At 41.5% G+C, this 72,089-nt stretch overlaps 1 protein-coding gene across 4 annotated transcripts; it reads left to right on the top strand.

Moving 5' to 3' along the window:
- Positions 1-17,075: 17,075 nt before the first annotated feature.
- Positions 17,076-62,493, top strand: CUNH12orf75 (chromosome unknown C12orf75 homolog). Of its 4 annotated transcripts, XR_005719918.1 has the most exons (7): positions 17,076-17,421; positions 34,355-34,379; positions 54,400-54,435; positions 55,245-55,324; positions 56,310-56,346; positions 57,896-58,031; positions 61,625-62,493. XR_005719918.1 is itself a non-coding variant. In XM_040234814.1 (6 exons), exons 1-5 carry the CDS (start codon positions 17,376-17,378, stop codon positions 56,312-56,314), a joined length of 192 nt encoding a protein of 63 aa, XP_040090748.1. In that variant the 5' UTR covers positions 17,076-17,375; the 3' UTR covers positions 56,315-56,346; positions 61,625-62,493. The 4 variants fall into 4 exon arrangements, 2 of the variants coding, with proteins under 2 accessions (XP_040090748.1, XP_040090747.1); XM_040234814.1 differs by lacking the exon at positions 57,896-58,031; XM_040234813.1 differs by lacking the exons at positions 56,310-56,346; positions 57,896-58,031 and having other exon boundaries at positions 17,091-17,421.
- Positions 62,494-72,089: the final 9,596 nt, after the last annotated feature.

Below are 72,089 nucleotides of genomic sequence, written 5' to 3'. Positions count from 1 at the left end.
GTGAAACATGAAGAGTCTTTGGAAACAAGGTTGGAAAAAAAGAAAAGGAAGGTTTTTAGAGAAACTGATGATCAGCAGGCGTGACACAAACGAGGGTGAGGGATCAAACTGGGTTCTGAGACTTGATTTCCAATCCGTGGGTGGGGCTTTCCCTCATGGCGCCAAGGAATTCTCCAGAAACCATCGGGTGTCCTACAGTGCAATTCAATTCTGGCACTATCCACCCGGAAAAAGCATCATATCAAGTAAAGGTTCAGTCCTACAAGACTGTCCATATCCCCTCCATCTTCAGGGTTGTTACCTCTACTTCTGACCAATTGGCTATAAACCAGAAGTTCTCATGACTCCTATCTCAGGTTTGGTTAACTTGCTAGAGTGTCTCAGAGCACTTAGAAAAACATGTTAATTACTAAATCACTGATTTAAGGTAAAAGGATATAGTTCAGGAACAACCAGATGAAGAGATGCATAGAGCAAGGTGTGCATCCAGTCTCCATGCCCTCTCCAGGCACACCCCTCTCTCAGCCCCTCGAACTTGGAAGTTCTCCAAAGAGTTTTTATGAAGTTTCATTACCTGGGCATGGTTGATTAAATCATTGTTCACTGGTCATTGATTCAACCTTGAGCCACTCTCCCCTCCCTGGAGGTTGGAGGGTAGGATTGAAAATCCCAACACTCTAATCACACAGGTGGCTCCAATGGCAACCAGCCCCCATTTTTGGGTACTTCCCAAAAGTCACCCCTTTCACATAATGAAAGACACTCTTATCACTTCCAATTCTTAGGAAGTTCCAAATTTTGGAAGCCATGGAGGGAAACCAAATACTCATGAGAATTATATTTGTCAGCTGAATGACCATATGTATATACATATTTTTCTTATAAATCATCATATCACAGGGTACTACATTGACTTACTAAGAAATACAGTCTATTGATTTCCACAAATAACAGAAACCTCTATTTGGTAGCTTAAGCACATCAGTTTATTTAGTGCATGTCTAGGGGGCAGCCATGCAAAGATGGTATGGTAGCTCCAAATTGTCTCCAATTGTTCCCATATGAGGAGCATCAAAATTGCTTGTTCAGTAGCTAAAAGTCAGGTTTCTGGACCCACTACCCAATTTACTGAATCAAAATTCTAGGTATGGCCATTGGGAATCTGAACGTTGAACTGGTACCACCTGTTTTTCTAATGGAGGGTACTGACCTAAAACAGTGTGCCAGTTATTTTTCCAGCAGAAATTTTTGTTTTTGGGTGGGGGTGGGGGGAGCGGCGGTGGGCATCAGCAAAGAATTGCAATATAGACCTGCAACCATGGTGAACCATATGCAAGTCCTCACATAACAAGAAGAGGAGAACTCTTTTAAAGAGGGGGAAAGGAAGTTGGGAAGGCTAGAGTAAACAAATAATTGATTGGAGGAACTGATAGTTTGAAGTATAGTGCTTTTCATTGGCTGAGTTATGACATTCTCTCAGTGAATGAGCTATTTCCAAGAAAGAAGAGTCTTTTTACTTCCGGCTATAAGAGCTCCCCCTTCTGGCCTCCCACCTCTATTTTAATTGAGGTTTCTCAAAGTTTTACAAGGTCCTGAGTGACAATCATTTGTATTTTTCTAAATTCCTACAGGCAAGAATTTCTGTCCTGAGATTTCTGCTGCAAGCTGGTAAAATGGCTTTGATCTCTAAATGGCTGTGGCAGAGTGTTAAGCCAAGAGTCCAGCATGGAAGAGGGAAAAGGAAAGCAAAAATGTGTTAAAGCTAGTGTCTCAAAGCTGTAAGCTAAAGAGGAGAAAATTCTTGTTCTTTGGCTAACAGCAGTGGAATTTTACCATTGAGGTATACTAAAAAATATTCCATTTAGGATTGTCTCAGCCTATTTCATTAGGACCTATCAAAATGATAAACGATTATAGTTCTTAATAATAGCACTCAATGATATGTTGGCTATTTCCCTGGCGGCTCATATGGTAAGGAATCCTCCTGCAATGAGGGAGACCTGAGTTAGATCCCTGGCTTGGGAAGATCCCCTGGAGGAGGGCATGGCAACCCAGTCTAGTATTCTTGCCTGGAGAATCCCCATGGACAGAGGAGCCTGGTAGGCTACAGTCCATGGGGTGACAAAGAGTTGGACATGACTGAGCAACTAAGTACAGGACATGTTGGCTGTTGAAAATCAGACTTTTCAGTAGGGAACTAAAACAGTAAAAATTTCAGGTTGATTTATGGATCTTTTCACTAAAGGAAGAGAGACAAAGCAGTTTTTATGTATGTGGCATATAAGATGGTGGATGGGAATTTACTTTCCTGTTCTCCATCCCTGTAGTAGTTTTAAGACTTTTTTTCCTCCTTGAGCTATAATGTTTCCACTTCCAAATTTCAATGTAAGTTGTTTGTTTATTCCCCCATTATGTATTTTCCTTTATTAATTTCTGTGCACCCAATGCTAGCAAGAGTCAACATTGCTTTGAGTCCTTGTACTTGTGGCATAATTAGGAGAACTTGCATTTTGAGAGAAAGTGCAATTCCTTTAATTGAGAAATTATAAATAATGGACTTTTATCTCATTTTCCTGGTGCAGTGGTCCCTAAAACTGGTTGTTGATTAGAAAGCCCTGGGAAACTTTTAGCATATTTTTCACTGCTAATTAATTAATTTCAAGTACAAATGTAGCATGTACTTTTTAAAAAACAGTTCAAAAAGTGCAGAAGGGTAAAAAGTGAAAAGTAAATCCCCTCTTCTCCACTTTGAACTTCTTAGAATACTCCTATTGGTAATATATTATTGTGTATTGCCTTTCAAAAACTTTGGTACTTAATGCAACCGTGAAAAGTGAAAAAAAAAAGTGAAAATGTTAGTCACTCAGTCATGTACGACTCTTTGAGACCCCATGGACTGTAGCTGCCAGGCTCCTTAATTGATGAAATTCTCTAGGCAAGAATACTGGAGTGGGTAACCATTCCCTTCTCCAGGGTCTCTTCCCAACCCAGGGATTGAGCCCCAGTCTCCTGCATTGCAGGCAGATTCTTTCCTGTCTGAGACACCAGGGAAGCCCTAATACAACCATGGTGGTGGAGGTGGTGGTTTAGTCACTAAGTCATGTCTGACCCTTGTGACCCCATGGACTGTAGCCTGCCAGCCTCCTCTATCATGAGATTCTTTAGACAAGAATACTGGAGTGGGTTGTCATTTCCTTCTCCAATACAACCATATGCATATTTATATCTCCCCCTACCTGACAAATTTGACCATTCTATATCTACCATTCTGTAATTTACTTTTCCTGTCCACTGTTTCCTGGACACCTTTTTTATATAACATGAGTAGTTCCATTTCAGTCTCTTAAATGGATATGTTTTTCATTAAAATGATTCTGATTCATTCGATCAGGGGAAGGATTTGTGCTTCTCTGAGAAGCTGCCGCATTATTTCTGATACAAACTAATCCATGAACTAGCATTTAGAAACCACTGTCTTAGCTCATGTGGCAAAACATGTTTTAAGATATGTCATCTTCCACATTTGGCTGAAATGTCTTTACATCAAGATTAGAAATGATGTTTTCCTTTCTACTTCCTGATAAGAATGAGAAATGTAATATACAATTGCCCCCTAAGAGATGTTTTATAAGACAAAAAATTCTCCTATATATACAAGGAAGAAAAGTTTCCTTGGCAACTGATGGCAAGTATGGAAGATAATGGGTGGAATTTATTGTAAGAACAAGGCAACATTTCTACTGAGAGAATGTCAGACTAAAGTAGTCTAAACAAGGTACTTACAGGTCTGCATGCAGAGCCAGGAATAAACAAACAACTGAGAGTTACAGATAAATGGATGGAGTGGCCAAGAAGTTAAAATTAAATACTGCCCCTCCCCTTTTAAAGCTAAAAGTATTTTCCTTCTATCAAAATCATCTTTCCTTTGAACTTGAGTCCTGGTGAGTTGCCTTGACTAAAGTTTCCTGCCAAGGGATAAACATTTCATTTCTGAAAAAAGCTATTCAAAGCTCTGGGTGGAGGTTTTGAGTAGTCTTCTAGGAAACAACTAGAAGTCAAAAGGCCTGCCAAGAAACTTCTCTGGAGCTCCCTGCCTGAGTGGCTTGTCATCGAGCAGAAGGGAAATGTGCTGTTCTGCAGGGTGAATCTTGGCGGGTCAAATTCAGACTTGATAAGAACACTAATTAGAGTAATGGAAGTTAGAGTTCATTTATCCCTTAGGAAAGATTATGAATGGTGTAGGGGTGGGGACTTGAGAATATAGTGTCCATTAAATTCCTTAGTTTAGAAGAAAGAAACTGCCCCTCCAAGCGGAACATCGCCCAGCTTGTGACAAGTGCTAGATGCAATGAGTTCCCAAGACCTGAAGATCAAGGTTTACTTTAATCACGTCACAGTTTCCAAAATGAAAAAAAATTTTAAACAGAACTCAAAAGATCTTTTTAAGCTCAATTTTTTCCCCCAAAACATCTATAGAGACAATTGGAATAGAAGCTGAGCACTTTCAAAACACATTCTTAGAGATTTCAGTTTGGTTTTAATCATCCATGGGACTCTCCCATTTTGGAAATTACCACTTTAAGAATTCAAACTGCATGAGACTGCGTATCATAACTATAATAACTATGGAAAAGTTGCATATGTGTATTTCTAGGTTGGTTTCTGAAGAAGTATTCATTGACTTAGGTATTTAATTCCCTGGTGGTTCAGACAGTAAAGCATCTGCCTGCAGTGCAGGAGACCCGGGTTCAATCCCTGGGTTAGGAAGATCCCCTGGAGAAGGAAATGGCAACCCACTCCAGTACTCTTGCCTGGAAAATTCCATGGACTGAGAGGCTCCTCAGAGCCTAGTAGGTAGGCTACAGTCCATGGTGTCGCAAAGAGTCGGACACGACTGAGTGACTTCACCTTCTTTCTACATTGCTTTGGTTATAGTTAGAAACCAAGTTTGCTTGCTAAGTCACTTCGGTCATGTCTGACTCTTTGCAACCCTATGGACTGTAACCTGCCAGGCTCTTCTGTCCATGGGGATTCTCCAGGCAAGAATACTGGAGTGGGTTGCCATGTCCTCCTCCAGAGGATCTTCTCAGCTCAGGGATCGAACCCACATCTCTTATGTCTCCTTAATTGGCAGGCAGTTTACCACTAGCGCTAGATTCCTGGGAAGCCAAGTTAGGTTAACTTAAAAAAATAGAATATATTAGAAGGAAATCACACTGCTTTAGAGAATCAAAGGAGGAATTGGTCATAGATAAATAATGCAAAGTAGTTAAATTAAGTAAATGTTTTTTAAGCCAAGAGTATTTCCTTCTATCAGCATCATAATTACCTTAAATTTGGGTTCTGTTGGCTTCCCTGGTGGCTCAGAGGTTAAAGCGTCTGCCTCCAATGCAGGAGACCTGGGTTTGATCCCTGGGTCGGGAAGATCCCCTGGAGAAGGAAATGGCAACCCACTCCAATGGCAACTCCAACCCATTCTTGCCTGGAGAATCCCATGGAGGGAGGAGCCTGGTAGGCTACAGACCATGGGGCCGCAAAGAGTCGGACACGACTGAGAGACTTCACTTTACTTCACTTCAAATTGCCTTAGCTATTTTAGTTAACAGCAGGCTTCGGGAAAAGGGATCCAGGGAAGAAATGGAGATTCCACAAACAGGCTCTTTGGGGGCATTGCCATCAGGATAACTCAGCCCCAGCTGCTTTCAATGCAGGTGAGCTTTCCATGCTCAAAATTCAGATTCTAGTGGAAGGATTGGATTGGTCTAGGTTGGATCACAGCCCATTTCTCAACCAAGTCTTCTCCTTCATGAGCTGCTGTGGCCCACAGTCCCATCAGAACCATGTTGAATGGGAGATGAAGAGTTACCCAATGGGTTCTGTGGTAAGAAGGGAAAAGATGTACTTGGTAGGTCAAAACTAGAGCAACCTGGAGGGATAAATTGGGAGATTGGGATTGACATATGTGCTGTGTGCTTAGTTGCTCAGCTGTGTCTGACTCTTTGTGATCCCATGGACTGTAGCCTTCCAGGCTCCTCTACCCATGGGATTCTCCAGGCAAGAATACTGGAGTGGGTTGTCATACCCTCCTCCAGGGGATCTTCCCATCCCAGGGATGGAACCCAAGTCTCTCGCATTGAAGACAGATTCTTTACTGTCTGAGCAACCAGGGAAGCCTGGGATTGACATATATCCTCTACTATATGTAGACTGGATAACCAATAAGGACCTACCGTATAGCAAAGGGAATTCTTCCCAATACTCTGTAATAAACTATAGGGGAAAGAATCTAAAAAAGAATGGATACTTGTGTATGCATAGCTGATTCCTTTGCTGTACAGTGAAACAAACACAACATGGTAAATCAACTATACTTCAAAAAAAAAAAAAAAAAAAACTAAAGCAGCCACTGCTGTCACCAAGTATATTAATTAAGATGATTTCAGTGGCAAGAAGGAATATCTAACTATTGTGAAAAGTAGAAGTTTTATGGTCTCACCACCTTGGAAGAAGGCCAGAGGTTCCAGAAGATACTCGACAAGTACTCATGATGAGTAGACAGGAAGTTCTGGAAAGACAGGAGGTGTGCCACAAATGAGGGAAGTTAGAAAGGGTAGTAGGGGGATGGGATGAAACAGCATAATTTATTTCTACAATGGAGGGAGATATTCTCACTCTGAAAGTCAGAGAAAAGGTAAAAATTGATGCTCTCTGTGTAAAAGAGGAACGTGATAAATGTGATGCCTTTTTTGATATAATGGGGGTGGAGTCCAAGGCACAGGTGGAAGGTGACCTACTTGCAGAAAAAGTACACATGGGAGCTTTCTTCAAGTGTGGTAAGGGATGGATAATGCCCATCTTAATTTCTGATGTGTGTGACCACATACTGTGACTATTCTAGCAGCACAACTCTGATAATAAGGCAAATGTAATAGAAAAAATGTCACTGATATTAAATGCCCTTATCCTGCTTTTGCTGCCATAGGCTTTCTCCTATTAGATATAGTTCATTCTCAGTGATGTTGGTGAAGCATTTTTCAGCATCCTTCACTTAGGGGACCTGAGGGTCAAGTCCCCACTTCTATTGGCAGAGCCTAAATTGGTCTCATGTATGTCCTTGGCCAGTTATGGAGGATAAGAATTTCATTCTGTGCCAATAGGTGGGAATTATTTCCGATTTATTGCTCAGGGGAATTTAGGTCATGGTCTGTAATGGTTGATAAGAGCTCATTGGATAACACAAGGAACTCACATTCCAGGACTGAATTTGATAGGATGTGGGACTCTGAAGAATAGTTTCTTCCAGTGATTTTTCTCTTATTGGGTGTACATTTCAAAAACAAGTGCTCCAAAGACTAAGAAGTGAAAAAGTAAGGAAAAACAGCTTGATTTTTTTTTTTTTGCATGAAATTGCTGTGGACAATCTCTGATCAGGTTGAGTGGCTCCTTCTTTAACAAGTTCTCCTTGACTGACTCCATGACTTAGTGAATATTTGTCCAGCATCCATCAGAGAAATAATAGCTTAAGATTACTGAGAGTTTGCCATGTGTTTAGCTATGCTCTGAAAATGGAAAGTTGAATAGAATCTTAACCTTGTGGAATTTGTATTTTAGTATTGGTTGGTGGGGGGTGATGATGGATAAACAAGACCTAATGATATAGTATGGTAAAGAATGTGCCTGTGGTATAGTGAAAGTGAAAGTCACTCAGTCATGTCTCTTTGTGACCCCATGGACTGTAGCCTGCCGGACTCCTCTGTCCATGGAATTATCCAGACAAGAACACTGAAGTGGGTAGCTGTTCTATTCTCCAGGGGATCTTCCCAATCCAGGGATCTTCCCAACCCAGGGATTGGACCCAGGTCTCCTGCATTGCAGGCAAATTCTTTACACTCTGAGCCACAAGGGAAGCCCATGGTATAGAGGGAGGAGGAATTATTTCCTCCTGGGAAAATAGGAGAAGACTTTCTGAGAAGATAACATTTGATGGGCCTTGAGGATTGAATATGAAGATGTCAGAGAATGGAGGAGAGGGAGGAAGGTATGCTGGGCCGGGGCACCTGTGTGGGCAAAGGTGTGGTGGTGACAGCCTGTTTGCAATGCTCAGAACACAGTGCTCAGGAAAAAGAGATGGAGCTACAAAGGTGGAAGAATCAGATGATACAAAGGCTCTAACTGTCACCTAGAGAGCTTGGCCTTTGTCTTATTGGCAGTGAGGAGTCAACATGGGATGTAAAGGAGGGGAATGATATGATCCAGTGTGCTGGGACAGAAGGAAGCCTTGGCAGCAGTGTCGAGGATGGCTGCTTTCTCTCCTGGAGTGACCTCTTTTCTTCTCCATCTGGCTGGACCGTTCATATTTACAGGCTCAGCTCAAGCGTCACCTCCTTCAGACCCTTCTCTGATCTCCTCCATCTGGAACACCGTGGAATCCTATAAAATATGTTTCATAGCACCCCAAACACCCAGTGGCACATGTCTTTCCTGGTTAACCTGAGGGTTGTGAGGATTGGCCTCCTCTCCTTGCATCTCTGTGTGGTCAGCACCTGGCACCATCTGTGGCATTTCCTAATTGCTCACTAAAAATTTTATTGTTGAATGAATGAGCATAAGCATCCACTGTCTTTTTATTTGCTGAAGCTGGTTATACATAAAAAGTACTATCAACTGAATGCTTACCCTTTGTGAGATAATTGTGATCTCACTTAATTCTCACATATAACTATTTGCAATAGTGAGAATAATGTTTCTTTTTCTTCTATTGCTATTATTATTATTACTACTACTATTATTATTATTACTACTATTATTACTACTACTACTATTATTACTACTACTACTGAAATTTCTTACATGACTCTCACTATGTGCTAGACACTGAAGTGATATACATATATTAACTCAATTCTCATGGCAACCTGCTGGTGTAGGTGCTAGTCCCCATATCCCCGCCCCCCGCTTTTTTTTTTTTTTTTTTTTTACAAATAGGGAAGCTGAGACAGAGTGTGATGAGGTAACTTGCTAGTCAGTGGTGAATTAGGATTTGGGCCCAAGCAGTCTGGCTCTAAGAATCTGTGTGCCTTCCATTGTTTAGATTATGTCCAGGACTTCCCTGGCAGTCCAGTAGTTAAGACTCCACACTTGCACTGCAGGGAGTGTGGATTCGATCCCTGGTTGGGGAACTAGGATCCCATGTGCCATGTCCAGATGATAGGTCTAAAGCAGTTAGCAGGGTTTAGGTTATTCAGTTATAAATGTCAGGACAAAGAACTAACTCCATGTCTATCTGGCTCCAAAGTCCTAAGGTTTTAGATTCCTGCTCTGTTTTATATTAAACATAATATGAGTGTTCACCAGGGTTATCACTAGGACATTCAGAAAACTGAATTTCTGCAGAGTTAAACAAAGCATGATAGGGAGAAGTCTGGTTCCTAGAGGGTTTAGAAGTAGGGGAGGCTAGAGAAACTCAGGGTGGGTGGATTGAGTGTCTATAAGAAATTGGAAGTCAGAATTACCTCAGTCTAGGAAGTTTCTAGACTGAGACACTGTATCTGAAATCAGATTTTAAGACCTTCAAGCTAGGAAACATCTAGTAGCTTAATAGATCTTGTGTGTGTGTGGGGGGGGTGTCATTTTTTGAAGCACTTAAAATCAGAAAATGATGTACTCGTAATCTCTCTGAATCCTGAAAGATTTTCATTACTCAAGAAGCCTGAAACTGGAAATCATTTTCTTTAGAAATCCCTTTGTGTCCAAACACAGTTCAATTTTCGTGTGCTTTAGCTAATGATTAAATATCTCCCCTTCACCTTTCAGTTCCTTCCCCCTTTTCCAAGCAATTTAATCTTAGCCATTCATATATATTGTTTAGTTAGTCATGGCAACCAGGTCCTTTGATAGGCCAGTTAGCAACTAAATTTAGACACAATATTGACAGTCTGGCTCTATTAGCCAAAATTTCTAACATAAGGTTTGAATGATCTACATGGATGGCCAGTACCCTTGGAAATGGTGACGCTAAAACCAAATGAAAAAGTTTCTTTGGCAGGCTAGACTGATATTGCTTTGTCTTTCAAATGCATTTGTAAGGAAAACATAAGAGGTGACAATGCAGCTCATTTGGTTTCATTTAAGGTAGTCATCGAAAAAATAATACAAAGGGGAGGAAATTCCTTTGGAAGAAAAGGACTTTTCAGGAGAAATGTGGATGTGAGAATTTCAATATCAAGCTTCATTTTATTTTCCTGTGTAGAGAAACAAGTATGTAACTATTAAAATCCCATTTTCAAATATCAAACTTATAAATGACAGTCCATGGTAATGAAAACTTCATATGAATGCATCTAAACTGTCACTCTAAGTTTTCTGTAAGGTTTGACGGTGTTGTATAATATAAATATGTGATCTTAACTGTAATTCAAGTGAAAGGATATTTATAAGTTTAACGTTGTCGATGAATATAACATTGGAAGAGTCTTACTGCATGATTTTTAAGCCATCAGAGATTATTAAACCATGTTTCAAATCTTCAAAAATAGTATGTAAAAAAAAATCATTAAAAAAATTCAGGCAAATTACTTCCTGCTCTTGAATTCTAGCTTGATGTCGCTTCAGTTCATCAGGGCAAGCTCATCCACTCTCTACAGGTTAATAGCTGCTTTTACATCCTGAATGTTTAGCTGCCCAAGGAAGATGCTCACAGTTCCCTTTAGGAAATGAGAAAATGCTTCAGAGAAAAGGACATGACATTTTTTATTTTACATGTGCATTAAATTTTCATCATGCTCCCAACCAGGCCTCAAGAAGCAGGATTGCCACTTAGCTCCTGCAAATTTTCCCCAGTATCTTCTCATTGTTATAAAAAACTATTGACTCCATACAGAACATATTACTCTAGATCTCACTTGGACCTATTTAGTCTGTAAATTCATGGGCATGCCAAACAATATACAAGCTTTAATAATGTAAAAATACTATGGAATAACCCTAAATGTAAACTGTAATAACATCTCCATTTATACGAAGTGCTCAGAATAGGCAAATCCACAGAGATGGAAAGTAGAGGAGTGGTTGCCAGGGGCTGGGAATAAAGGTGGGGGATGGGGAGTAACCGCTTAATGGGTGCAAGGTTTCCTTTTGAGATGATAGATAGTGGTGATGGCTGCACAGCACTGTGAAGATTAAATGCCACTAAACTGTATAGTTTAAAATGCTTTATTTATGTTATGTGAATTGTATGTCCATTTAAAAAATGTAGTAACATCAAATTAGGATGACTGGCAGTGATACTTGGTGAGGGAAAGGGATACTTTACAAGGAGATTGAAGTCACGTGCCTGTTTTTGCTCCGTGCCTCAGCTTCTTCCTTTAAAAATGGCCAAGTAATTAGACCTCACCTGGAGAAAAGGAAGCAGACACATCGTGTGAGCTATAAAATGGGGACACTCCCCCAAGATATTTGATGGCAAAACATTGGACCATATTTCCTGGGATCTTTTCTTACTCTGAAATCCCAGGAAATCTGCTCAACACATTTTTCTCACATATTTTCTAGTGGTGTCCTATCTGCTCTTTGATTCTAAGTCCTGAGTCTTGGAGTCCTGAGGTGGTCATAGCTAATTAAAACACAAAGCAAAGAAGCTTTAAAAGCCTAGGTCCTTCCTAGACCAGAATACTGGAGTGGGTGGGTAACCTTTCCCTGGTTGTGGATGGATTCTTAACCAGCTGAGCCACAAGGGAAGCCCAAGAATACTGGAGTGGGTAGCCTATCCATTCTCCAGGGGATCTTCCCAACCCAGGAATTGAACCGGGGTCTCCTGCATTGCAGGTGGGTTCTTTACCAACTGAGCTATCAGGGAAGCCCAATCCTATCCTCAGGGGTTACCTTAAATGTCACCATCCGCATCTATGAAGTTCCTCCACTTGTATATTTAATCTCAGCCTGTTTCGTGACTGAATCTCTTCCTTGCACTTACCCCAACTAGTGATTTGAGGGGATCTATTTGAGGATTTTTGTTGTTGTTGCTTTGGTTTTTTTTTTTTCAAACTGTCTCCTTCTCTAGGTCAGCCTCACAGTGGCGTGGATGAATGTTTACCTATATTCCTAAGTCCCTGCTTAGGTCCAAAGACTGATTGAAGTGCTGGAGAAATAATGATTAACTCAAGAAGTTGTAAAAATAGCAAAGCAAACTCAAAAGAGATTAGAAAGAAGAAAATAATAAAGGCTAGATATAAACTGAAAACCAAACAAAAAAAGAGGTGGTAAGAAAATGAACAGTGGACTCTAAAACTGCAATAAAATGGACAAATCTGTAGCAAGACAAATCAAGAAAGAAGAAAAAGTGCAAATAAACAGCAAAAGGGAGACAGCAAAAGGGAGCACATTCACAGATATAAAAGAGATCAAAATCACAAGAAAAGTACTGTGGTCAATTTTATGCCCATACATTTGAAAACATATATTGTACCAAACACAGATTTGGTTGCTATATCTGTGTTATGATACGTTGTAAAATGCTATGCTCTGTTTTGATATGATATGGTATGGTATGATACACCTATTGGTATGTGATGATAACCCTAACATCTTAGTGACTTAAATATAACAGAAGTTTCTTTCTTGCTCATGCTGTAGCTCCACTATGCGTGTGGGTGGGGACCTGTCTGATGCAGTGATTTAGAGATCTAGGCTGATGGAGGATGAAACTCCTCTACATGTACCTCTAGGGTCCTCACAGCTGGAGAATCTAGCACTTGCAATCAAGAGTTTCTTCATGTGCAGCTGGCTTGGAGATATGCTACTCAGACTTCCCTTCAAGAGAGAACTTGCTATGAGGGTTGAAGTTGGTTGATAGTCTCCAGCTCTTGGCATCTTCGAGATCTGCTGCTGTGGTCAAGCTGAGGTCAAGATCGCTCTGGACAGCTTCCAGCCCAGCTGGGATCCTAGGACTTGGCTGTCTCTGCCCAGCATGGGCCTACCCTTGCAGCAAATCTACACTTGAAGTTCTGTTGCCTTGGCTAAGACTTTCTCAGAGCTGCACCAGTCTGAGCTTCTTCCTGCCCAGTCCTCCTTAGAGACCTGTCTTTTTATTCTCCCCATGGATGACAGACCTGAGAATGCAGCCTGAAAGGCTTTTCCTGCCTACTTCTGATCCTTCTTCCCTATATCTTTCAGGTGTTTCCTGAAATAAATCTCTTGCACTCCTAACTCCCAGGAGACCGGAATTCAAAAGTCATATTTTGTATGACTTATACTCACATTTCATTGGCCAAAGCTAATCACATGTCTAATCCCATCTTCAAGGGCGTCTAATCCAGAAGACAACTAGATATTGTAGCACATTTGTAACATCTATGGCAACTACTGGTTAAGCAGCTATTAATTTCCCTCCCTTTTTTGCCAGCAGAGCCCCTGTTTTGTTCAGGCGTCTATCCCGCACTTTCTGTCATAACTCAGGGGCAAACTGTAGCTTACCAGAGCCAGTGATTAGTGTCCTATTTATCTTCCTAGGGATCAGGAAAGGGATGTGTGACTGAGTCTGGCCAGTGAAATGGAGTGAAAGTGCTCTGGGTACCTCCTGGCTTTAAAAAGGAATGCAAAGAGGGGAACGTCCTCTTTGCTGAGCGGGGGCAGGTTATGACAAAGCCCCCTCTTTGTTGCTGAGTATTTCTGTGTGTGGCTGAGCTACTCAGAGCTGAGGCAGCCATCTTGCAATTGGTCAACAGGGCAAAAGAAAAAAAAAAGAAAAAAAAACTCAGGTGTCCAACTGTTTATGGAAGACAAATCATGAAAACTGAGATTGACTGAGCTCTGTGTTCTGCTTGTTTTCTCTTTCTTGTCAGATCCATTTCAGCCACACACCTTTTCTCTCTTCTCACCACATCGGTTCTTGTTTAAAGAATGAAAACAACAGCTAAATGGTGTGATTTAAACTGGCACAGAGAAAGAAGCTAAAATTGACCAGTCAGGAAATGAGAGTGACAGAGAATGTGCGTTCTCTGACAGAGAATGCACATCATGGGCAACAGAGTGTTAGAAAAAGATTTAAAAGATCTGGGTTCAAGCTGGGTGATTTTGGTTGGGATTTAAGGAAGCAGGATTTTTTTTTTTTCCTGGATTGGATATTGTCAGGAAGCATGGGCAATTCTATGATGGGATATTCTTAATGTATGTCACCGACAAGGCAAGAAGACTAGAATGGTGCTAAAACTATAACTGGTAATAATAATAATAATAAAGTGACAGTCAAAAGAGTATTAGTCAGGTTTGGGTGGTGTCTCTGTGGTTTGCCAGTGAATTTGTCTTTGTTATATTTAGACAAGATTACTGAGTGGTCTTTTTGGTCTTACTTCCTCATAATTATCAAGCAGCCATCACGGATATTGGTTTCTATGCAACTGTCTTTAATCAGAGAAGGTGAAGACCTAGCTGTGAATGTTAGATCATTACCAGATGCCAGGGTCTGTTTTCCTCTTTCTGATGAGTGTTCTAGGGCTCCAGTGTCCTATGGTGAAGAAATAAGTAAGAGTGTTTCTTCTGGCTGTTTGATGATCCCCCACCTTTCTCCCTCAACAATTCTGTATTTGTATGGAAGTAACCACTGAATCAAGATGGTGGAGGCCAAGGTAGAAAAGCAGTGCTTCTAAATGCCAAACAGCTCAAAAATGCACCATTTGCTCAAAAGTTTATTATCATCTCAGCATGAGCCCAGGTATACCTAATTTTTAAAGGGGGCATGGTATATCTTTTGTAACCTGAACAATAGGACTACCCAGTCTTCACTATTGTTCCAAAGATCACGTACAATCATCCACTAGGGCCTTGGTTCGAGTTCAAAGTTTCCTCAAAACACAACTGCATGGTTTTCAGGAAGGTCTTTTACCAGTATCCCAGCACCCTTTGGGTTTCCTGTTTTCCTCTGTTAGCATCCCTGCTATTTTGTAATTATGTTGCTTATAATCTATCTGTCTGGTTAAACTTTCTCCCATATGTTTGTAACACTGGACCTTAATTTTAACAAGGGACTTGGCACAGGTTAGGTTCTCTATAAATATTAAATGTATTTAAAATGGAGATTTAATTCCTGGCTTAAATTTACCTCACACAACATTTATTGAGTCTGTCCAATGAGCCAGGAAGACATTTTGATAAATCAGATGTCCTTACTTTCAGGGAATTAGCACTCACTTATAATAGATTTAAGAAAAAGAAGAGCTGTCATTTATTTAGGGTCAGGTACTATGTGAGGTGCTTTGCATGTGTGTGAATAATTATTGCCATTTTACTGGTAAAACAACTGATAAGTTGTGGGTTAAGTAATTTTGCTGAAGTCACACAGCTACTAAGTGGCAGAGCAAGGATTTTAACTCAGATAGTCTGGTTTCTTTTGCCTTCAATCCTTGCCAGCATCAGTCTTTTCCAATGAGTTGGCTCTTTGAATCAGGTGGCCAAAGTATTGGAGCAAAAGGAGAAGAGGGCGACAGAGGATGAGATGGTTAGAACATGAATTTGAGCTAACTCTAGGAGATAGTGGAGGACAGAGGAGCCTGGTGTGCTTGTGCTGTAGTCCATAGGGCTGCAAAGAGTTGAATGTGACTTGGTGAGTGAACAAAAGCCTGACTCCAGTAATACTTTCCCAACTATTAGGCTGAAAGATGCCACATAAATTCACAGTTCTGTCATTAAATCAGAGTTCAAGTTGATCTGGAGTGGCCTTAGCTTGCAATAGCTTGAAATAGGATCTCAGTTTTTTGACCAGAGATTGAAGCCAGGTCCAGGCAGTGGGAATCCAGAATCTTAGTCAGGGGACCAAGAGGGCCAGTGGCTAGGTCCTGGTTCTTCTGCTTTGGAGAAAAGAATTTCAACAAAGGGTTGGAAGTAGTGAAACAAATGTTTTTCTTAGGAGGAAAAAAGTATATTGTGGATAGACATACACAGGTGGGCTCAGAGGGAATCGTGCACCTCTGTGGGCACACTTAGTTGCTCAATTGTGTCCAGCCCTTTGTGACCTCATGAACTGTAGCCCGCCAGGCTCCTCTGTCCGTGGGATTCTCCAGGCAAGAATACTGGAGTGGGTTGCCATTCCTTTCTCCAGGGTATCTTCCTGACCCAGGGATTGAACCCAGGTCTCCTGCAGGCCAGGAGAATTGCAGGCCAATTCTTTACTGTCTGAGCTACCATGGAAGCCTTTCTGGTAGCTTCAGTCACTTTTCTGAGGCAGTTCTTCTGAGTTTCCTCTGGTCAACCATCTTGCTTTGCCTGGCTCTGAATGCATATTTGGTATAATTTAGGGCCCTCCCCCTCTTGTATGCAAGCATCTTTTGGCCAAGATGGATTCCAGTGCAAGGGTTTCTGGGAAGTTGACGGAGTATATTATAGTCCAGCAACTCCTCCCTTCTCTGACTTCTTAGAAACCTTTCTGTGTACGTGCAGTTTGGAGGATCTCCTTGATCTTAAGAATGAGAAACACGTATGTAGTCTCTTTATCTTCTATCCAAGCAGGACTGGGCTCCTGTCATTATCTTCATCTTGGAGCATCTGCCCCCAGGGGACAGATGTCAGCTGCTCAGCCTGAAGCCCGTTTATCTCTTGCATCAAGGTTCTGGATCCAGGTTTTTCAAAATTGCAGCAGATACTTAAAGTCTAGTAGGTTAATATGACCAACATAGGGAAGACTTTATGATCCTGTAACTGGCCAGTGTGGATGGCGGAGCAGAGTTATATTGGCTTTCTGTTAAAGCAGAAATGGATTTCCGTTTATAGAAATATAATATATTTGGGGGAGGGGAGCGCCCATTTGCTCAAAACAGGTGTTCCCCGCCACTTCCTCCACCGACCTCCTCACGTCTCCCGCCCCACCCCCCTCCCAAAACACACATCCTGAAGTAGGGAGGGGAAGTGGGGAAAGAGAAGAAAAGGCAAAGAGGATGTGAAGGGCCGCCAGGTGGGCATCCTCCACTGCCCTGCCTCACCCTCCAGCCCGCGCCGGCCACACCCCTCATCCCCGCCCTCACCCCCAAACCCACTTTAAACTCCCGCCCCCTCTTAACGACGACCAATGTCCGGCCGGGGAGCCCTCAGGAGGCTGAGGATTGGCCGGCGCCGCGGTTGCCGAGGTGACGGGTGGGTCCGGCGGGGTCCCAGAGCCGGGCGCGGCGGGGGCGAGGATTGCCCTGCAGTTTCCGCCCCGGCCGGCCCAGGCCTGCAACGGCCTGGTTTGCGCTCCTGGGTAGCTAGAGGAGGTGGTCCCTGAGAGCCCCTCGGACCCGTAAGTCCCCCGCCGGCCTCCGGCTCGGGGCGCGCCGCCCTCCGCCTTCGTCTCCGCCCCCAGGATCTGCGGCTGCCAGCTCCCGAGCGTGGCTTCCCCGGCCGGCGGCGCGATGGGCTGCGGGAACTCCACCGCCGCCAGCGCGGGCGCGGGCCAAGGTGAGCGCGGCGGGCGGCTGGGGGTGCGGGGACCAGGACTCGGGGGCGGTGGGGAGCTCTGCAGGGATGACCGCCTCTGCGGGAGAGGCCAGGAGAGAGGCGGCGAGAAGGAAGGGCGCGGGGACCCGGGGCAGGGAGGGCGTGCAGCCTCCTCTCCCCGTCCCCGATTTCGGGACAGGAGTCGATCGTCCCGTTTAGGACAGACTGAAAACAGGGCATTTCCCCCCCGTGTGCGGGGGCGGTCACGCCTGGATGAGGAGAACCTGCAGGGCGATCCTGCGGAGCGAGCGCGGGGAGCCCTGGTGGGGGGGCTCCCCTGCAGCGGGTAGTCCCGGCACTCTCCTAGGAGCGAGATTTCCTAGTCGTGGCCAGCGTCTGCTCCCTCCTTTCTCGCACTCGCTTCCGCAGGCCTCGGGCCCCAGCCCCTCGCAACCCGGAGTCTGCACCTGGAAAAGTGCAGCAGAAAGATTCAGGACTTTCTTTAGGGGGAGGGAAGGTGCTAGTGGGTTGAGAACTGCAAACAGGGCACTAAAAAATTCATCTGAGTCTGTCTTGATGTTTAAGACCGGCTGGGCTGTTAAGATTCCTCTGAGAAGCTGCAGTATCCAGGATGCTTTAGAATATGTGTGACAGAGCTTTAATATTAGCAGTGATCTGTTCATATATTTTTCATTAAAAAAAAATTGAAACTTCTTTATGCACTTCTTCATTGTGTTGATTGGCCGGGGAAGTCGTCTAGATTCCCCCTAGTCAGCCAGGCGTTGTGTCAAGTGACTTATTCCAAAACTCAGCCCTTCTTTTTGACTCAGCCAGCGTCTACTGATTTAAGAGTCTGGGTCTGTTTTGAGTAATACAGTATCTGCTGACCTATTTTGGTGTCTTTTGGATAAAGAACTCATATCTCCTCCAATTGAGATCAATCAGACGCCACATCCCATCCCAACCAGCAAATGGGAACAGCGCTCTGATGCTGCAGTGTTTCCAGGGCGGGAGTGAATGGCCGCTCAATGACTTTGTGACCTTGGGCCTGTCACTTCCCTTGATCCAGACCTCCTGGAAGATGTAGTTTAAAATTCAAGCCTTTCCAGTTTATTTATTTTGAAGTTTATTTTGATGTTCACCTATGGGATCAAATATGGCAATCTGCTCTTTTAATTAGCGAAGTTTGTTATTCCTCTCTGGCTGTCAGTGACCACACATACGGAATATTTTAGGAGAAGGCACTAAAATATGTGGATTCTAGTCCCAAAGCTGTGAATGAAGCCAGGTAATGATTCATTGAAAAGTTTATCTCTTACAGGTCATCTTTACCATCTCAAATTAAATTCCCAATCTTGTGACAGACAGGCAGAGAGCTCCTGGGGGGGAAAACCCTTTCAATTCTTGTAACGGAGTCAAAGGTAGTTAGCTTAATTAGTGCCTTAGCATAAGGACAGGAGTCTCACTTGAGAGTGGCCAGAGAGCTCTGTGTGGAAACCTGGAACCATGTCAAGACCACATCCTGCACCAGGAATTACAATTTACTCTTTAACAACTGAGGTTGAACTGCGTGGGTCCACTTATACATGGATTTTTTTTCAATAGTAAATGCTGTAGTACTACAGGCTCTTCAGTCATTTAAATCCAGGGGCGTGGGACTGCAGACATGAAGGGCTGACCATGAATTATACTCAGATTTTCCACTCTGTGGAGGGTTGGCGCCCCTAATCCCCATGTTATTCAAGGGGCAAATATAATCTCTCAACCTAACATGCACTGTGGCCCTATGCCTTCCACTGCATGTGCACCTTACTTGTAAGAAGGTTTAAAATCATTACCGTTAGTTTGGTACGTTTTCCATATTATCACAAAAAGAAAGAAAGAAAAGAAATCATAGGAAGGATTTGTAACCCATTTACTTTAAAGCAGAGCTAGCTTACTTCAGGGTGTGTTGTCTCCCTGTCAGGGGATTGAGCCCTAGGCTCCTGCGTGACAGGCAGGGATACTTCAGTTCAGTTCAGTCGCTCAGTCGTGTCCGACTCTTTGTGACCCCATGAATCGCAGCACACCAGGCCTCTCTGGCCATCACCACCTCCCAGAGTTCACTCAGACTCATGTCCATCGAGTCGGTGATACCATCCAGCCATCTCATCCTCTGTCGTCCCCTTCTCTCCTGCCCCCAATCCATCCCAGCATCAGAGTCTTTTCTAATGAGTCAACTCTTCACTTACCACTATTCTAATGAGGAGTGTTTCCCTGGTAGGTAAAGATTCTGCTTGCAGTGCAGGAGCTCTAGGTTTGACCCCTGGGTGGGGAAGATCCCCTGGAGAAGGAAATGACAACCCACTCCAGTATTCTTGCCTGGAAAGTCCCATGGACAGAGGAGCCTGGCAGGCTACAGTCCATGGGGTTGCAAGAGTTGGATGTGACTTAGTGACTAAACCATCACCACCAGCTTACTTCATTTATATTTTTGTTTGTTAATGAACTGCTTGTCAGGTTTGGAGACAGAGGGAGGTTTTCCATTGCTAAACCAGGATGATGATAAGTGAGTTCTACAATGATGTAAGAAATAGGGAAAACATGATTCTCTTTACAAATATTTGGTTGACCTTTATTCCCCCAATGAGCACATTCCTTTTTATGTAAAGGGAGATACAGTTATGTTGAAAAAAACCACTCTGAGCACATGTCTTCTTGATGAGTAGCCTCACTTTTGTTCACGAAGGACAGCTCCTGTAAGAGCATGCTGTTCTCTCCTCAAGCTCGCTCTTTGCTAAAAATTACTGTATGTTCAGAGAAGAGGAAAATAGCGAGGGCAGACTGTAAAATGCGAAGGAGAGGAAAACATTATGAGTTGGGAGTTATTGCGTCACCTCTTTGATGACTCTGCCTTTGTCTCTGAGAAGTCATCCCTCCAACATTTCTCTGCTGGTGAGTCCGGGTGCCTAGTCTCGGGCTTTGGTCATCGTTACTTTGAAATTTTCTGTCAGTTGATGGTAGCACCTTAGGTTCAGAAAGGAAATGCATCAAGAGGAGAGATGGAAGGGTAAGAGAACTAAACCACAGTGCAAAGGTTTCTTTCAATTGTGAACTTTGGCATCAGCATTAAATATGCTATTGCCCAAGCTGCAAATGCATGTCACTGAACCCAAGTAGAATGAAATGCATTAAATTGGTGTTGTCTACACCCTCCAGTAATTACAGTGCAAAACTTCTGAAATGTCCCAGGAGTCTTACACTTCAATAGTCATTTTTAAGCTTTTCAGCACGAAAAAAAAAAAAGAGAGAGAGAGAAAGATGGTGGGCAGGTGCTGAACTTGAATGTGGAGAGTGAGGCTCAAGCTTGACATTGGCACTGTGCTGGCTGCCACTGTGGGCATTTCACTTTAATTTCTGAGCAATAGAATAGCGCTCTACTGTAATTACTATATAGAAGTGGAGTAATACCACATTGAAGATGAAATGGTGTTCCCTGAATATTTTTCTGTAAGAACACAGCAAATCTGCTTTCAGAGGATACATTAGCACTTTATAATAAGGAACCCCAACCTGAAATTGCCATTGTAAGCCCTGTCTTACTCCCTAAGTAATTCAGGTAAAACCAGATAATTGTTTATTTTCCCTGGGCTATCTGGACAACAGCTTTTCTTGGTTTTTGTCTGGTGAAATTGGTTTATATGACAAATTGATATTTAGTAGTGTGCTTCAGTAAATTTGATTCTGTATGTCCAATACATGGAGAAGCTAAAATGCAGTACAGTGATCAAACAGCCAGAAGGAATCAGCTCATACAGGCCCTAGATAATTTAGGTCAGATTTCCTTTGCAGTAGATTTTTAAGTGTAAGCTAGTACATGGTCCACCTCTGTATGCAAAGTTTCATACTCTATTAGGGAATTTTAGGGGAAGGGTAGGGGCAGCCAGCAAGGGATGACTGTAGAATGAAATCAAGCTTTCCCCTTCTTGAGTTGGTTGTTGAGGTAGGAAGATTCACCATTTGAGAATACCTGCAAAGCAAAGTGTAGTCAAATATACACTGAACATCCAAATGCCCAAGAGATGTGGAATAAATGATAGTTTATTCAGAGAAGTCTTCAGGGAGGAGTCAAAGTTTCCATGCTATCAGGGTAAAAGGGGACATGAGAACCACTTTGATTATACCAGCGCGGTCCCCATTCTGATGTTTTAGGACCATCACTGTCTCAATGTAGGAATTTGATTTTTTCAAACCTAGAACTATACAGGACTTGTATTTTCCATTCAGTGACAATTCAGTACATTTCCCCTGCATAGTGTAGAGTCTAGACTCTAAACTTTAGAGGAACATCTGGGTTTAAGAGACCATCTTTTAAAAATTGAAGTATTGTTGATTTACAACGTTGTGTTGATTTCTGCTATATAGCAAAGAGATTGTTATACATAGTTTTTAAAATATTCTCTTCCATTATGGTTTATCTTAGAACATTGAATATAGTTCCCTGTGCTATGTAGTCAGATCGTGTTCTTTTTCCATCCTATGTATAGTAGTTTGCATCTGCTAACCCCAGACTCGCGGTCCATCTCTCTCTCATCCCCTCTCCCTCTTAGCAACCACAAGTCTGTTCTCTGTGTGAGTCTGTTTCTGTTTCGTAGATACGTTCATTTGTGTAATATTTTAGATTCCACAGTGATATCATATAATATCTATCTTACTTTGATAGATAAAGAGTACATTTTGAAAGGGTTTCATTTGCTACAGGGCAGGGAGCTGTTGCTTTCTCTGTGTTTGTCTTTGCTCTCCGTCTCCACCACTCTCTCGCTCAGCAACCAGATTCTCTATTCCCTTGTTTTTCCTTGCATATATTCCTTAATTAGGTGGAGACCTGCTCACCCCTGCATTTGAGCTGATGAACCATAGCAGGTCAGTCATTTCCTGTGTGTAGTCATACATGTAGATTGTTGCCTGAGTCTGTAATGTAAACCAGGAAATCCTATTTTATGTGAACCAGAAAAATCCCTTCAAAGTTTGGATGGTTCCAAATGTGTACAAGAGCCTAGTTCAGTGTAGACTATTTTGCAGGCTGTGAAAAATACTTGCAGCAGCAGAGTCACTTCAGAAGTGTTCTGCTCCTGGTAGTTGATTGAATTGTTGAGTTGCTTTTTCTACCAGAGATGTGTAAGTAGCAGCTATCTGACCGTAACTTAGTTTATCACTAGACTCTTTCTGTAGTGGTTCTCCTGTTATTTATATACTAGTAGTCTAAGGAGGCGGGGAAGAATTTTATTCTATTTTATCATTGTACCCAGGGAGTTACTATAATTCTTTTGGGTCCAGTTACTTAGGTTAGTTATCACCTTATCCTCTATTAGATACATAATCACATTCTCTTCTGTTGCTGTAGCTATGCAGTCCAGCCTTCATCTACATCTGTAGATGGTTTCAGTCAGTTCACTTCAGTCACTCAGTCATGTCCGACTCTTTGTGACCCCATGAACTGCAGCACGCCAGGCTTCCCTGTCCATCACCAACCCCTGGAGTTTCAGACTTATGTCCATTGAGTCAGTGATACTATCCAACCATCTAATCCTCTGTCGTCCTTTTCTCCTCCTGCCTTCAATCTTTCCCAGCATCAGGGTCTTTTCCAGTGAATCAGTTCTTTACATCAGGTGGCCAAAGTATTGTAGCTTCAGCTTCAGCATCAGTCCTTCCAGTGAATATTCAGGACTGATTTCCTTTAGGAGTGACTGGTTTGATCTCCTTGTAGTCCTAGGGACTCTGAAGAGTCTTCTCCAGCACCACAGTTCAAAAGCATGAATTCTTCGGTGCTCAGCTTTCTTTATAGTCCAACTCTCACATCCACACATGACTACTGGAATGGTTTGGTAGTTCTGAAATTCAGCCACTGTGCTCAGCATTAGTCCAGGCTGTGTAGTGATAATAATATAAAATTTTGCTGATATCATCAAAGAAGTCATTAATATCTTATGTGCTTCTTCTCCCCAGCTCACTTAGCCCCCCCACCCCAACCAATCTATCTTTCTGTTCTTTAAACATGCTCCACTCATTCTTGTTATCTGTCTATTTGAAATACTCTTTCCTGGAGAGCTGATATTTTATTTATTGTCATTTTTGTTCCCCTTCCCCAAAGGTAAGCTTCATGAGAGTCTTGTCACAGCTGGACGCTCAGCCTTAAGACCAATATTCAGTCTTTCAGTGGAATTTTTTGGTCTTAAATTTTTTTTTTTGGTTGAATGGATAAATATATTGGGGAAACAAAAAAGATATAAAATTAAGTCCTAACTTGTATAGGCACTCTGTGAGTGATATTGCACTAGAGGAATGAAATAAAACCTTAAGAAACCAGGGAAGCCTGCTTGGAAGAGGTGGGACTTGATTTGACTTTGCAGAATAGGTAGGATTTGGATAAGCAGAGAATGGAAGGGAGGGCACTTTTAGAGCAGTACAAAAACATAGGGACAGAAACGGGCTCGGTGCATTTTAGGGCAGTGAGAAGTCCGTCCTGACTGGGTCAGTAGTTCACATTGGTTGCAGAGTGTTGGAAGTAAGAACTGTCAGGATGGGAGGTGGGGAGGACAGAGAGGCAAGAAGGCCTCAGAACTGAGAAGAGGCTCTGGAGCCCAAAGACCCCAGGTCAAATCCTGCTTTCATCATTTATCAGCTGCATAACCTGGACAACTTCCTGAAACTGTCTGTATCTTAGTTTCCTCAGCTGTAGAATGGAAGAGTAGTTATAGAACCTACTCAAGATTACATGAGTTAATATATATAAAGGGCTTAGAGCAGTGCCTTATTGTCTAAGTATTCAATGTGCTATTATTAATACAGGGAAAGACTGCCATAGACTGGTATAGAAGGAAGGAGCCAGCAGTAGAGGGATGTAACTTAAGGCTGTCGTCAGGAGTCCGTGAAGTGAGAAGGTTGTTGGTGAATGGTGGAGGCATTGACATCAAGGACCCCTGCAAGCCAGTTAGGCTGAGGACCTGCTACAGGTGAGAGAGGTAGGAAGTGGAAGTGAAGCTGCTCAGGCGTGTCCGACTCTGTGACCCCATGGGCTGAAGCCTACCAGGCTCCTCCATCCATGGGACTTTCCAGGCAAGAGTACTGGAGTGGGGTGCCGTTGCCTTCCCCAGGGGATCTTCCCAACTCAGGGATCAAACCCGGGTCTCCCGCACTGTGGGCAGATTCTTTACCCTCTGAGCCACCAGGGAAGCCTGGGGGAGGTGGCAGGAGGGAGAGATGAAAATGAATCCAAACTGTTAGAGCCTAGGAGAAAGGTGGCGCTAGTGGGAAGGGATCTGCCCACAGTGCGGGAGACCTGGGTTTGATTCCTGGGTTGGGAAGATCCTCTGTAAGAGGGCACGGCAACCCACTCCACTATTCTTGCCTGGAGAATCCCATGGACCTAGGAGCCTAGTAGGCTCCAGTCCATGGGGTTGCAGAGTTGGACACACCTGAAGTGACTTAGCACAGCAGGAGGAGACTGGAAGGAGCTGCTACTCCCTCTGAAGGGAAGGTGGGAGGATGCCGGTGACCCAGTATCCTCTTGGATGGACCGCATTTGACGTGATGTGAATGACAAGATGTGTGGAAACACCTCTGCGCAGACAGTTATCTCTGGCACGAAAGGATTAGGAAGTTCACTTGTTCCAGCCCCCCAGGATCGATGTTGCAACCACGTGACTGGTTCATGAAGGTGACCCAAGAGAGTTATTCAACTCTGCCATGAGCCACTTACAGCTCAATAGAGACATAGCTTAAATTATAGCAGCTAAATGTCAATGTGTTGCCTTATGTCTGTACTTATATAGCGGTGTTTATTAATTTTTATCTACTGAAGGCATAGTATTCGGCAAGGGCAACCTGTAAGCAAAGAGATTTTCTCTTAAGAACATCCACGTTCATTGACATAATTTTATTTGTGACAACATGGGTTGGACCTAGAGGATTAAGCTAAGTTAAATAAGTCAGACAGAAAAAGACAAATATTATGTGTTTTCACTTATATGTGGAATCTAAAAAATGACACAAACAAATCACTATAATGAAACAAAAACAGACTCATAGGTACAGAGAACAAATTAGTGGTTGCCAGGTAGTGAGGGGGACTTATGGGTGAAATAGGTGAAGGTATTAAGAGATGTGTGTGTGTGCCAAGTCGCTTCAGTCATGTCCAGCTCTTTGCGACCCTATAGACTATAGCCTGCCAGGGTTCCTCTGTCCATGGAATTCTCCAGGCAAGAATACTGGGATGGGTTGCCATGTTCTCCTCCAGGGGATCTTCCTGACCCAGGGATCGAAATGGTGTCTCCTATGGCTTTTGCATTGCAGGCGAATTCTTTATCGCTGAGCCACAGGGAAAGCTCCATTATTAAGAAGTTGAGTTCAGTTCAGTCGCTCAGTCGTGTCTGACTCTTTGCGACCCCATGAATCGCAGCATGCCAGGCCTCCCTGTCCATCACCAACTCCCGGAGTTCACTCAGACTCACTACCAATTATACAATAAGTAAGTCTTATGGATGTAAGTCAGCACAAGGAAAATAGTCAATAATGTTTTAATAACTTTGGTGCATAATCTATAAAAACGTTGAATCTTATGTTATACCTGAAATTAACATAACATCGTAAGTCAACTATACTTTAAAAATTTTACCTTTTTAGAATACACTGATCTGAAATTTTTTCTCCACTATTGAAGAAATGACTTACGATTCTGTGTCTCTTATTGGCTTATTGAAAAATAGACATTGCTGTAGATGAACTAAAGAGCTGTTGTTCTACTTCTTTTGCCAAATTGAGCTGATGACATAGTTTTAGAACTATTATGTGTCAGAGGAGACATAGCAAGCTGTCAAAATTAAAGGGAGCTTTTTTTTTTTTTTCTACAATTATGTTTACACAATTCTCAGAGAGATGTTTTTCTTTCATAAAACAAATAAAGAGTAAAACGTTCCTGCATATTTTTATTATTTCCCATAAGAGCCATAATCATTTATATTTCTGATTTGTGCATCTTCAGTGCCTTTTAGAAATTCTTCATGTGCATAATTTTATTTTCTGGTGTATGTGTTTAAGTTATCACTACTCAATCTGAACAAAGAGATGCGATTTACTATGTAATTTAGCGATTCATTTGTTTGTGAGCAGTTTCAGTATATTACATCAGCGCTATGAAGTGCATAGAGAACAGGGATGAAAAAGGCATTAATAGAGTGTTTTTTCAAATGTACATATGTATGTGACCTTTCTTTTAAAAGAGATAAATATTTTTTTTGTTAAAATTTGGCATGTGTAAGGAAATTCATAAAAATAAATATATGACTCTGAACCATATTGAAAATGTACTGGGCAGTACAGGGCAATCTTTTAAACTTATAAGACTTATTAGATTGCCAGTAAACATCTGTCTATAGGAACCAAGATGTTACAAATATCTGCTTAATATCACTGAACTGATGTATATTGCAGCTGGCTTTATCATGCACTAGGAGTAAAATTTTGTCTGTGTTTGCAGAATATGTGACATGTCGTATTAAATTTAATTTTTCCTCAGTATTAATTTTGCTATGTATTTTTTTTCAAAAGGGAATTTCTGCTTTTGGAGAGGTGGAGGAGCACAGGGATGAGAAGTGTATTGGGTTGAATGGTCACCTCTAAAAAAGATACGTTCTCATCCTAATTTGGAATGTGTGAATATTGTCTTGCTCAGAAAACGAGTCTTTGCTGGTATAATTAAGGATTTTGAGATGAGGACACCATCTTAGATCATCTGGATAGTCTCTAAATCCTAGATGATGAAACATCTTTGGAAGAGGCAGACAAGGAGAAGACAGACATGGAGAGGAGGTGATGTGAGGACAGGGGTAGAACAGAGAAGGCACAGACTGGCCACCACCCACAGAGTGCCAAGGAGGACCCACTGTCCCGTGATGCTAAGAGACCTGGACTGTGTTCTTTCCACAGCCTCTGCAGGGTGTCAGGACCTCCTGACACCTTGATGTTGTACTTCCGTCCTCCAGAACTCCGAGAGCACATATCTCTGTTGTCTTAAGGCATTTAGCTTGTGGTGATTTGTTACAGCATTCCTGCAGACTAACACAGAAGACATTTTTCTAATTGTTCCTGGAATGAGATAAAATCAGAAAATCAGAAAATGAAGAGTTTACAAACAATACCTGCAGTGTGAATAATCATTTACTGAAGCAGATACAGCACCGTTCAATCTTGGTGTGATTCATACAGCATTTCAAGGCTGTTCAGAGCCTCAGTTATTTATAGGGGTGCCCAATTTCTATAAAATGTGAAGGTTATCTGAGAGGGTTTTCCTTCCTGGATGCCATCTGCCTCTCCAGTTCTCTGACACCACCCAGTTCAATTCTGATGCTCATATGTGGAGTTATTGTCTATCACCGTAGGTTTGAGTGCTGAGTCGCCTGAGATGGTCTCACTTCAGACACCAGTAGCAAGTATTGGGTCCCCACCTTACTTGCACTGCTGTCTGACTTGACAGCAAATTTGGGGGTTCTCACATCCCCCTCCTCAGATCTGACAGTTTGTTAGTATGACTCAGGAAGGTACTTTCCTTCCTGGATTAAACGTACTAGTTTATATAAAGGACACAAATGAACAGCCAGATGGAGAGGTACAGAGGTCATGTTAAGAGTCTCAGGCATAGGGGTCTCTGTCCCCATAGAATTGGGGTGTGCCCCCTCCTGGCAATGGATGTTCAACTCAGAAACTTTCTGAACCCTGTCCTTTTAGTGGTTTTTATGGAGGTTTCATTGCATAGGCCTGATTGATCAAATAATTGGCCATTGGCGATTAACTTGATCTCCAGCCCCTCTCTTTTTCCAAGAGGACAGGGAGTGCTGTTGAAAGTTCCAAGCTTCTAATCAAGCCTTGGCTTTTCTGGTGACCAGCCCCCATCCTGAAGCTACCTGGGGTCCTGCCAAGAGTCACCTCATTGGAAGAAACAGGCTCCTATCACCCTTATCTCAGGAAGTTCCAAGGGTTTTAGAAGCTTTGTGCCAGGAAGAGGGAATGAAGACCAAATATCTTTCTATGATTCCTCAATATCAGATTAATTTTTTAAAATGTTTTAAAATGCATTTCCTGTACATTTTTAAGTGCCTGAGACTCTTGACTTTGGGACTCATGAATACAATTTTAAAATCTTTTGATGAAAGTAAAAGGTATAGACTTCGGTGGCAGTCCAGTGGTTGAGTCCACGCTTGCACCACAGGGGGCGTGGGGTTGATCCTTGGCTGGGGAATCCTGCATGCCCCACAGTGCAGGCACTTCCACCAAAAAAATATATATGTATACACAATCACGGTGAAATGAGGCAATATTGTGAACAACAATTTTCTAAGTGTTAAAGAAACAGTTGTATTCAGAAGGAAGTGTTCTTTACATACCATAACCACTTACATTTTTTTGTCACTGGAACTGAATATGATACTTTTCTGAGAGCAGACCTTTACCTCCCACTTCCATTTTTTAGGAAGATATTTAAAATTATAATGATCAATAATACAATTTTGGAAAATAGTCATTGAATTCTAATTTAGATTTATATATTTTGTGGTGCTTCTTTCCCACAAGAAACATGGTTACCTGCCTTCCCTTGTGTTAATGTACCATAGCTATGTTTAAACAGTAGAGAGGCATTTTGGCAGGAAATGAAGTAGTACTAACAGGGAAAAATGTTCTACCCCAGGGGCCTTGAAAGAAGTAGCTACACCACTATACATATTTGTTTAATAAATGATGAATCTCATGAATCATAAACACAACTTAGAGCAAATGGGATTTTGCCGCTATTTGAATTGTTCTAGTCAAAGTATCTTTTGCATAAATTATCTAGAGAAGAACTCTCCATCTGGTTAACTGTAATCAATGTCTAGACGAAATATGATTAAAATGTTGCACTGAGGGTAATCAGAGTTTTCCTTCTCTTTCTAGTAATTTTATGATTTTATACTTTTGCAAAACAGATATTTCATATTTTATATACCTAGAAATTCGGATATTTTTGCTGGGAGTTTCAACAATTACAGATTTTGTTTTTCTTTTTTTCTGAGAAGTTGTATGTCAGGGAGTCATGTTCTACCTGCCCTGGTTATAGGCTTATCATTACTCCCTTGCTCCTATGAAGGTGTATGCTTTCTTCCCTTTTAGAAAGATGAATGTACATTATAATCATATCTTCATATCTATAGGCTTGATGTATATACATCAAGTCAGTGTTTCTAATTTCTTGGCCTCCGTCACCACTGCAGTTGTTAAATAGATGGTGCCCTTTAAGAGAGGTACATTTGTGAACATAAGAAATGGCCTGCTGATTTCCTTCTGGAAGGTAACACCTGGCATCTGCCTTGGGCCTGCTGGGAAGTTAGATGGTGAACCCAGCAGGAAAGAGGCCGTAGGGGTGCCTGGAGTCAAGGTGAAGTGGATGCAGGGTTTCTGGTGACTGATGGAAACAGATGCTGAGGAGACAACATGTGACTGTTTTGAAATGAATTTCACACACACGCTTATTGTGGTTTGTCTTTTCCGGTGCCTTTGTCGGCCCAGGATTAGAAGCTGAAGCAGAAGGATCTAGGGACTGTCAAATAAAATCCTGGAGCAGGAATTTTACCTGGGTCTTCTGCCTTCCAGTTCCATGCTGTTGTTTCCCTACCACCCTGCTGCCGGCCTTCAGAGGCAGTGAGGTGGCTTTGTCCACTCTGCCCTCCCCTTCATCTCTACCGGCCCAGCGCACGTGGCCCTCACATCATGACCGCTGTCTTCTTTCTGTGTGATGTCCCAGAATCTGTTCTGATGCCTTCTGCTCTCTCCTCCCCTGAGCACTGCAACCCCCAATCACTCCCCATCTTTTTCCATGAAAATGAAACTAAGAAAACGAGGATATTTATTTTCTTTTTAGACTTTCTCCCAGATTCTCATGCTTGTTTTGATTCTGAAATAAATTTCCATTTTTATGAGTTTTTTGGTGGCACTAATCTTTTGTTTATTTTTTCCTGTCGAACTCTCCACTGTTATTATGTTTAAGATTTTTTTAAATTTTAGGATTTTTTTTTTTTTTTTTGGTTTTATGATCTCAGATTCCAAAGCCATTTTTATTTATATAATCTTAGTGAGAGTTGTGAAACAGAAATATTACTCTCCCCTGAGTAAAGACTCTTAAGTTTGTTACAAAGTTCAGGTTTGGTCAAAACCTTTAAAGAATTTATTTGAGACATAGTCTTTTTTTAAATTCATTTTTAAATAATTTTGTTTATTCATTTTTTGGCTGTGCTGGGTCTTCATTGCTGCTCAGGCTTTTTCTCTAGTTGTGGCGAGCAGGGCCTTCTCTATAGTTGTGGTGCACAGGCTTCTCATTCCAGTGGCTCCTCTTCTTGGGGAGCAAGGGCTCTAGGGCACCCAGTTTTCAGTAGCTGTGCTCCAGGGCTCTGGAGCACAGGCTCAGTAGTTGTGGTGCACAGGCTCAGTTGTTCCACGGCATGTGGGATCTTCCCAGGTCAGGGATTGAACTCATTACCGCTGTACTGGCAAGCAGATTCTTTACCACTGAGCCATCAGGGAAGCCTGACACATAGTCTTGATTATCTTTATTCTTTTCTTTGAATTTGCAGTATTATAGGTCCTAGATTAATATCTCTTGGATAAAGTTCTTACAATTTTGGCAATAACTCTTCTTGCAGACTTGTTTTTATTTTGTAGCACGTTTTCCTTTATCTTCATACCTCTGTGACTTGTACAGGAGTTAACTCCCGCTTCATAGATAGGAAAATTGAGATACTAAGGAAAATGTGACTGCTAATAACAGTGATGCAGTGCAGGAGATCCAGGTTCGATCGCTGGTTTGGGAAGATCCTCTGGAGAAGGCTGTGACAACCCACTCCAGTATTCTTGCCTGGAAAATCCCATGGAGCATGGCAGGCTACAGTCTATGGGGTCACAAGAGTCAGACACAACTTAGTGACTAAACCACCACCACCAATAACAGTGAGCTATTTTTATGTGCCAGACTTGGTTCTGTTTACATCTTTTTATAATTAAAAAAATTTTTTTGTTGGCTATGCCCTATGGCATGTGGGATCTTAGTTCACCAGCCAGGGATCAACCTGCATCCCCTGTAATGGGAGAGTGGAGTCTTAACCACTGGACCACCAAGGAAGTCTCAATTTTTAAAATGTATTAATTTTTTTTTTCTTTTACTGAGGTGCAATTGACATATAACGTTATATTGTTTTCAGGTATACAGTAAGATGATTCCATATTTATATATGTAGTGAAATCACACAATAAGTCTAGTTACCGTCTGTCACCATACATAGTTAACTTTTAGGATTTACTGTCTTGCAACTTTCAAGTATGCTGTATAGTATTATTGACCTTAGTAGCTGTGCCGTACATGACATCCCCATGGCTTATTTATTTTAGAACTGGAAGTTTGTATATCTTGACTTGCTTCACTTGTTTTGCCCATTCCCCAACTTGCCTACCCTCTGGCAACCACCATTCCTTTCTCTGTATCTCTGATTTTTTTTTTCATTTGTTTTGTTTTTGAGATTGCACATATAAGAGAAATCACACGGTATTTGTCTTTCTCTGATTTATCTTGCTTAGTGTAATTCTCTCAAGGTCCGTCCATGTTGTTGCAAATGGCAAGATTTCCTTCTTTTTTCTTCATGTGCATGAGTGCATGCTAAGTCACTTCAGTCATGTCCAGCTCTTTGTGACCCCATAGACTATAACCCATCCATGGGATTCTCCAGGTAAGAATATTTGAGTGGGTTGCCATGCCCTCCTCCAGAGGATCTTCCCGATCCAGGGATTGAACCTGGGTCTCTTAACGTCTCCTGCATTGAACGATGGGTTCTTTACCACTAATGCCACCTGGGAAGCCTGCTGAGTAGAATTCTATTCTATTATTCTATCCTCCTGTATCTATATCTCACATCTTCTTTATCCATTCATCCATCGCTGGAGTTAGGTTGTTTCCAATCTTGGCTATTGTGAAAAAAGCTGTGATGAACATAGGGGTGTATATATCTTTTTGAATTAGTGTTTTTGTTTTCTTTGGATAAATGCCCAGGAGTGGAATTGGCAGATCATATGGTAGTTCTATTTTTAATTTTTCTGAGGGACTTCTATACTGTTTTCTTAGTGGCTGCACTGATTTACATTCCCACCAAGAGCGTGCACTGGTATCCTCCTTTTTCCACATCACTTGCCAACACTTGTTATTTGTTGTCTTTTTGAAAGTAAGCATTCACACAGGTATGAGGTGATATCGTGTGGTTTTGATTTGCATTTCTCTGATGATTAGTAATGTTGAGCATGTTTTCATGTACCGATTGGCTATCTGTATGTCATCTTTGGGAAAATGTCTATTCAGATTATTTGCCCATGTTAAAATCAAGCTGGTTTCTCTCTCTCAGCCTCTCTTTCTCTCTTGCTGTTGAGTTTTATGAGTTCTTTATATATTTGTAATATTAACCTCTCATATCAGATGTGTAATTTAGAAGTATTTTCTTCCGTTCAGTAGGTTGTCTTTTCATTTTGTTGATAGTTTCCTTTGCTGTGCAGGAATTTAAAAAATTTGATGTAGTCCCACTTGTTTAATTTTGCTTTCGTTGCCTTTGCTTTTGGAATCAGATCCAAACATTAATTTCTAAGATCAGTGTCAAGTAACTTACTGCCTATGTTTTCCTCTAGGAGTTTTACGGTATCAGGTCTTACATTTAAGACTTTAATTCATTTTGAGTTAATTGTTGTGTATGATGTAAGATAGTTGTTTAGTTTCATTTTTTTGCATACGACTGTCCAGTTTTCCCAAGACAGTTTATTGAAAAGACTATGCTTTCCATATTGCATATTCTTGCCTCATTTGTTGTAAATTAATTGAGCATGTATGCGTGGGTTTATTTCTGGGTTCTCTATTCTGCTCCATTGATCTGTGTGTCTGTTTTTGCCAATAACATACTGTTTTGATTACTATAGCTTTGTCATGTAGTTTGAAATCAAGAGCATGATGCCTCCAGATTTGTTCTTTCTCAAGATGCTTTGGCAGTTCAGGGTCTGCTGTGGTTCTGTAGACATTTTAGTATTATTTGTTTTATTTTCTTGAAGAATGTCATTAGTATTTTGATGGAGATATATAGATTTTAAAGAACTTCATGGTAACTTTTGGAAAAGATATTTTTATTTTCCTCATTTGACATGAGGGAAGTGAACTTATAAGAGGTTAAATGATACTTAATTCCATGTAGCTTTTAAAGTTGGAACTAAGTTCTGTTTGTTTAAGTAAGGATATTAGGGGGCAGAAGTGCAGATGGAACTGTGTTGTGGGCAGAGAATCTGTGATAAGTGAGAGGACTGGGGTCCAAAAGAGATGGGTTGTTTTTGACATGTGGGTGGGAAGCAGAAATGAGAGGCTTCAATAGCAAATAGGATAAGAGTTAGAAATGAATGTTACTCCTTTTGGATCTGGGCTGGCATCTTTGAGACTTCCCAATTCATTTAGGATGTCGTCTCCATTTTGTCATGTGACTTTGCTTTACTTTTTGATTAGTCCGTAGTGTAACATAACAGTTCCATGTAGGTACCAGCTTAGAAGTCGTGTGGCTTAGAAAAGAAGATATTTCTCAAATTTGTTACTGTATCTGTAAAATTAGCAGACTAGACTGGGCTGTCTTATAAAATTCCTTTCAGAATCAGGGCTTTATAGGAATTGTTAAAAATGGACAGAATAAATTCTAAACCTAAGATTTGGCTTTTTTATGATTTTTCTGCTCTCCTTTTTCTTTTGTGAGATGATCTTTCAAAAAGTCATATTCTCAACTCATCTCTTGAAGAAGTTATTTTAGTTGGATATTGGGCTTAAGATTTTTGTACCAGTGTTATCAAGATAATAAGAAAATATCTTTTTTTTTTTTTCTTTCAGGCCCTGCAGGAGCAGCTAAAGATGTGTAAGTACTTAATATTATGATTTTCTAAACTGTTTCTGAGGAAGACTCTGTTTTCATGATTATGACCTTTAGATATGCAGGTTTGGCTGAAAAGACATGGAAGTACTTTCTGTACTGAACACAAATCAAGGCTCTCATTTGATTTGTAACTAAAGTGCTATTTGAATAAAGGGATTATTTGTGGCTTTTTATTTTAGCCTTTCAGTTGCCCTAGCACTTTAACCCAGAACTTTATGAAAAGGAAATGTTTAATTGTGTTTCCATCCTAGCTTGTGTAGAGATTTCTTCTAATTGCAAGCCTGTGATTACGGCAGAATTAAGCACCTAGCTTCTATGACTATGCAACATCTTAGAGTTTAGCCCATTGGGAGGGGTGGGAGCCAAGCATTTACTAAAGACACACTGAATTGCTTTGAAGTTGATAAGTAGACATTTGAGTGACTGTATATGTCCATTCAAGGTAATCAGTACTGATTTGAATTTTAGACCAAAGGACCGTTTGAGGGTTTCCATCATGCATCTTCTTTGCATCTTCCTACCTTGAATCTAGGTATAGATAGGACATTGCAGTAGTTCACTCTTTAAGAGTGTTTGTGGCACTGGGAACTATATTCAATATTCTGTAATAAACCATAATAGAAAGAATATAAAAAAGAATATATATGACTGAATATATACATATAACTGAATCACTTTGCTGTATTATACATCAGAAACTAACACAACATTGTAAATCAGCTATACTTCAATTTAAAAAGAGATAAATAAAATGCAAATATTCTGGGGGAAAAAAGTGTCATTTAGGGAGCTGGGTAGTGAGGGTGGAGTAGGGAAGGGAGAAGGTAGGGATGAAGAGCCCCCAAGGAGAAAAATAGAAAAAAGAGTATTTGTGGTCACTCCATGGATTGTGGAACCAGCCTCTGTCCAAGCTGCTGCAATCGGTTTGGAGGTCAAGACTGATGGTGCCACACACGGACCAAGAGGGCAGGAGATGTGTTACTCACATAATGAGGCTTTCTAGCGAGTGCAAGCTGGTCTCCTAAACTGGTCCATTCAGTTTGCATGAAGGAGGGGGTAAGTGGCTTTGTTTCTTATTATGAGTGGTGCTGAGGGTGGGTGTGGGTGGTGGGCAGAGGAATGCCTGGCTGTCTCCTCCCTGTTGGCATACATGGAGGAGTTCACAGGTTTTTTTTTAGGCTTGCACAGTTGTGGGGCAAAAGGATCAGTGGGACTTGAAAGCTTTTGTCACAAGAAGAGTCAGGCATTTTAATATATATATTACAAAAAAGGAATCCAGACAAGATTAGATTAGGGCTATAAAGTTTGGGGAGGATTAAATAAGCTTTTTATATGGAACTTGAGGTACAAAGGAAGCAGTGTAGAGTACTTCAGTCTCCTGGTTGCAGTGGTTGAGTTTATTGCCAAAGCATCTGGCAAGAGTGCGTTCAGCATCCTTATGTGTTCCTGGTATGGCAGTGTCTCCATCTCTCCTTCAGTCTCTCCCTTCCTTTTCTGTACGTTGTTGCCAGGTTAATCCCCTGCCCTTTCAGGATCTCTGCTCCCAATTTTAGATTAGTCTCCATTGCCCATGGGATTGAGTCCAGAATCCTTTGCAAAAAGGAAAAGGCCCAGCCTTTAGGAGAAGGAAGCCCTGCAGTCAGGGAGTGACAAGGTCAAGGACCCAGCTGGGAGCTGGGTGCTCTGAGACCACTCTCAGGGTCTCATACTGACTTCCTGATTTTTGTCTTGCCTCCTTGATTTGTTTTTGCTGTTCCCTCTGCCTGGAATGGTGAATTCTGTCTGTAAAAATTCTGTCTATTCTTCTTGGCTTATATCTTATCCTTTATGAGAAGAACATCCCTGACCTCTCTGTTAGTTGTGGTATCTCCCTCTTCTGAACTCTTACAGCAGTTTGGACTTTTTTCCACTGGGAATTGAGAGAAGTCCCCTCTAGTTCATAGTATCATGTTGGGGACATAGCTGGAGTGTAACAAACGCATCTCATAATTTTTCTTTAAGGAGAGATAGATTGCATGACTTCTTCTAAAGGTATGGAAGTTTCTAAGAAGATTTAGTGATGGCTTTTTGGATGTTTTTGTCAATATTAACTTCTCCAGGATATGAGATGCCATTAACTATAACTACTTTTAAATTGTTTATTTATTTTTTATTTTTGACTGCACCAGGTCTTTGCTGATGCTCCGGCTTTTCTTTAGATGTGGCAAGCGGGACCTACTCTGTAGTCGAGGTGCAGGGGCTTCTCATTGTGGTGGCTTCTCTCGTTGCAGAGTACAGGCTCTAGGGCATGTGGGCTTTAGTAGCTGCAACTCAGTAGCTGCAGCTCCCAGGCTCTAGAGCACAGGCTGAATAGTTGTGGTCCAGGGCTTAGTTGTCCTGTGGCATGTGGGATCTTCCCAAATCAGGGATCAAACCCATGTCTGCTGCCTTGGCAGAAATATTCTTTACCACTTAGCCACTAGCAAAGTCCCTTAACTACTTTTTAAAATCTTGAATTCATTAGATTTAAATGTCCTGTGACTTTGTGTACCTTATAAGTTCTGTAACTAAAAGGATATAATTTTATTCAATAAAGAAAGTGAAAGTGAAGTCACTCAGTTGTGTCCGACTCTTTGTGACCCCGTGGACTGTAGCCTGCCAGGCTCCTCTGTCCATGGGATTCTCCAGGCAAGAATACTGGAGTGGGTCACCATTTCCTTCTCCAGGGGATCTTCCTGACCCAGGGATCGAACCCAAGTCTCCTGCATTGCAGGCAGATGCTTTAACCTCTGAGCTACCAGAGCCTTTTAAAAGTAAATTGGTAGATTTAATTGGAAAAAGTTAAAGAAAAGTATAGTGTTTTTTCCTTGCACAAAAGGTATACTCAAACTATTTTTTTAAAAAGCAGAAGCTGTAGATATATAAATCTTGACTGTCATATTAGAAGGTGTCATGAATGAAGGAGGAAACCAAGAAATTAAGACAATTTAAACTTTTATTGTGAAGATTTAAATTTTTTGTTTTTGTTTGTCATCTAAAGAGACTGACCCCAAATTAAAAGAAGTGGCCAGACTCACATCATGGATGCTGAGAGTACAGAACTTCAAATAGGACACACAGCATATTATATAGACCATATAAAAATCTTTTGAGGGGGGTTGTGATTGTTTTTATAAGTCAGAATCATTACAATTGCTCCTTTAATATATAATAAAAATCAGTGCTCTAGGGACGGTTTGGGATTTTTACAGTATCTCCCTTTTACTATTATTTGCCTGCTTTGTATAGTCAAGAAACCAGGATATAATAAATAAAATGATATTTTTGCCCTAGAGCAGGTCAGTATCTACTGGGGACCAAACTACAGTGTAATAAGTGCTAATTATTAAAATAGTCAAAATATAATGCTAGTCTGGGTCTTGAAGGGTGAACAGGAGTTTGTGTGGGGAGGGGGGAGGGGAAGAGTGGCAGGGCAGGGGAGAGAACACGAAAAGAGGCCCATGGGTACCAGAGAGCCTCATGCTCTTCTGGAAAGTCAGCCAGTATTCCTGGAGCCTGTGGCACAGGCTCAGACAAGTGGAAGATGAGGCTGATGGGCCGGAACCAGCTGTGAAGGGCCTTTGGTGGCAGGCCGGTCACGGTACTTGATTTTTATATGCATTCAAGAGCCATTCAGAATTTTAAGGTGGGGACTTCCATGACTGTGTTTGGGCTTTAGGGTGATGATTCCCAGGGCAGTGGGCTGTGTGAGATGGGGGAGGGCTGGAGGCACAGAGCAGTAGTGGGGCTGAGGCCACGAGAGGGTCAGACAGCAGACAGGACGTGGGAAAGGAGCAAAGGCGATGATGCATTCAGGGCGCACCTGGAAATGTCATCGATAAGACCTGCTGAACGACTGAATAGGGAAGGAAAGGAAAGGAAAACCTGAGGTGAAACGATAGCTGTATTGTTTCAAACTCGAGCCAGGCGAAGGGACGGCTGATGACTCAAAGAGGTCACACGAGCTAAAGGGAGAAGAGAAGCCATTGGACGCAACGCGATGGCCACACTGCTCACTGCGGGGTGTGGTTCCAGCTGAGTGGAGTGAGTACCAGTGGAGTCAGCGTGGCAGTGAACGAGCAGTGAGGGAGTGACGCCTGGTCTTTTGTTTCACAATATTAGGTGGTAAGGGATGGAAAAACGCGGTAGCTTAAAGAGGAAACGTATTTTGAGAAATATATTTCTGTTATAAAATAAATACTAAGGAAATGTGTAAACCACAGAAAAGCATTTAAAAAAAGAATCAGCTATTATTCTACCATGAGAGACAAGAGACAATCAGCATTAATATTTTACATAATTTTCTTCCATTTCTTTGTGATTCTTTCTGCCTGATTGTGTGGATGGGCGATTTTATATATTGAAGTTTGATTTTCTTTCTCTGTTTATTTTTACAGAGGAGATGGGGTGCACCGACAGGTGAAAGTATAGGAACTAGTAGAGTAAGAAAAGCTGAGGGTGGTTTGGGGAGGGGTTATCTGTGTGAGGGAGGGAATAATTGATGGATGTAGATTCTAAAACATGCAAGAAGGATCAAAAACATAGAAGGGTCACCGTACCAACTTGAGGTAGGAAGAAAGCATGAGTAAAGATATATGGAAATTTAATCATCATAAGACAGACCTACATGTATATCAGGGAGTGAGACTTTGTTTTTCTCACTCCCTCTCATCAAAATTAAACCACAGAGCCCTCACATGCAGAACAAAATAGAAGTGAATTCAGCTTGATGACAATCGACTGTTTTCACAAACCTGAAAGTCAACCATGCTTTTATTTTATTTCAGTGAATTATCTTAGCTATTTGGCACAGATAGGTTGTGTTGGGATATTTTTGGTTGGAAATGGCAAAAGCCCAGCTTAAGTTGGCCTAAACAAACAAACATAAAGGAATTTATTGGCACGTGTAACGGAAAAGCTCCAGGGGTTCAGCCTTAGTCACAGCCGGATCCAGGTGATCGAATGACAGGAAGAAACTCTTTCATCTTTGCTTTCCTGTGTTTGGCTCCATTCTGAGGCAGCTTTTCCTCAGTGGTGATGGAGATGGCCAGTTTTTATCTCATCGGCTTAATTCCCATGAAAAAAGAGCTTCTCTTTCCCTGAAGATTGATCAAGTCATAGCGCTAGGCTCTCCCTGGCCAGGACATGGGATCAGGTGCCCCTCTCTGAAGCAGTCAGTGTGCCAGGGGAACATGGGTTTCTCATTGGCCAGGCCTTGGTCACGTGCCAACTGCTGGAGCCAATCAGTGTCGCTAGCCTCACCCAACTTTAAATAGTGGCAGAGCAGTGGTTCCCACACCAAAGAAAAATTGGGATGCTGTTACCAAAATGGGAGAGAATTATAACGGGGCAGGCAGAAAAAAAGCAGGTTCTCCATGTAGGTCAACTTTCATATTATTTCAAAATAATCTTTTGATTTAATTTTTATTGGAGTATAGTTCCTTTATACTGCTCTGTCAATTTCTGCCGTATAGCAAAGTGAATCAGCCATTTGCATACATATATCCCCTCTTTTTAGGATTTCCTTCCCATTTAAGTCACCACAGCGCACCAAGTTGAGTTCTCTGTGCTATATAATAGGTTCGTGGTAGTTACCTGTTTTATACATGGTAGTGTATATATGTCGATCCCAGTCTCTCAATTCATCTCACCCCTTGATTTACTTTTCAGTGTGTGTGTGTGTTTTACAAATATATTTTGAATAAAAACAGTATTAAACAAGTTGAATCAAATTTAATGTTTGCTGTTGAAAATAAAAGATCATAGCCACTCAATTTAAACAAGGTTATTCAAATACTTCTTTCACTTAAAACTTGTAAAGTGATATTTCATTAAGATTTTTCTTGACAAAGCAGTTTTATTGTTATGGAAGGTAACAGCTATAGAGAAAAATATCTTGGAATGAGTTACCATCAAACCTCAGTCTTTTTAAAAAGCTGAAATTACATATCTCTGGTCTTGAGTTTCCTTGGAATCCTTTTTAAATTTCCCATGTCTAATACATCTGTGTCAGCTGAGCCCTCTCCTAATTAAAGATCTGAGTGTATCTGATAACTTTGTTTCTCCTCTGTGAAGTGGCATGCAAGGCTGATTTCTGAGGGTGAGGTAGCTTGCTGTTGCTGCTGCTAAGTCGCTTCGGTCGTGTCCGACTCTTCGCCACCCAATGGACTGCAGCCTACCAGCCTCCTCCATCCATGGGGTTTTCCAGAGTACTAGAGTGGGTTGCCATTGCCTTCTCCGGAAAGGTAGCTTACTACTCAAAAATTTTACCCATTTTCTGGGGTTAAGAGAGTACCTAGCGTTGAAAAAACCTGCATTTTGGAGGCAGAGAGACCCGAGTTTAAACTTCTCTCCACCCTTTACTGTGCACGCGTGCTCAGGTGTGTCTGGCTCTTGGAGACCTCATTGACTGGCTCCTCTGTCCATGGAGTTTTCCAGGCAAGAACGCTGGAGCGGGTTGTCATTTCCTTCTCCAGGGAATCTTCCCGACCCAGGGATTGAGACTGCGTATCCTGCATTGGCAAGTGGATTCATTACCACTAGTGCCATCATAACACTGGGATGATATTAACTGTTCAAGGTAGCCATCTTCATCATTATCACCATCATTCTCCATTTTAATAGCATACCGTAGAGTGAATTCCAGTACTTGAAGTACATCGTCTAACTCGCTACCCCGATAGTGTGATGAAGACAGTAGTGCTTTTTTATTTTACAAATGGGGAGATGGGACACAGAGAAGTTAAGTAACCTCTTAAGGGTTAGGATGGTTATCGATACAGTATATTTAATATCCTAGCATAATACTTGGTATTATGTGTTGTCCCCTCCCTCATAAATTGTAGCCAGAATTACTAGGTGGTTTAAGGGTTGTCGAAAAGGTTTGGCGGTGCCTCTGTCATGAATCACTGCTGGGAGAAGCCCCAGTGCATCGAGGGCCTCGCTGTGGTTAGAAATCTCACATTCCCATTGGTTGTTCATCAACGCATGACTAGGTGTTCCTCGGTGGGACTCTGGAATAGGAACAGGCAGAGAAGCAGTTGGGCTTGTTCATTCAAGGACAGAGAGGGATTGGTGACCAGCAAGTATTGCTGAAATGTTTGACTACAAGGCACTTGCTGGAGAGAGGGGGAGGGGAAGCACTAAGGGGCTGATACAAGGGCAGAGCCGAGAGTGTGGGTGGACCGGAGGCTTCTTTGAGGTTGGGCGGCGGGGATGGGAGATCAAAGGAAGATTGTTTTCCCCCCAGGGAGTGGGACTGTCTACTCTAAAATATGAGAGGTGAAATAGTTGCCGGAACTAAGCTCCGTGGAGCACCCCTGGGAGTAAGTTATTAGAAGAGCAGTAAAAATTGTTGGGATAGAGGAAGTTAGCAAAATGTGAAGCAAGAGGTCGACTGAATGGTTTTCATGGGATTTAAAATTGCCCAAGATAATGATGGTGAGAAAGAAAACCTTTGAATCAGGGCCAAAATCTTCAGTGCATCCGGGGTCTGTTATGGCAAGGTTCTGATGCCAAAGAGGAGAATTTTGGAGTGAAAATAAAATTGACCTCAGCTGAAAGAGTGCTTTGGGGAAATTGGAAGTATTCTGGCTCCATCTCCTGTTTGGAGACACTGGGACAAGGGACAACTAGCTGCTTATTCCCTAGGTTTTGAGAAAAGTGATATATCAGGGGAAAGCAAGTTTCCTTAAGGAGGAAAGAACATTCCTGCCTGCCTTGTAGCAAAGGATACTTCTACAGCCAGTATTGAAATAATCCAACACTGTGTGCTTCTTAGAAGAAGAGCAGGAGAGGGGTAGGGAAATTGCAATTTAATTCTTGACCCATTAAATGCCATACAAAGAGCAAATGTTACTCAAGTTCTCCAGTAATATTATACATTCTGGAAGAAAGAAAGGGACCAACATTGGTTAAGGGGTCCGACCAAGGAAAGAGACTGAAAGCTAACTACTGTCCTAAGGCGTTTCGAGATTGTGAAGACATGAATGATATTACACATAGGCCCAAACAGTCAGTGATAAAACATTAATTCTGTCCAAAATCATTTGTAATTGAATGCTTGGTGGAATTGATTTGAATTTCTCTGAAAAGCAGGAGTCATCGAAAAAACCTCTTATAGAGAAAATTAAATGATTGCACTTTATTTGGAGGACTGTAGAGTGGGTAGAAGGAAACACTGTCAATTAATAAGCTTATTCCAAAGTCGATCATGAATGGTAACTAAAACTAGATCATTGGAGCGACACAAATGATCCCTGGAGGTTTTCATATTGAAATTGTACTGTTTACAAATCACAGCAAGCTTGGCTTCTTTTGTTACATTGCAAATAGCGAAAAAGAAAAGACTACAGACTGTTTTCTACTTCTTAGATCGTCGTTAATAAGAATAACACTATATTTAGAGCACTTTTCTTGATGAATAAATGAAAAATAAATAATTTCTTTGCCACGGAACTATGTTGTTCTGGAAGGCTCGGGAAATAAGAACTTTATGAATTTTAAGGCAACTGTAGCCACCATGCTTGAGGAGATATTAAGTGGAGTGGCTGGCGGCTGCCTGATAATTATCATCTGAGTTTGTTCTGGCAAATGCACCTAATGTATCCATGCTGTGGGTTCATTATTTTACCTCTGAAACCCTTCTGTTGGTCCCTGAGGACAGCTATTTTATGCAACCCAGAAACTAAGCAAATATAGTGATGAAAATATTTTTATTACCAAGTGCTACCTCATTCGAAGAGTTGACTCATCGGAAAAGACTCTGATGCTGGGAGGGATTGGAGGCAGAAGGAGAAGGGGACGACAGAGGATGAGATGGCTGGATGGCATCACCGACTCGATGGACGTGGGTTTGAGTGAACTCTGGGAGTTGGTGATGGACAGGGAGGCCTGGCGTGCTGCACTTCTTGGGGTCGCAAGGAGTTGGACACGACTGAGTGACTGAACTGACTGACTGACTGAAAAAGAAAAAAAGTAGTGGTTTGTATTTGCCATATAATTCAGAATAAGGTCTCTACGTGATCGTTGATAAATGGACTTCATAGTGGAATAAGAAGGGGCTTCTCTGGTGGCTCAGACAGTAATGAGTCTGCCTGCAATGTGGGTGACTTGGGTTCAGTCCCCTGGAGAAGGAAATGGCAACCCACTCCAGTATTCCTGCCTGGAAAATCCCATGGATGGAGGAGCCTGGCAGGCGACAATTCATGGGGTCAAAAAGAGTTATACACGACTGAGCGACTTCACATAATGGTATAAACTGATGAGAGGGTTTAGGTATTTGTTGTGGCTATTTAGTTTTATACAGGTACATGCACAAAATGGGCTTCCCTGGTGGCTCAGTGGTAAAGAATCTGCCTGTCAGTGCAAAAGATGCAGGTTCTAACATCCCTGGGTGGGGATGTGGGGAAGATTCCCCTCCAGTACTCTTGCCTGAGAAATCCATGGACAGAGGAGCCTGGTGGGCTGCAGTCCATGGGGTCGCAAAGAGTCAGACACGACTTAGTGACTAAGCAACAATGCACAAAATACGTTAATGAAGAAAGAACAGGCAGAGGAAAGCCAGCCAGCCCCAGAGAGCAACCGCAGACACGGAGCTGGTTGGAAGGCAGCTCACCTTCTGGAGCCTTGACTTAAAAGCAGTCCGAGCTTATTTATAATCAGAGAGAAAGTCAGTGTCTCTGGTTCATTTCGAGAAGATGTGCAAAGCTAGTAGGAAGCAGACAGGTGTGTAGTGACTAGCAAATCTGGTCAGTATAGACAGTCAATCTGAGAAGGGTTAGAAAAGAACCATGCTGGTTTCACCGGAAGTGGGCTAGAAGTATTTGGTGGAAACTTAGATATAAGAAAGTAGTTTTGAAACTAACGGTTGCTTTTTTTTTTTCTTTTTCTCACATGGCCTCAAATCAGGGCAACTTTGGTGAGACAGAAATCACTAAACACTATACCACTCTGCAAGGATGTGTCATTTTTAAACTATTAACTGCGAATTTAGCTTTTCAGCAGTCCCCAAAGTGGGGGAGATGATAGACTAGTGGTCTACCTTCAATCATGCTTGACTCTCCAAACATTTTTATTGATGCAGTGGCTGAGAATCTGAGTCAAAGCTTGGAAGCGGGTGACCTTACTGCAGGAGCTTATGGTAAAACTCAGTGGGTGGCTTTAACCTTTTCTTTCTCCTGGAACACCTGTCCTTTGATAAAAGAAACTAAGTCTTTGCTAACAAAAGGAGACCCAATGGTAATTAAATATCCAGTGTATTTTTATAAGCCTAGTCCAAAATTATTAATATGTGTTCCATGGTTCTTTTAGGAAGTGTTTTTTTTTTTCTGTGGTTTAAAAGGTTTTTTCCCCTTAGGATGGGATGTGGTCTTTTGTTTAAGTAATATTATGCTGTTACATTCTTTTCTCAAATATGATGTCACTTTCCACAAATTTTCAAATGCTGGGTGTGTGTGTTAGTCACTCAGTCATGTCCAGCTCTTTACCACTCCATGGACTGTAGCCTGTCAAGGCTCTGTCCATGGGATTCTCCAGACAAGATTACTGGAGTGAGTAGCCATTCCCTTCTCCAGGAGATCTTCCCAACCCAGGGATCGAACCCAGGTATCCTGCATTACTGGCAGATTCTTTACCATCTGAGCTACTAGGGCAGCCCACTTCAAATACTGTATATGCTCAGAAAGAAGACACTGTCTTGAAACTAGAGAAAGCAATATACCAATAGGCTTTTAGTCATGCTTCTAGAAAACAAGTTTATCACATAAGTTTACTCTGTAGAGTATTAGCTCTTGGGGATTTGAAAATGGAGGAAACTACTTGCTACAATTAATATAAGTCCTTTAGTACTATTTTGTCCTTTTACTCTTTGGACCCAGGGAGTATGTCTTCTTCTAATATGCCTCCTGGGCACAACTGTAAACTGGACAGAGCAACCCCAGCTCTTAGTTCCAGCCCCTCTCTCACACGTCTTTCCCGACATTGACACTGAGGCACACCTGGCCAATAATAGAGAATTTGAATTTGTAATTTTTGCCACCAGGTAAAATCAAACTATATTTAAATCGTGGCCTTTCCAGACCCTTAAAATTATTCAAATATGTGGTTGCCTATACCACTGAATAAAAATGCCAGCCTACCTGCTTCTCCATACTTCCCCCTCTTCTTCACTTAGTTGTAGAGGTCAGAAATCTGGGGGGGAGGTGGGGTGGTGGTGTGACTTTCTCAACTTGCTGCATTTGTCAAAGTAGGGCATTAGAACAGTGTTAGTTGGCAGGGCTTTCTGTTAGCTGTTTTAGATTCAGTCCCACATTTCCGGGAGAAGTCTGTGGGCATTTAGTCCCTGGTTAGATTAGAGACAGCTATTTTAGCCTCTTCTATTTCCCATTTCCTCTCTCTCAAGCAGAAGACTGGCCTACATTAGAATTGAGGTGGAGCTAACGAAGAACTGACTTGCTCTCCCAATCTTTGCCAGCCAGAAACTTTCTGTTTTCCTAGCAGGGCCTTTGGAATGGGGTAGACCAGCTGGGTAGGAGGCATGGAGTTGGGTCCCCTTGCCTGGGTGGTTGCCTTGTTAGGGGGTGGTTGTCTTCCTCAGGACCTGCTGCAACCAACCCTTACTGTTATTGGACCCAAAAGTAGATCAGATCAGATCTCAGGGTGCTCCCACGGACAAGCACAAAGTCTGGCCTGGGAGGAAAGAGCTTATACTGCTAAGTAATTGCAGGATTTTGTAAATTTCTTTTACCACAATCCTTGGGAACATGTGTAGAAATGGCTTCTAAGGATGTGAGACCAAGGAGGAAGGAGTGTATAAGGAGACTGAATTTATTATTTAACAGATTCTAGACTTAATAATTCATTTGCATGGCTGAGACTCTCAACAGTTTAGTCAACTTGGTTGATGAACTTTACCTGAAGGAGTTTATACTCTCACCAGGGGAGAACTTTCCTGGTGTGATGGGGAGGAGGGAATCCAAAGGTTTGAGGAGATAGGAATGCTGGTGTGGATTTTTCAAGTGTGAGCTGCTCCCCACCACAGAGGAGAGCCCCTTCCCCAGGCACTGAGCCAATTGAGAAACACATAGTGAAGGGAGTATCCAGGGGGGTCATTCTCTGTAACGTGGCTGTGACAGTGGGCGATGCTGCCCTTGAAATGGGTTCTTTGTTTCCTTGAGGGGACGGGATCCTAGAGGAGCAGAGGTCAGGAACTCAACCACCCAATCAAGAGGAAGGGGATATATGTATACTTATAGCTGATTCATGTTGGTATACAGCAGAAACTAGCACAACATTGTAAAGCAGCTATGCGTGCATGCATGCTCAGTTGCTCAGCCATGTCCGACTCTTTGTAGGCCACCAGGCTTCTCTGTCCGTGGAATTTCCCAGGCAAGAATACTGGATTGGGTTGCCATTTCCTCTTCCAGGGGATCTTTCCAACCCAGGGATCGAACCCACGTCTCGTCTCTTGTGACTCCTGCATTGGCAGGCGGATTCTTTACCCATGAGCCACCTGGGAAGCCCCAAAGCAACTATACTCCAATGAAAAAAAAAAATCAAGAGCTCAGTTACCCAAGACAAGATAGGCATACTCACCATCATGGGCAGCAGGGTGAAGAGGCACATTGTTTCATCTTGGAAGGAATTTTAAGAATAGCTAGTTGATTACACTCTCCCTAGGGATAAATGAGAAACATGGCCTTAAGGTTCCTTTTCTCCCTTTATGTATTTTGCAAGAGGGAGACTTCTGGTGTGTGAGCCAGAAACTTGAACTGAGATCATCACAATGGAAAGGCATGGCTTCTTAACCCAGTTTCCAGACTCAAGTCAGATTCGGAGTGATTAAGGCCACATTCTCTTGAGGGATTTTAAACATGGCTGCATACATTCATGATAGAGATTCTTTCATGTCTTCAGAGTTGTGTCCGTTCATTAGAGCACCTGTGCCCAGAACAGAAGGAAGTACCTGGACCTTCTAGAGATTTCTAGGCACTGGCTCTGGTTGATATTAATGCCTGAGGATGCAATATGCCACTCTGGGCCATCAGCCCATGTGTGGGCTTATAGTGGTCAGGGAAACAATGGAATTTTGGCTAACCTGAAAACTGTGGTGAGTCCAGTAGTCTGCAGATCCCAGGCTCTGTTCATTTCCTTTGTTTGTGAGTTCATAATCAGAGTAGATGTATTTGGAAACTGAAAGAATTCCCACATTGGCTGTCATGGTAGGAAGGGTCAAGTAGAAACCCATCAAATTTCCCTTCTGTACCAGAATAATATACAAACAGGAACACTGAATTCCTGGAGTTGCAGGAATTAGTGCCCCCACCAAAGATGTGGAAAAATGAAAACATGAAGACACTTCTCATATCTCCTTTTAACTTGTCTGTTTGGCCTGTGCAGAAGGCCTATTTATTTTAGAGACTGGATTCTTGTTAAATTTAATGAAATGATGATTCCAACTTCAGCTGCTGTTCAACATACGATATCTTTACTGAAAACAATAGCCCTAAGCTTCTGTTAGGCAATGTTTGTCGAATGCTTTATCTCTGAACCAGTTTTCAAGGATTACAGAAGCAGTTTGCTTTTACCTGGTAGGGTCAACAGTATACCATTGTAGTCTTGCCGCTCATTCTGTATTCTGCAATATCTTGATGTTATTGACACCTTGTAGCACATCATACTGGTCTAATACATTGATGATGTTATAGAGATTAGACCTGATAAACAGGAAATAACACATCCTTTAAATACTTTAGTGAGACACACACCTTCAGTCCAGGGGGTGCAAGATTAACTTTACTCTTTCTACCTAGTAATGTATCAGTTAGTGTCCACTTAGGGTAAAGGAAACCACATTAGCTATGTTAGCAGAGAGAATTTACCATTAGGAATTGGTTAAGCAGGTCATGGAGGATTGAAGATGTGAGAAAGGAAGACTAAGATAATAGGGAGCATTATATCAGGAAGTGGCTACCAGTCCTGGGGAAGGAGTGACAAAGAAAAAGGTTGGGGTTGCCAGAGTCTAAGAGCTGGGAGAGGAGGGGCTTCTCTGGGGCTGGGATGCTAACTTCTGGGGACAGGGCACTGCCAGGCTGGTGTCACATCTGAATTTTGTAATCCAGCAGGAACCACAGCTGGAGGCCACATAGTATCCATGGCCTGCCCACTTGAGCTGTGATGACCAGAAAAAGAGTGTTAACAAGGCTGGTCCCACTAACCAGCTCATGGGCTACTGCAGGCAGGAGCAGCACGCAGGGCTGGAGAGGGCAGTCCTTCCCCCCCTTCCTGCACTTTACGTCTCTTGAGCATCCCCTTTGGTGGAACCTGACGGGGAGCCAGGTGGCAGAGGAGGGTGTTGCTCGAGTCCTTGCCCCTGCACCGCAGTGTGGGAAGGAAGGGTCCAACACAGCTTCCCTGCAAGAGCAGGTTTTGTCTGGACAGGCCACGTAGTTGTTTCCAGCTGTCGACCCCTTGGTATTAATAATTCGTGCAGATTTTCCTTCCTCCTTATTGATGTCAGCCTCCGTCGTGGTGAAATTGGGGCTGGGGCAGGAGAAAAAGGGAGGGAACTTGGTGAAAGTTACCTTTCCGTTTTTGTTTCTAGGCAGTTCGATTTATGGTACGTGGTCCCTTACCTCCTATACCCCTGTGTTTTGGTTCTCTTGGTAGAAGCTTTATTCTCAAGGTTTCTTCCCCATTTGTGGTAAATTCAGGGGAATTCTTGTCCCTGAATGCCTTCATCCACATTTCCCATCTTCAGTGTCTCTGCTTGTAGGCACCTGATCGTTGATTCCTGAACTATGTTTCAGAACTGTTATTTAGAAGTGGATTACTGCCCTAGGAGGTTTCTTTTTCTTTTTTTAATTAATTTATTTTTTAATTGGGAAGGATAATTTTGCTTTATAGAATTTTGTTGTTTTCTGTCAGACATCAACAAGAATCAGCTGATTCACAGTTCACCCATGTCCCCTCCCTCCCGAAGCTCCCTCCCATCTCCCTCCCCATCCCACCCTTCTAGAGTGTTACAGAGCTCCTGTTTGAGTTCCCTGCGTCATATATAGCAAATTCCCATTGGCTATCTATTTCACATATGGTATTGTAAATTTTCATGTTACTCCCTCTGTACATCTCACCTTCTCCCTCCTTCCCTCCCCTCACATCCATAGGTCTGTTCTCTGTGTCTGTTTCTCCACTGCTGCTCTCCAGATAAATTCATCAGTGCCATCTTTCTAGATTCTGTATATATGCGTTAGTATATGATATTTATACTTCTCTTTCTGACTTATTTCACTCTGTATAATAGGCTCTAGGTTTGTCCACCTCATTAGAACTGACTCAAATGCGTTCCTTTTTATGACTGAGTAATATTCCATTGAATATATGTACCACAGCTTCTTTATCCATTCATCTTACTGGACATCTAGGTTGCTTCCATGTTGTAGCTATTGTAAATAGTGCTGCAATGGACACTGGGGTACATGTGTCTTTTTCAGTTTTGGTTTCTTCAGGGTATATGCCTAGTATTGGGATCGCTGGGTCATATGGTGGATTAATTCCTAGTTTTTTAAGGAATCTCCAAACAGTCTTCCATAGTGGCTGTATCAATTTACATCCCCACCAGCAATGCAAGAGGGTTCCCTTTTCTCCACACCCTCTCCAGCACTTATTGTGTGTAGACTTTTTGATGATGGCCATTCTGACTGGTGTGAGGTGGTATCTCATTGTGGTTTTGATTTGCATTTCTCTAATAATGAGCAATGTTGAGCATCTTTTCATGTGTTTGTTAGCCATCTGTATATCTTCTTTGGAGAAATGTCTGTTTAGGTCTTTTCCCCAATTTTTGATTGGGTTGTTTGTTTCTGTGGTATTGAGTTGTATGAGCTGCCTTGTATATTTTAGAAATTAATTATTTGTCAGTTGTTTCCTTTGCTATTATTTTCTCCCATTCTGAGGGCTGTCTTTTCACCTTGTTTGTAGTTTCCTTTGCTGTGCAAAAGCTTTTAAGTTTAATTAGGTCCCACTTGTTTATTTTTGTTTTCATTTCCATTACTCCCTAGGAGATTTCTGCTGGCTGGTGTATGTTCACTTGCTCCTTGTCTAAGGGAGCAGGATTATGGGCTGAATGTGTGGAGATATTTGGACCAGTGAACTCCTGAGCAGTGTTGTCAGGACAGGCAGAGTGGTTTGGCCTCTTCCAGCTCATCTACTGTGAATCAGCTTCCTTTTTACTTTGTCGTTCCCAGCATGGACTAATTCAAGCTTCGGTTTCTCTTTTCTAAACAAAGACTCCAGGGTGAAGTCATCTCATTCTTTGTCTTTAGTGCTGGCAGAAAATAGAGCTATGATGGCCACGAGCAAGGGCTTTCTAGCCTCTGTCAGGGGCTCCTTCTCTCCAAGCCAGGGTTTACATGGCTTTCTGTCCTGCTCTCCCTCCCCACTTCCTTCCCTGCTCTTGGGAACAGATCTTGTGATGCATCAGCAATCACAGCTGCACAGTAGTCACTGCCCTTGCACTAAAGCTATAGTGACCAGGAAAGAAAAATGATCAAGGCCTCCATGAAGATCAGTGGCTCCTCCAAGGGCCCCGTGGTAGGGGGGTGCCCTGGCCCGACCACAGGCTATTTTCATCACTTTAGAAAATGAACTGAAATCTGCATTGCATGTGCCTACAACGAGGCTGCACAGGCGGTAGGTTAGCAAAACCTAAGGTTTGTTTGCCTTTAATTCATATTCTACACATTCCCTGTGGGAGTCATCTCATGCTTCAGAGGCTTTGTATGTCTTTGGCACTTGTATGTCTAGGAAAATTGTCAGTGAGTTACTAAGGCCAGTTGATAACAGGATCTTTCAAAATACACTCAGTGAGGGGAAACAAGTACAGTGATTCTTTAAGATGGTGCACAGGTCGGGCAACCCAGGTATTTGGACAGCCAGGGCATTATCCCAAACTTGTCAATCTTCCCAGGTGTTAGAATTCTGAAGACTAAAGTTTCTTGCTAAGCTGTTTAGCAGTCAGATAAATTTATCGCCCCAGTTGTTTTGAACTGCCCTGAGATAATGTCCATTTTTCATCAACAAGAAAGGCCCTTTCAAAAGAAGCTGGTCTTCACACCAAATGTGTATCTTTTTTAGATGCTTAACGTCTCTAGATCTTCCTCTTACCAGGAAAGTTTATTGCTGCTTGATGAACCATTTCTTTTTCTGAAGGCTACAGCCAGTGCAGGCAGGGCAGGACCACGTCACCATAGCTAAGAGGCTGCTGTCCTCTTGAACAGGACAGGGCAGCACTTGGCTCTCAGGCATCCAGAGTGGCTTGGCCCTCTCTGTCCACAAGGAAATTTGGTTTAGATCAGCCACTATTTTTTGATTTAACTTTGATTTGGACCTGGTTGTTCAGATGAATACAGTCTAATGTAACTGCTGATCTGGAGAGGTTTTCTACTGAGAAAACTTCAATACATGACTCATAAAATGAGTTATGTAGCCATTTAACAAGATGTAAAAGATTGCTTGCCCCTGACAGCATAGAGGCTTAGGTCTAATGCTAACAAAACATTGACTAAGACCCCTCTGCCACCTTGGTTCCCTCTTATAAATGGGATGATAAAATCAGAGAGATCCAGCTTGGGAGATAGAGGTGTTTCTCTGATACAAATTAGCTTGGGCTCACAGTTTATGAAGCAGGAGCTGGAATCACACACACAAAAATCACACGCACATATACTGATTTTTATTGGAGTATCAACCTAGTCAATCTTAAGGGAAATCAACCCTGAATACTTGTTGGATGGACTGATGCTGAAGCTGAAATTCCAGTATTTTGGTCATCTGATGCAAACAGCTGACTCTTTGGAAAAGTCTCTGATGCTGGGAAAAATTGAGGACGGAAGGAGAAGAGGCTGTCAGAGGATGAGGTGACTAGATGGCATCACTGAAGCAATGGACATGAACTTGGGCAAACTTTGGGAGATGGTGAGGGACAGGGAGGCCTGGCGTGCTGCAGTCCATGGGGTTGCAAAGAGTCAGACACGCCTGGGTGACTGAACAATAATAACAACAGCAACAACAACAAAACAACATAGTTGCTTTACCATGTTGTATTAGTTTCTATCGTACAGCAACCTTCGTTTTGAATTCTGGCTCTATTACTTGGCCAGGTAACCTTGGGTATAGTACTCCACCTTTCAGAGTCTCAGTTTTTCATTTTTAAATGTGACTAATCCTCATTTTGGGCTTCCTGGGTGGCTCAGTAGTAAAGAATCTGCCTGCTAATGCAGGAGAGGTGGGTTCGATCCCAGGGTCAGGAAGATTCCCTGGAGAAGGAAATGGCAATCCACTCTAGGATCCTTGTCTGGGAGATCCTATGGATAGAGGAGCCTGGTGGGTTACTGTCCATGGTGTCGCAAAGAGTTGAAAACAACTGATTGACTAAACAACAACAGCAACAACAACAAATCCCCATTTTTCAGGATTGTGATGAGAATTAAAGGAAACAGTAGAGTCACAGGAGCAAAGTGCCTGATGCAGTTACACGAGGCAGGCATGAGGCTCAAAGCTTTTGCAAAGAGTGGTGTGGAGGCAGCGCCCACTCTAGGGGAAGCCACCATGTTGGTTTGTCTCAGGAAGTGTTTTTCGCTTTAACATCTTCCTGTTTGAGAGGCAGAGCGGTGAACTGGAATGTGGAATGTGGTTTTGGTGTCAGATGGGTGGGGTATCAGTGTTGGTCTTACTTGCTGGACTTGCGTATTTGTTCATTACCTGGCTCTCTGCAGCTATTTCCTCAGAACTGTTGGAGAAACCACGCTGGTGCATGTGGACGCCTGGCATGTGGAATCTGACACACAGGAAGGACTCACTGATGATGCTGTTTTTGCCCATGTAGTCTTTAGGCTCCAGTCTTTGTATCATAGAATAATCATTTGTGGAATGAAGGGAGCATGTAGATAAAGGCAGGAATTATAACTTACTTGATGGTTTAAGAAATGGCTATCTGGTAAGTCTTTATAAATGGTATTTTTAAAGATTTAATAATATATCTGAAGCTTAATTTATTACCCAGTAAATGAGGCAGCTACATTATCATTTCATGTAAATTAGATGCATAAGATATTGATTAATTTCATACAGAGAATACAAGTTGGGTTTTAGGGCATTGAATAATTTATGAGGTAATAGATTAAAAATAATTCACTATTTTCTTACATTTGGGGAATATATAAATATATTTCATAATTATAATTATTTTATATTATAAATATAATTATTTTATATTATAATATAATATATAAATATGTTTTAAAACATTGAGTATATCCTTGAGCTGAATCACACAAAAGGGGAAAGACTTAAAATACACACATATGTCACTGGATAGGAAAAGAATATCTGTAGCAAAAAATGAGGCATTCTGTATGTCCATATCTGCCAGTTACAGCTTCAAAAACAGTTTCACGATAATGCTGGCCATTCAGAACTGGAGTAAATGGTTCTGCTAATCTTGAACAAGGTTGTCATCATCATTTTCCTAGTATCTGTACTGACGGGTTATAAATCCATTTTAATTAAAAGTTGTAAATAGCACCTAAAAGTGTTATACCACTTCAGTAAGCATAGCACTGGGTCTACTACAGTATGACTTTGACACCTTTGAATTAAAAAATGATCCAACTTTATCAAGAGGTAAATGAGGTTGATCATTAGCTGGTGAATTTAGATTATGGGCTCACTTTGGACAAATTAGATCACAGGGTGGTTTTTGCCCTCTATGGGTGTATTTTCTGTGTGTATGCCCAGTGTTCAGCAGATAAATTCCAAATCTCCACTTCCTTTCTCTGTAAAGACAGCATACTGTGTTACTGAAATACTCGATGGAAGAACTTGAAAGAAACAAAACTGTCTTTAACTCGTCAGTCCGCTTTTGCTCAGAACCAAAAATGAAGTCTCTGTGTAACCAAACGGCTCATATCAAATGTTTTTGATCTTTTAGAACAGAAGAATCGATAACAGAAGATGACAAGAGGAGGTATGTTTAGTGTTGAAGCTGCCTTTAATTTGAATGATTTTGGCCACACCTCATGGATTTAATTTAACACAAATTAATTTAACTCACAAATTTAATTGATGCCTGCGTAGCACATTGCCAATAATACTGATTCCTCCAGGAAAACTTTTGGCACAGAGAATACAGGTGGGAGCATGCAGTGTGAGAAAGATCTTGCCCAGAGTTCTTCATTATCTTTGCTTCTTCCAAACAAGTGTGGTTTGTCCTGTGCACACAGCCTGTGCTTGTTTCCACTCGTGGACTTTGGATGAGCTATTCTCTCAAATTGCATGACATCTCTTCATTTCCTCTGCCTCCTCCATCCTTCCATCCTCTGATTAACTATACGTTACTGTCATTACTCCTTACCTCTCTCTTTTTCCTCTCTTTATATCTACCTACACGTAAAGTGTTTTTGTGTGTTCATAGCAGCTACTACCACATTAGGGGAATTCTTGATTAACGTTGACTGATTAACTGTAACATGTCACGCCACTGATATTTATTACTTCACTGAATTCTAAAAAAATCCCAACTCCTTCTTTCTCATTGCAAGTAAAATATCTAAAGACTACAGCTTTCTTTTTTTATATGTAGTTTTTATTTAAACAAAGAAAAACAATGATCTTCCAAGGACAGTATTATTCTGAATTCTACTTTTGAAAAGTCATAAATTAGTTTAATAATTCTATAATTGTTTGAAAGTTCCCATGACATCACCACTTCCTGCAAATGTATAGTAACCATGTAGTTTGGTCTGACTTTTCTCTCTCTGCTTCTTTTTCATCAAGAAACTATGGAGGAGTGTATGTTGGTCTGCCATCTGAAGCTGTCAATATGGTGTCCAATCAGACAAAGACTGTGCAGAAAAGTAAGTAAAACTCTGTGATATTTACTGTTTCTACATGCTTAATTTTTTGTTTTGTGGAAAAAAAAAAGTGAAATTGATATTTCCACTTGCCTGGCTCACCCTAAATATTACTGAGTTTCAGTGAACCATGTATAAGAACCATATTTGGGACTTCCTTGGCAGTTCAGGGTTGAGACTTCAAGCTTCCACTGCAGAGGGCATGGGTTCAGTCTCTAGTTATGGAACTAAGATCCCACATGCCACCAGGCATGGCCTGAAAAAAAAAACAATAGTAACAACAAAAACCCATATGTGCTCATTGTAATCATTTGTTGAAACTGCCACCCACGCGATGAGAATAATTCCAGAGCAACAGTTAGCTTCTGTCTGTGGTTGATACATGGATATTTTAAATTTCATATTAATTTCAGTGATGATCAGTGTGAAAGCAAATGTATCAGTAAATTTATGGCATTTTTGCAGAACATAAAGATGAATTCTTGTAATACCTTATAAATGTAACTGGTAAATAGCCTGGTGATTAGAAGAAAATTAACTGCCTTTTGTATAACAAAATGAAGTGGAGGCTCCTTTTTCTGAGTTTTAGTAGTTAGTAATTGTGGGGCTAATGAAGTCCTTTTGATAATAGGTATGATTGCAGCCTTGTAGATAGCTTCTTGCTAAAGTGAAGTTTTAATGTGGCTTGTAAAGAATGCTGATTTACTAATCACTATACAGTTGTCTGATATATGGTTTTTTAAAGAACTATTGATATGTACACATATAATTATATAGGTATAATATGTAATTTAATTTGTACACAAATATAATAAAATATTATATTATTTTTAACATACCATGGTTATTTGTTCCTCATTGCTTTTTCTCTACTTGATGATTTAGACTAGCAAATATGTATATATCCCAGCTATTTGTAATTCTATGGGTAACTGGAATATGTTCTTTGTAGCTGAATATTTAACTTTTCTTAATTTTCTTTTTTAAGATTAGAAGAAAAAATATCATGACTCAATAATCAAGAGGTACTGTATATTTTTCTAAATAATTCTGTATATTTAACCTTGATGAATGAACTGTAGATATTAATAATGCTCTGTATAAGATTAGGAGGGATCTCATCTTTCAGTTAAATCTGTGGAATCAAATATGTTTTATTGTAAAGAAGTCTTTAATGATTAGATTGATTTTCTCTGCAGTTACCTTTTTTCACTTAATTTTTTTCAACTGCAACTTAATTCATCAAATAAGAGCAAGCTACATGTTTGCCTAGACTCACTGAGGTTTCACTCTTCATTGCCAAAATCTTTGAGGGGCTATGACCTTGAAAATGATAGACAAGGAAAGACTAGAGAGGCTGGGAATTAGATTTGGATCAATATTAAATGTTTGGCAATAGCCAGGGGTATTTGATATACAGAGAGAAGATTTATCAGTACCAAAACTCCAATAGAGATAGGTAGTCATTTGTGTGCAAAGATGCAGTTTTGCAGGAAGGAATAGTAAAATTATAGACCAAGTTTAAAAGGTTGACCTGGTGAAGAGTGTGGAGTTAGAATTATATTGATATGATGAACAAGAACAAGCATACAGGGAAAATTGCTTTCATTACCCCTCTGGGTACCAGATACTCTAAAAGATACTGAGGAACCACAGAGCCAAAGAGTTTCAGTTCACTTGCCCCACAATGCATGCAATGCTTAGATCTTGCCTGTCTTCAGTCTTGCTGAACATCCGATGATCAGGAATGCTCTGTCTCCTGAGATAGCCTGTTCTCTTTTGGGAGTCAGACAGCCTTGGATTTGAATTCAGGCTCTTTCCGTTACTAGCCTGGCAAGTTACTTCCCCTGGTGTTTATCTTGAAGGGGTCTTGTTAAGATTAAATATAAAGTCAATGGTGCCTTCTGCTGTAATTGTCACTGTCATCGTCACCATCATCATCGTCATTGTACTGTCATCCTTTTTTATAACCAGAATCCAGCCCTTGGTAGGCCAGAAGCAAGGCTGATTTGATGTTGAACCAACTTCTTGCTCAGAGCCAGTATGGGTACTGGTGTCTGGGATGATATGGGGTGCAGAATAAGCTCACAAATGGAGACAAATAAGCTTTTCTATTGGAGGAAAGGGACATGGAAGCTTTAACTGGATTCTTTGGGATAAGAAATACAACAATATTAGGCAGCTTTTTCAAAGACTTTCTCATCAAGGCTACAACATTATGGAGCATTATTCCCTAGTGCTCATATCCATATTAGGGTGTTGAGTTTCTCTTTAAGAACTTGCTGGAGATTTTCTGTTTCTAGTATTTTTAAGAGTTCTAAATCTCATGTAGATTTCTAAGTTCCCTGTTGCTTTTTTCTGATGTGACTGTATTTTTTTTTATTATCTGCATCAAATAGAAAAGATAATCCAGTTGAAAATAAGCATACATTAGTGTTTACCCTCCTGAAAATAGGGTATATTTCAGAAAGCATCTGAATAGAGTGGGAAGCAGTACTGTGTAGACAGAGATCAGGAGACTTGGCAGGTCTGTATTAACACAGGATCTTAGATGAATCCCTCACTTTCTCCCAGCTTCACCCAATTTCAATTTTCACATGTGAGAGTTAGACAAGATGATTGTGGAAGCTTTGTATGTGGATCTGAAATTTCCTGATAACAGTGGAGCCACACTGCTGGTGAATCAGCCAACATCAGCCAATGTTAGACGGTGAGCTCAAATATTTCCCTACTGCTCATGGCTATTGGTATGAAAACAGACACTATTTTATTGCCATCCCTCTCTCCTTTCAACTTTCCCCATTCTTTAACTCTACTGGTGAACAATCAATTTACCTCTTTTGAATTATCTGAGAAAATTTCTGCATTGAAAGGCTGTCCGTTTACTCAATAGTTAAACATCCTCAGTAGTACTTATCATGAGGCGTCAGAATATATGGCGTCCGAGCTTAAATTATTGGACAGAAATGCTGATGAGAAGAGACGTTTTATGGAAGAGATTGGAGATGCTTTTGTTTTTTGACCTAAACCAGAAGATCAAATTGCCAACATCCACTGGACCACAGAAAAAGCAAGAGATTTCCAGAAAAACATATACTTCTGCTTCCTTGACTACACTTTAGCCTTTGACTGTGTAGATCACAACGAACTGTGGAAAATTCTTAAAGGTGGTCGACAGACCACCTTACCTTCCTCCTGAGAAACCTGTATGCAGGTCAAGAAGCAACAGTTAGAACCGGACATGGAACAAAGAACTGGTTCCAAATTGGGAAAGGAGTACATCAGGCTGTACCCTATCACTGTGCTTATTTAACGTCTATGCAGAGTTCAGTTCAGTCGCTCAGTCATGTCCGACTCTTTGCAACTCCATGGACTGCAGCATGCCAGGCCTCCCTGTCCATCACCAACTTCCAGAGTTTACTTAAACTCATGTCCATCACGTCAGTGATGCCATCCAACCATCTCATCCTCTGTCGTCCCCTTCTCCTCCTGCCTTCAGTCTTTCCCAGCGTCAGGGTCTTTTCAGATGAGTCAGTTCTTCACATCAGGTGGCCAAAGTATTGGAGTTTCAGCTTCAGCATCAGTCCTTCCAATGAATATTCAGGACTGATTTCCTTCAGGATGGACTGGTTGGATCTCCTTGCAGTCAGTCCAAGGGACTCTCAAGAGTCTTCTCCAACACCACAGTTCAAAAACATCAATTCTTCAGCAGTCAACTTTCTTTATAGTCTAACTCTCACATCTATACATGACTACTGGAAAATCCATAGCCTTGACTAGATGGACCTTTGTGGGCAAAGTAATGTCTCTGCTTTTTAATATGCTGTCTAGGTTGGTCAAAACTTTTCTTCCAAGGAGTAAATGTCTTTTAATTTCATGGCTGCATTCAGCATCTGCAGTGATTTTGGAGCCCAAGAAAATAAAGTCTGCCACTGTTTCCACTGTTTCCCCATCTATTTGCCATGAAGTGATGGGCCTGGATGCCATGATCTTCGTTTTCTGAATGTTGAGCTTTAAGCCAACTTTTTCACTCTCTTCTTTCACGGTCATCAAGAGGCTCTTTAGTTCTTTGCTTTCTGCCATAACGGTGGTGTCATCTGCATATCTGAGGTTATTGATATTTCTCCCTGCAATCTTGATTCCAGCCTGTGCTTCATCCAGCCCAGTGTTTCTCATGATGTACTCTGCATATAAGTTAGATAAGCAGGGTGACAATATTCAGCCTCAATGTACTCCTTTTCCTATTTGGAACCAGTCTATTGTTCCATGTCCAGTTCTAACTGTTGCTTCCTGACCTGCATACAGATTTCTCAAGAGGCAGGTCAGGTAGTCTGGCATTCTCATCCCTTTAAGAATTTTCCACAGTTTGTTGTGATCCACACAAAGGCTTTGGCATAGTCAGTAAAGCAGAAATAGATGTTTTTCTAGAATTCTCTTGCTTTTTCAATGATCCAGCAGATGGTGGCAATTTGATCTCTGGTTCCTTTGCCTTTTCTGAAACCAGCTTGAAGATCTGGAAGTTCACGGTTCACATACTGTTGAAGCCTGGCTTGGAGAATTTTGAGCATTACTATGCAGAGTACATCATATCAAATGCTGGGCTGGATGAAGCACATGCTGGAATCAAGATTGCTGAGAGAAATATCAATAATCTTAGATATGCAGATGATACCACCCTTAGGGCAGAAAATGAAGAGGAACTAAAGAGCCTCTAGATGAAGGTGAAAGAGGAGAGAGAAAAAGCTGGCTTAAAATAGCATTCAAAAAACAACGATCATGGCATCCAGTCCCATCACTTCATGGCAAATAGATGTGGAAACAATGGAAACAGTGACAGACTTTATTTTCTTGGGCTCCAAAATCACTGCAGATGGTGACTGAAGCCACAAAATTAAAAGGTACTTGCTTCTTGGAAGAAAAGCTATGAACAACCTAGACAGCATATTGAAAAGCAGACATTACTTTGCCATCAAAGGTCCATCTAGTCAAAGCTATGGTTTTTCCAGTAGTCATGTATGGATGTAAGAGTTGGACTATAAAAAACTTTGAGCACCGAAAAATTGGTGCTTTTGAACTATCGTTTTGGAGAAGACTCTTGAGAGTCTTTGGACTGCAAGGAAGTGATACTAATCCATCCTAAATAAAATCAGTCCTGAATATTCACTAGAAGGACTTAAACTGAAATTGAAGCTCCAGTACTTTGGCCACTTGACGTGAAGAGCTGACTCATTGGAAAAGACTCTGATGCTGGGAAAGACTGAAGGCAGGAGGAGAAGGGGACGACAGAGGATGAGATGGTTGGATGGCATCACTGACTCAATGCACATGAGTTTGAGCAAGCTCCGGGAGATGGTGAAGGACAGGGAAGCATGACATCCCCCAGTCCATGGGATTGCCAAAGTCAGACACAACTGAGTGACTGAACAACATATGTGTAAAATCTAGTGACCCAAGTTCACAGTCGTATTAGTTACTTTGTGAAGCTAGTGGCTCAAATCGTAAAGAATTTGCCTGCAATGCAGGAGACCCAGGTTTAATCCCTTGGTTGGGAAGATCCCCTGAAGAAGGAACTGGCAACTCACTCCAGTATTCTTGCCTAGAGAATTTCAAGGGCAGAGGAGTCTGGTGGGCTACGGTCCATGGGTCGCAAAGAGATTTGGACACGACTGAGTGACTGACACTTTCACTTTCAGAATCTCTTAAAATTGGCTTTATCTCCAGATGTGTAGTTTCTTCTACAGATGACCCAAGGGTGGAAGTTTTGCCCATTTAGATGTATGGAGTGCAGCCGGTGCAGTAATGCTTCTCAAATGCCAGTGGATGGGCTTGCTACATCAGATCCCCAGGGAGATAATGTGGCTAGCTCGCCCCCTCCCAGGAGGGTCTGACTGAGCAGGAAAGGAATGGAGTTGTGGCTGAACAATCTGTATCTTTGTGCTGTTGATGGGTAACTAGGTTTGGGCATCATCTCATTGGTGTATTGGGTTGGCCAAAAAGTTCGATTCATAAGATGTTGTGAAAAAACTCAGGTGAACTTTGTGACCAACCAACAGTTTAATTATAAGTTGAGAAGTCTCTTTCTCCATCCACCTTTGTCTCTATATAAGTGTCATCAGTGCTTCACCCTATGCTGGCCACATTTTCATTCTCATATTGATGTTAAACGGATGTTGAATGTGTGTTTTACTGAAAAGAAAATCAATAAATAATTTGCAGGCTTAATGCTGATGTATTTTTATCTAAGTGTTGCCTTTCATGCTTCCTAATAACTCTTTCCCCTTTTTTTGTTTATCACCCTCATAGCCTGTTCATCAAGATCTGGATGAAATTTTTCCTTCATGGGATTTTGTAATGCGCACAGACATTTCCAAGGAAATTCTAAACAGTCGCCACCCCTCCCCCCAAATTCTTAGTTGATAGTTAAAACCATGGGTACATACTGAATGTTGTAGTACTAGAAAGGAATTGGTTAAACAACATGCTTGGATATGGAACTTTCTGTGATCCACCTGCAGAAGACAAACTTATGAAGGGTTCTTGCCCAGCTGGTCTCTATGTCCCTGCTGGGTTCTCACCTGAACATCCCCACGGCTCATGAAGATCATGTCTTTTCACTGATGCTTTTTTGATAGTTTTTATAAATTAAAATCCTTCATCTATTTATAACTTAAAATAGTAAGGCACTATCAACGAGTTACCCAAAGTAATATATTTGTTATTTTTCACTATTTCTACTTCATGTTGATTTTTAGCTGTAAAATTGATTAAATTGATACTTCCTGCTATCTCTTTCCCTTTTTTACTATTGGTTTTCAGCTTTATTTAAATGTTGAAGGAGTTTCTTTATTGGGAACAACACATTACATGGCAATACTTCAACTGCTGAGGTTTGCATGCCGTACGTACATTTCGATTAACTTCCTCATTTCTTTAATTAGGGGCTTATGTAACTACAAGTACTTCATAGCCATCAAGTCTCCCATTCTACCTGTGTGTGATCAAAGCATCTTATCATGTTAATTCTGTACTATTTTCAAGGACTGGTCACTGGGATGGTTAGTGGGATATTTGCAAAGTTCTTAATGTGATAACAGCCTTGTGTATCCACTTAATACTGCAGTGTAAATCACTCAATTGTATTTCAACAATTAAAACATTTTTATCCCTCTTTACCTGGATTTTGTCTATTTTTTGGAAGAACACTTTCAAATAAGTCACATGTTGTGATATGTAGATATAATACATCAGTATAAAAATAATAATGTATAAATGGATTGCTATGAAAAGAACAAAATCTTTCACAAGAAAATCATTACCTTATGTATTCCATACAACTATCATAGGGACTTCAAATGGATTTGGAAAAAAGAATCTGAAGATTAGAATCACTGAGAAATGATTATGGTACATGTACTCCTGTCCCATATCCACACATCCATAATGGCATTTAGGTGAAATATCATGTTTATCCCATAGAGATAACAGATAGATTAACTTTAGAAAACTTTTAATTTTGAAACAAGTTTAGATTTAAAGAGGAGTGTAAGGGTGGTACAGAAAGTTCTTAAATGCCATTCCCTAGCCTTCCTTAATGCTGACATCTTACATAAACATAGTATATTTGTCAAAGCTGAGAAATTAAACATTGGTATAATGCTATAAACTAAACTACAGGCTCTCACTCGATTCCATAAGCTGCTCTGTTAGCATCCTTTTTCTGTTCAGGATCCAGCCTGAAATTCCACTGCATTCTTTTTTTTTTTTTTTTTTAAATTATTTGTTTGGTCAAACCAGATCTAGGTTGTGGCATGTGGGATCTAGTCCCCTGCCCAGGAATGGGACCCAGGCCTCCTGCATCGGAAGCATGGAGTCTTAGCCACCAGACCACCAGGGATGTCCCCAAATTCCACTGCATTCTGTTGCATTTGTCATCCTGAGTCTCCTCTTCCTGGTGTTTTCTCAGAATTTCCTTATTTTCAATGACTTGAGACTTTTGAAGCCTACATATTTTAAGTGCTTTCCTCAGTGTGGATTTCCTGATGTTTTCTTATGGATAGGGGTTATAAATCTGAGGGGAATACCACAGAGATGAAGAGCCCCCTTCGGCACATCATAATATCTTATGATTTCAACATAATTTGTTATTGGTGATATTAACTATGATCACTCGGATAGGAGCAGCTGTCAGGTTTCTCCACAGTAAGGTGTCTTGTGTTCTGTTTCCATCCTCTGTTCTTTATAAGTGAGTCAGACGTTTAGACCACACTCAATAAAAGAAAGTGAAAGTTTAGTTGCTCAGTCGTGTTCAGTTCTCTGTGACCTCATGGACTGTAGACTACCAGGCTCCTCCATCCATGGGATTTTCCAGGCAAGAGTACTGGAGTGGGTTGCCATTGCCTTCTCCAGAGGATCTTCCCGACCCAGGGATCGAATCTGGGTCTCCCACATTGTAGGCAGACGCTTTACCATCTGAGCCACCAGGGAAGTTTGACCACACTCAAAGGAGAGGGGAATTAAGCTCAACCTGGAGAAAAGTGTGTCAAGGAATTTTTAAGAAGCATTATGTATTACTTGCCATAAAAAAAGTGAAATCTTGCCGTTTGTGACAACATGGATGAACTCATTTATGTTAAGTGAAATAAGTCAGAGAAAGACAAATACGGTATGATTTCACTTATACGTGGAATTTAAAAAACAAAATGAGTGGCTAATAGAAACAGTCATGCAAACAGCTGCTTGCCAGAGGGGAGGATGGGGGAAGGAATGAATAGGTGAAGGAGATTAGGAGATATAAACTTCCAGTTACAAAATAAATGAGTCATGGGGATAAAGTGTACAGTGTGGGAATATAGTCCATAATAACGTAGCAGCTTTGTATGGTGATAGACGGTAACTAGACTTACGTGGTGATCATTTTGAAATGTATAGACATATCAAGTCATTATGTTGTGCACCAGAGTTTACAAAAGAGGTCAAATATACTTCAATTAAAAAATAAAGAAAAGGGAAAGAAAAGGAAAAACCCACAGTAATTATTATTTGGGGGGAGACACTTTGAGACTCTGAACATGTCCTGCTTTTAAAGATTTGCCCACTGATTTTAGCATTCGTCCTTGGACCTTGCTGGCGGCATATACTGTGGCGTTCCAGTGCTCATGTTCTGCTTCCCTTGTTCCTTCACAAGTATTACTTGGAATCCTGCTCTGAAGAATACTTGTCTCTTCTCCCACATTTGCCTTCCAGGTGACTCAGTGGTAAAGAATCCATCTGCAATGCAGGAGAGGCAGGAGACTTGGGGTTGATCCCTGGGTCAGGAAGATCCGCCTGAGGAGGAAATGGCAATCCACTCCAGCATTCTTGCTGGGAAATCCCATGGACAGAAGAGCCTGGCAGGCTACAGTCCATGGGGTCAAGAAGAGTTGGACACGGCTGAGCGGCTGAGCACCCCCACTTACTTTTTATTCAATTATTTATTTATATCCATAGGACTTACGGATACTACTTTCTTCTTTAGGTTATAGTCTAGCACTATAATGATACCTATTTTATTGCTCAAGTTTTGCTCATTGGTTGTCTTTTTCTTGTTAGTTCTTGAAAAACCCCATCCTTTGTTCTTAAGTTGACTTTTATTAGCAAGCAAGAACAAAAACCCAATTCAAAAGTTAGTTTAAACACATTCTTAAAACTCCATCAAATTTTATTATAAATGAATAGTATTTTCCATATTATGACAAGTCTTGTCATTTTCCTTCAACTAGACATTATTTAAGTTTAGAACCTTGTGATTCTTACATGTTAATAACACCACCCACTTACCTATATCTTAAGTCTAACGATTACCATTTTTATTAAGTATTGCAAGAATCTTGAGTGAAAGTCTTAGAGAAGAGTAGTCACTAATGTTAAGAGCTTTCTAAAGCGAGAGATTGGAGAAACCTTTCAGTTCAGTTCAGTTCAGTTCAGTTCAGTTGCTCAGTTGTGTCTGACTCTTTGCAACCCCATGGACTGCAGTATGCCAGGCTTCCCTGTCCATCACCAACTCCCGGAACCTACTCAAACTCATATCCATTGAGTCGATGATGCCTTCCAACCATCTCATCCTCTATCGTCCCCTTCTCCTCCTGCCTTCAATCATTCCCATCATCAGGGTCTTTTCAAATGAGTCAGTTCTTCATGTCAGGTGGCCAAAGTATTGGAGCATCAGTCCTTCCAATGAATATTCAGGACTGTGCCCAAAATTTGAGAGTTAAAAACTTTTCAAACAATGTATTCTGGTTCTTTGTAAGACTGTTACTGAAAAGTAATGTATAATAGAGAGATGAGTTTCAGAGAATTTCTGACTAGTAAAATTATTTTGATCGGGAAATATTTCTTAAGAAACTTTTTATGCTAGGAGACATTTATTTCTAGACTTGGTTTTAGGAGACTGCTTGAATTTAGTTTTGGAAGAACTGTTTCAATCTCTGGAATGTAGATATCTGGTTTTGGCAAGTACAACTAACTTCTGGGGTTGTATAGGAGAGTGGCTGCCCTGATGAACTCAATTCTCAGATGTGATCTGTAGGAGGCTCTAGGGAGAGGAACAGAATGATAGAAGAGTCTAAGTTAGTACTTGCCTGGAGAATCCCCATGAACAGAGGAGCCTGGCAGGCTCCGGTCCATAGTGTCACAAATAGCTGGACATGACTGAAGCGACTTAGCACTAGCACAAGTTAGTACAACTGGGAGGTTATCTCACTGGGATTTCCAGTTGGGGAGAGCTTGAAGAGGAAGAGAAGAAGGTTCTGTTTTGCAAATGGGAGCTTTATGTAGTCTTGTCATATCTGTGCCAAAAGTTGTGAAGAATTTCAGGAGTGAAAAGTTATGTAAGGAGCTCATTCCCAGGAAGATAGTTTACATTTTCTTAGCTAACTTTTACTTAATGAACATGATAAATCCAAGCAGAACAAAATGATGTGCTTTCCCATAGATCGGTTTCTGATACTCCATTCTGAATCTTAGTTGTTTATCAATCATCACCAGTTGATCATCACCAATTCTTGCTGTGCCCCACATGGACACTAGTCACCGAGGACACTGCTGGAAGACCCAACCCCTGCATTTGGGGCTCTTTAGAATAGTGGGGGAGAGGGCACTGGGTAACCTGTAATAAGCAGAGAGCAATGCCCAGGGGACCCTGATGGCTTTGGGAGCACAGTGCAGGGACACCCATGTCAGACTTCTGGCTTAGGATAGACTTCCCAGAGTGCAGTTCCCTGTTGAGCCATAAGGGAGAGCACCAGGTAACAAATATGGGCAGAAGAAGACAAGTAAGTGTAGAGAACCGCAAGCCCGGAGCCCTGAAGACTCTCAGCGTGTCCTGGGAACTGCTGGGAGTTCATCCTGGCTGGTTGGGGTGGTGGGAATTGCAGGGGAGAGGTGGGGCAGGGCGACTGTGGGAGCTTCATGGGGTGAGGTGGAGCTTCATCTGAAGACTGTGGGAAGCCACTGTGGGGGGAAGCAATTGTGGGGTCTACCTGCTGGGTCTCCCCAATCACTGTCACCTAAGGGCCATCAGAAGGCTTCGTCTTTTGTCTCTTCCAAACCCTGGTTTGTGAGTCTCTCTGTAGAGGCATGACTAATACTTGCAGTTCCCGTTTGTGAAGATGGGCCTTTCCCATTTAATGGATAATACAAAAGACTTGGAGTTCTTAGACACAGTGCAATTTGTGGAAAGCTTTGTTAAACAATAATGTCCATCTCCTACACAAGACTAGGAGGGGTGCTTGGCTATTTAATGCACAAAAACTGACACAGAGAATCAAGGAAAATAAACAAACGTGTATGTTCCAACCAAGACATTCTACTAGGAAGGTCAGAAACATTTCATGGGGCAGGGCCACACTTCCTCCAGTGCCAAGTATAACCAGCTGCTTAGTAATTGGGGTTTTTGATAATATTGAGGCCATCCTATTACTTCACATCCCTCTCCCACTTCTCTTTCCTCTAAAGTGATTCATTAAATAAAGACAAACTTCTTTTGCCACCAGTAGAGTCTGTAACACTAGAGGATGAGATGGTTAGATAGCATCACTGATTCAATGGACATGAGTTTGAGCAAACTCTGGGAGATAGTGAAGGACAAGGAAACCTGGTATGCTGCAGTCTATGGGGTCGCAAAGTGTCAGACACAACTTAGCAACTGAATAACAACAGAGTCTGCAACTACATGTTACGTAATAATTTAGCACTTCTTTTATCTATTTTGCTTATTCCATAAATATTTAATGTTAAAGTGCTGTAGACTCCCTAGGAGGCCGGCATCTTGTATATTCTTTTCCATTCTTCTTAGAATTGAGTCTAAGGGATCTACTATGAAAAAATGACTTTGTATTGATATGAAAGCAAGAGAATTTGTGACTCTCAGACAGAGTGTGTTTTCTCTAGAGCAGTAGTATCTTTGGGACAGATTTAAGCCCTTTGGTAAATCATCTGGCTGTTTCTGTGTCTTGATAAATTTCAGTAAATAGAACAAAATCTATTTTAGTTTTCTTCTAAGATTGTTATTAGAAGGATTCATTAATTCACTGATTCATTCATCGAACAATTATTTCCTGAGGGTCTAGTCTAGGTCTGGCGTTTATTTTTAAAAAATGTAACAAATTTTATCTTTTTATTCATCCTGTGGATGTGTATTTTTTAAAATTAATGTGTTTGGCTGTGTTGGGTCTTAGTTGTGGCACTGGGGATCTTCACTGCGACCAGCAGGATCTTTTGCTACAGCGGGTGGACTCTGTAGTTGCAGCAAGCAGGTTTAGTTGCTCCAAGGCATGTGGGATCTTAGTTCCTCATCCAGGGACTGAACCTGTGTCCCCTGAATTGGAAGATGTATTCATAACCACTGGACTGCCAGGGAAGTCCCTGCTCAAAGTGTGAAAGTGTTAGCCATTCGGTCGTGTCTGACTCTTTGTGACCCCATGGACTGTAGCCTGCCAGGCTCCTCCATCCCATGGGATTTTCTAGGCAAGAACACTGGAGTGGGTTGCCATTTCCTTCTCCAGGGGATCTTCTCTACCCAGAGATAGAACTTGGGCCTTCCACATTTGCAGGCAGACTCTTTACCATCTGAGCTACCTATCAGGATACCTCTATCTCATCTAATTCACTGGAAGTTTTTATTTTTAAAAATTTCTTTAAATTTTATTAATTTTTTTCTGGCCATGCTGGGACTTCGTTATAGTGTGTGGGCTTTCTCTAGTTGTGGAGCTTGGGCTTAGTTGCCCCACAGCATGTGGGATCTTAGTTTCCAGACCAGGGATCAAACCCCTGCATTGAAAGGCAGATTCTTAACCACTGTACCACCAGGGAAGTCCCACTGCCCTTTTGATAGGAACAATCACTAGCTGGAGGCCTGGCATTGTTTTAGGCATTGGAGATGCAACAGTGAGCCAATCAGACAAAAGCCCTTGATATCAGGTTTATGTTTTACATGAGGAGATAGACTAAGCGAATAAATATTATATATGTAGTTACAGTAGTAAGTTCTATGGGGGGCAACTAAGCCAGAAAAGGAAATAGAGAGCTAGTTGGGCAGGTGGGTTTGCAATTTTAATCTTGAATAGGAAGATCAGGAAATTACTCACTGAAAAGACATTTGAAGGCAAAGAACTGAAGGAGAAGTAGCTACCCATGTGGGTTCCAGCAGAACAGTTTAAGAAGAGGCAAGCTAAAATACTTCGTGCAAAAGTATGTCTAGAATATTTAAAGAAAAGTGAAGAATTCAGTGTGGTTGGAAAAGGATATGGCAAATGGGAGAGTTGTTGGAGAGGTTAGAAGGTCGCTGGGGAGGGGTATTTTGGAGAAAGACCAGGACTATTATAGACTTTTAATTCTTTAAAATGTACTTTAAAATAAAAGTTGTATATATTTATTGTGTTCAACATGACTTGATATACATAGTGAAATGATTACTACAGTCAAACCAACACATCATTTCCCATATGTGTCTGTGATGAGTTCACTTGAGATCTACTTTCTTAGCATATTTCGGTTATTCAACACAGTATTATTAACTATAGCCATCATGCTGAGCCTTGGCTCTTTAGACTTGTTCATCCCACATGACTGCAACCTTTTACCCTCTGCCTATCATCTCCCCATTTCTCTCACTCTCCCAAACCTTGGTAGCCACGATTCTACTGTTTCTATGAATTTGTTTCTTTATAAAAATTTTTACTCACAAGTGTGATCAGATAATATTTCTCTTTGTCTTATTTTACTTGGAATAATGTCCTCCAGGTTCATCCATGATTTTGCAGATGGCAGGATTTCCTTCTTCTTTTACGGCTGATTAATCTTCCATTGTAATCTTGCATATCACATTGTCTTTATCTGTTTGTACAGACATCACCAGAAACCCAGATTGCTTGCATGACTTGACTAGTGTCAATAATACTGCAGGGAACATGGCGGGCGTGTGTGGCAGATATCTTTCTGAGATAGTGATTTCGCTTCCTTCAGCAATATACCCAGAAGGATGATTGCTGAATCCCATGGTAGTTCTATTTTTCTTTGCAGAACTTCCATGCTGTTTTCCACAGTAGCTGCACCAATTTACATTCCCACCAACAGAGTAAAAGGGTTTCCTTTCCCCCACATCTTTCTTGAGACAGTGATTTCATTGCCTTCAGCTACATACTGAGAAGGAGGAATGCTGGAGGCTATGGCAGTTCTGGTGGGCTCAGACAGTAAAGTATCTGCTCACAATGTGGGAGACCTGGGTTCGATTCCTGGGTCAGGAAGATCCCATGGAGGAGGGCATGGCTACCCACTCCAGTATTCTTGCCTGGAGAGTCCCCATGGACAGAGGAACCTGATGGGTTACAGTCCATAGGATCAGAGAGAGTCAGACACAACTGAGCAACTAAGCACACGGCAGTTCTATTTCTAATTTTTTGAGGACCCTCCATACTGTTTTCCATAGTAGCTGTACCAATTTGCACTCCCCTCAACAGAGTACAAGTGTCTCCTTTCCCCCTCCTCCTCTCCAGCACTCACCGCTTGTCTTTTTGAGGATGGCCATTCTAACAGGTGTGAGGTGATGATTCACTGTGGTTTTTTGATTTGCATTTTCCTGATGATTAGTCGTGTTGAACACTTTTTGTGTTTCTCTTCACTCGATTGTTTCCTTTGCTGCGTTTGTCAATAAAGGAATGTTTTATGAGGCAGCTATACGGGAATATTATATAGTCAGAAAAATTATGCTTTCGATGAGTATGTCATTTAATGGGAAAATGTGCACACAGTATGTTTCAGAAAGCAAACATAAATGTATATACAGAATTATCCCAGATATTTTTGTATATGTGTGTAGGGATGTATTTGTATACGCACAGAATAAGGGTGAGTGGGGTGTGGTGCAGTGGTGGAGGGGGTCCTTGTCTCTCATTGTTCAGTGACCTTCAAGCCTGATACACCCTGACCCTGAGCATTAGTGCAGTGTTAGGCTCACAGGAGTGAGTACAAATGGTTTATTGAATATTGATGGAGGAAGTCCTTTCATCAGTTTACCAGATCTTGAGTTTTACCAGACACTTGACTGTATTATATTTAACTCTCACAGAAATCTGCTGTACTTTAAAATAATAGGAAACTACTGTTGACTTCTTAACAATCTGCATAACATCTGTAATAACTGAGTGTTTAACATCTTGGGGGGAAAAAAAATGACAAACTCCATTGGCTAGGGGCATGCCTATGTAATGCATGCATTTACTGCCCTCTTGTGGAATTAACTTCTAATAGCAACTTTATTTTTTAAAATTTTTTCTAGAGGAGTCTGGCCGGCTACAGTCCATGGGGTTGCAAAGAGTCAGACACGACTGAGCAACTGAGCATGCATGCACACATAGTTGCTTTACAATGTTGTGTTAGTTTCTGCTATATATCAACATGAATCAGCTGTCAGTCACTTCAGTTGCTCAGTCGTGTCCAACTCTTTGTGACCCCGAGAACTGCAGCATGCCAGGCTTCCCTGTCCTTCACCAACTCTCAGAGCTTGCTCAACCTCATGTCCATCGAGTCGGTGATGCTATCCAACCATCTCATCCTCTGTCATCCCCTTCTCCTCCTGTCTTCAGTCTTTCCCAGCATCAGGGTCTTTTCCAATGGGTCAGTTCTTCACAACAGGTGGCCAAAGTTTTGGAGCTTCAGCTTCAGCATCAGTCTTTCCAATGAATAGTCAGGACTGATTTTCTTTAGGATGGACTGGTTGTATCTCCTCACTGTCCAAAGGGCTCTCAAGAGTCTTCTCCAACATCACAGTTCAAAAGCATCAATTCTTCAGCGCTCAGTTTTCTTTATAGTCGAACTCTCACATCCATACATGACTCCTGGAAAAACCATAGCTTTGACTAGACAGACCTTTGTTAGCAGAATAATGTCTCTGCTTTTTAATATGCTATCTAGGTTGGTCATAACTTGTCTTCTAAGGAGCAAGCATCTTTTAATTTATGGCTGCAGTCACCATCTGCAGTGATTTGGGAGCCCTCCCCGCCAACAAAAAGGCTCTCACATATTCCCTCCTTCTTGATTGGGTGGTTGAGTTCCTGACCTCTGCTTCTCTGGGGTCTTGCCTCCCTCAAGGAAACAAAGAACCCATCTCAAGGGCAGCATCTCCTGCTGTCATGGCCACATTACGGAGAGTGATCTCCCTGCACACTCCCTTCACTATGTGTTTTTCAGTTTGCTCAGTGCCTTGGGGAAGGGGCTCTCCTCTGTGGTGGGGAGC

The sequence above is a fragment of the Oryx dammah genome, unplaced genomic scaffold (assembly GCF_014754425.2).
Source record: "Oryx dammah isolate SB20612 unplaced genomic scaffold, SCBI_Odam_1.1 HiC_scaffold_29, whole genome shotgun sequence".
Taxonomy (NCBI): domain Eukaryota; kingdom Metazoa; phylum Chordata; class Mammalia; order Artiodactyla; family Bovidae; genus Oryx; species Oryx dammah.
Note: the sequence above shows the minus strand (reverse complement) of the source record. Positions and strands in the feature narration are given on the sequence as shown.

Excerpts from the sequence above, each read along its gene's own strand:
- CUNH12orf75 (XM_040234813.1), top strand. The coding sequence starts at position 17,376 with ATGGGCTGCGGGAACTCCACCGCCGCCAGCGCGGGCGCGGGCCAAG. Across the intron at positions 34,380-54,399 it reads GCAGGAGCAGCTAAAGATGT|AACAGAAGAATCGATAACAG; the intron begins GTAAGTACTTAA and ends TTGATCTTTTAG. Across the intron at positions 55,325-61,624 it reads GACAAAGACTGTGCAGAAAA|CCTGTTCATCAAGATCTGGA; the intron begins GTAAGTAAAACT and ends TCACCCTCATAG.